Source organism: Lathyrus oleraceus, chromosome 4, assembly GCF_024323335.1.
Source record: "Lathyrus oleraceus cultivar Zhongwan6 chromosome 4, CAAS_Psat_ZW6_1.0, whole genome shotgun sequence".
NCBI lineage: Eukaryota > Viridiplantae > Streptophyta > Magnoliopsida > Fabales > Fabaceae > Lathyrus > Lathyrus oleraceus.
The window spans coordinates 357,589,030-357,661,118 of record NC_066582.1 but is presented as its reverse complement, the minus strand read 5'-3'; positions in this window follow the sequence as shown (position 1 = coordinate 357,661,118).

The following is a 72,089-nucleotide window of genomic DNA, read 5'->3' as shown; positions in this document are numbered from 1 at the left end:
TCCCTAGACCCTATATCCTACAATGTTTGTCATATTAAAATGATTACAAGAGAAAAGTTACTCTTTATGACATTCCAAACAACTTTCATGTTGACATCAAAATCTATTTTGGGCCATCATCATTGAACAAGCAATTTTCCTTAAATTCTAGAATGCATAACTCCCTCATGCAAAATCCAAATGATGTAAAATTTGTGACCAAATTGAATAGGGATTAAATAAATACAACTTTGGTGAAGAAACCATTTTAATTTGGAGCTCATAGCAAAGGTTATTCAAGGTAGAAGAAGTGGTCATTTGACTTGGTACTTAGAAAATTTTCAATTATGTTTAATTTCTCAAACTTCCACCTAAAAATTCATCATAATCCTAGCTCCAAGTGGAAAAGTGTTCAACATAAAAGTTGTTCCCCTTGATGTCACCTTTCCAAAAATTCTAAGATTACTTCATTTGGACAAAAATTGAGGGACTTGCGTATGCTTCCTTTATTGGGTTTGTTTTAGCAAGTTTTGAATTCAAGTGACCATTTATCTTTGCATGCTTACATGTGATTGTTTCAGGATCTATTATGCATGAATTAAAGTGGAATTACATCATTTGATGGGAATATCACACGCCCGTGCTAGCATGCACCAATATTGCTAAATTTTGCAAAATACTCAAGTGTGTGAAGTGATGCCTAACCCTATAAATACATGTCCTCCTACTCAGAATCAAGGATCCTTATGCCCAAGCTTTGAAGCATTGCCTCCCTAACCTCCATTAAAGGATAAACTTGAGGATTTCACTTGAAATCGAGTTTCAATTCTCCTTCTGTTTTGAGATTGAAACTCCAAGAATCCAAGCCTTTCATTGATCCGTTTCACTTCCTGCAAGATTCTAAAGTCGAGCCAAGGCAAATTGGAAGCAGGACCAAGCTGAATTAAAGCTACCCGATGGCGATTTTTCTCAAACTTCTCTTCTTCGATTCTCCCTCATTTCTCAACTATTTTGATTGATTATTGGTTGGATGAAGTCCTACCAAGGTAGGCAACAAGATTGAGTTTCTTTGAGTTCAAATCGAAGCAACTCAGATCATGCACCTCAAATTTCAAATCCATGTATCTTTCAATATACTTGGAATTGGATGAAATGAAGGTCAGATTCGAGCTCCTGGGCATTTTTCCTTTAAAATGATGTCCTTACTTTTTATTCTGGTGATGGTTTGTGGCGGACCAGTCCGGTGAGGTCCACCGGAGAAGATGACCGAAGCCCTAGCTCCGGTGGTGCGTTGGCACCCTCCAAACCATTTTATATGATCTTATGTTCTAATCCTGGCCCTCGCTTTTGAATACCACGCGTGTACACGCATTGGCTGAGGTGTTTGACGGAAGCGCGCACTTCGCCATCAAATTTACCACCTCAATTAATGAGGGAGATCTGATGGCCCTTGTTTTTTTGAATTATATTTTAATTTCTGAATTTTCATTTAATCCCTTTATTTTATTTTATTCATAATAACTCCATTCTTAATCCAAAAAATATGGGACTTTCACCAAAAATCTTTAAATATTTTCCTCTTTCATATTTTGAATTTAAATTATTTTTGGATTAATTTTGGTATTTTTCATGAATTAAATGTTTTTATTCATATTTTTAATTATTTTAAAGTACTTATGACTTTTCAAAAATTGTGAAATTTTTTGTCTAAGGTCATTTGACCTTTTTTGACCTACGATAAATCCCTTGGCCATTTATTTGGTGTTTTGAAGGGATTTGAGGTTTTGTCCAAATTAAAATGCTTTTTAATTCATTTTTAATGTGAATTTTAATTGATTAAATGTTTAAAAAATATGTTGAGCCATTTTTATGGTCTTGTGATGTTTGACTTTCTGTTTGGGCCTTGGTCATGGTTAATTTGATTTTTGTTTTAATCAAAACCATTGGATTTAGGGGTTTGATGAAATGTACATTTCATCTCCCAAAATGAATGGATGGTATTGATCAAAAATGAAATTCCTCTCATGATCAATTTGTGTTTCCATTTCCCCTTCCATGTTTATCTTCAGCCCTATTCTTCCCAAATCCCTCATTGACCAATGAAATCTCTTCATGTCTAATTTTAATTGATTCATCAATGACCTTGTGTAAAATGAATCAATATAAGTTAGACTGAGATAGGTCCTTCCCTTTTTTTTAGTGTGTGGTATGTTTTAGGAGTTTGGTTCTTTGTAACAAATCTCTAACATGCATTAGCACCTATATTTTTATTCCCCGACCTCAGATAGTTGTGACTTCTACATAAGTCCAATTATGATTGTTTAACATAGAGCTAAATTTGACTCTCAAGGCATGACATTCTAGTAAGTGAGATTGTAAGTCTCCTATTCTTCATGGCATTGTGTGGGAACTTGACCTTTTTTCCTTTCATGGGAGCTAGTGGCATACTTGTTGAATTATCTAAGTTGAAGCCCTTCTCATGGAAGATGTCTTGGTTCAAGGATTCATACTTGTGAATGAATGGTAGTATTCTCCAAAGAATGACTTAATCAATTAAAACTCACCACTAACATTTGACTAACCATTGACTAACTCTTATTAAAATTGCTTTACTTTCAAGTCTTTTACTTTATTCACTTTAAATTTCAAGTACCTTTATCATTGATTGCCATTTATGTTCTGTGCAACTTGTTTATGTTTCAAGTCCTTTTCACTTTGCTCATTTGAGCCATTTCTTGTAATTTTATATATTAGTTGTTTGTCTTTTGTTTTGTTTGTGGTCTTAGGACCTTAAAACATCGAATAACAACAAAACCCATAAAAAACATTTGGTGGACTATTGGGACTTGATCTGAACTTTTGGACTTAGGATTATGCAACATTCCATATGCTAAAGGACTTGGCCAATGCCAACATCTAAGATTGAGCTATATTTGATTGTGACATTCATCTGATGCAAGACCTGAATGTCCTTGATTCATCTGCTACTTTGTCTTCATGGTTAATTGTTATTTTGTTATTATTGTCTATGTCTGATGTTTCATTCTGAGTTGATCAAGGAATATTTCATCTGATACATTGGAAGACACTGAAGACTGCTAGCTATTGGAGTGCTTGCTTGGATATGGCTAGCTTTATTTGATGCCTTGGTCTTCACTTGATGCTTGGGTATTGCTCATTGCTTATTGCTTATTTCTTATCAAAGTCCAAAGGAAAATGGGTTTCTATTTGGCATTCTTGTCTATTGGATTGCATCCCATTGGTCAGATCTTTTTAACTCTTAACTTTTTTATTTTTACTTAGGATAGTATGTTCATCTCCTTCCACTTGTTTAATTTCAAAATCTCTCCCTCTTTTCAAAAAAACCCTCTTTGTCTTGTGATTTCAAACTTAGACATGTTTTCATGATTATAAACTTTGGCCTTATGCCATTGAATTTTTAAAACCTTTTCTTAAATCAAACAAGTAAATAAACTTAACCATATTGACTTAATATTTCAAAAGACAAAAATAACTAACAACTCCATTCAATTTTTTGGCCTTTTGTGCCTTTTCTTATTAAACTTATGTTAAAATCAATTCACCAACTCCTTTGAAATTTTTACCACGAACTACGGGGTTTTAATCCCTCATTTTTATGTTGGTACGTAGGCATAAGACTGAAGGTCTTGTAAAATATAAACATATATTTAATGAATTCTTTTATCATCCCCACACTCTATGTTTTATCAAACATCATTTATACCCAAAAACATATGCACAGAAAAAGGGCTCCCTAGGAGTACCTAGGACATTTTGGGTGTTAACACCTTCCCTCTGTGTAACCAACCCCCTTACCTGTAATCTCTGGCATTTTATTAGTTTTGATTTAAAAACTTCTTATCTTTGGGTTTTGTTCATACTTTTCCCTTTTCCTTTGGAAATAATAAAAGCACGGTGGTGACTTTGGTTTTATTGACGTCAAGTTTATCCATAGCTTGATGGTCATGAATTTATCGCTACATGAATTAAGTGGCGACTATGCTGGGGAGTAGTTCTTAGTGGATTTAGCCTACTTTTTTATGTGTATATATTTGTATATTTGATGTTTGTATATATTGTTTGTGTGACATAATTTGTCTATTGTGCTTGGTGATCTTTGTGTGGTGAGATAAGTTCTAACCCGAACTTGAGTGCAATTAAGATAGGAGGATGGTATAGTCATGTTCAACTTGTGTGGAGTAATCCTTAACAAGTTGACTTGAGACCCATCTACTCACTGGAGACCCCTTTGGAATTATTGATGTCACATGAGTTAATCGTGGATAGGTGTTGTTTCGTCAACAATGTATAGCCTTCATATAAGAGGGTTACTTGCAGGACCGACTACAAAGTCTTGGACTTATTGTTTGAGCATATTTCTTTTGGGTAAATGATATTTTGAAAGGTTTAAAATGGTGTAAACGTAACTCTTGGTGAGTTAGGAACATGATAAAAGTAAGGCAAAAAGGGAACGTATAAACGATAAAGCAAGAAAGACAAAAGGTGAATTTTGTAAGATTAAATGACTTATAAATATAAAATGGAGACAAAGAATTTTTTTTTGAGGAGATTGACTCTTTTCTCATAAACGCTTTGATACTTCAAGCTCTACCCCTACTGCAAATGTTCAAAATGCCACCTCTAGAATCTCACCTAACATTGGCTTAAATACTAGTTGAAAAATAACCGTCTGGAGGTTACAAAACTATCTTATGATGCCAAGTGTCGATCTGTAGCGGTAAATTCATGACTATTAAGATATTGATGAACTTAACGTCAATAAAAACAGAGTCGCCACCACGCTTTTATTGTTTCCAAGGGAAAACGGAAAAGTACGAACAAAACCCAAAGATAAGAAGTTTTCAAATCAAAACTAATAAAATTCCAGAGATTACAGGTAAGGGGGTTGGTTACACAGAGGGAAGTTGTTAGCACCCAAAGTGTCCTAGGTACTCCTAGGGAGCCCTTTTTTGTATACATATGTGTTTTTGTACAAAATGATATTTGCAATAAATAGGGTGGAGGGATGAGAAAAGAATTCATTAATTATATTATTGTGTTTGACAAGACCTTCGGACTTGTGCCTACGTACCAACATAAAAATGAGGGATCAAAACCTCGTAGTTCGTGGTAACAATTTCAAAGTGAGTGAGTTGCTTTTAACAAAAAAATTAAGTTTAAGAGAGGCACAAAATGCCTAAAAAGGTTTGAATAAGTGTTAGTTCCTTTTGTCTTTTGAAATTTTAAGTAAAGTATAGTTAAGTTCATTTACAAATTTGATTAAGAAAAGAGTTTAAAAATGCAATGGCATAAGGCCAAAGTTTCTAATTTGCAATAAAGTCAAAGTTTTGAAATCACAAGCAAAGAATATTTTTAAAAGGAGGGAGAGATTTGAAATTCAATATGTGGGACGAGATGAAGAGACTAATCCTAAGCAAAAATTTAAAATTTAAGAGTTGAAAAGATCTGACCAATGGGATGTAATCCAATAGACAAGAATTCATATAGAAATCCAAATTTCCCTTGGACTTTAGAATCAAGAAATATCAATACACAAGTAGAAAGATAAAGAGAAAGGCATCAAATAATGATAGCCACATCCAAGCTTAGCAACTCTATGATCTTCTTCATAATCTTCCATGTATTATATGACATAATCCTTGAATGGCTCAGAGATAGGCATTACACACAGGTTCAAAGTAACAGCTTTAATAAGACCATGTAGTAGATGAACTCAAATGGGATCCCAAAACTTGCATCAGATGAAAATTCACTTCATAAGCACTTGGTTTTATAAACAAATTGGCATTGGTCAAGTCCTTTTGCATAGGGAGTGTTGCCTAATTCTAAGTCCAATGTCTCAGATCAAATCCAATAGTTCACACAAGTGTCTTTTATGGTTTTTATTATTATTATGTACATTAAGGTCAAAAGACCACAAACAAGTATATACAATCACAATGTATTCACAAGATATGGCTCAAGTGAGCAAAGTGAAAATGGCATTAAAATAAACAAATTAAATGGTATGAATAATGATAAATGGATAAAGACTTAAATTTAAAGTGCATAAAAGTAAATGGCTTGAAATTAAATGTTAGTTGATTAGAAGTTAGTATTTCTTTTGCTTTTCAATTGTTTAAGTCATTCTTTGGAGAACACTCAACCCACTATTCACAAGCATGAATCCTTGAACCAAGACATCTTCCAAAGGAAGGAAAAAAGGCCAAGTTTCCATACAATACCATGAAAGGGGGAGACTTACAATCTCACTTACTAGAATGGTATGCCTTTTATGTCAAAATTTAGCGTTATGTTAAGCAATCGTAATTGAACTTATGTAGAAGTCACAATTATTTCAGATCGGGCAATAGAAAGTTTAGTATTAATGCATGTTAGAGATATGGTATTATGAACCATACTCCTAAAACATACCACACTCAAAAGGAAATGGCAAAGGGGTGCACCTAATCTCATCCATACTTATGTTGATTTTGCAATCAACTAGCCTTAGGATATAGAGATATTCATAAGTCCATGAAATGAATGAGAATAGAATGGGAATGAGATAAAGAGGGAGGGGGAATGGAATCAACACAAATTGGTCAAAGGAGGGCTTTTATCAAATTAAAATCATTCATTCATTTTGGGAGATGAAATGTACATTTCATCAATCGCCTAAGTCCAATGATTTTAAATCAACAAAGTCAAATCAACCTTAATCAAGGCCCAACAACAATATTCAAACTCAACAAGTCAACACAAATAGCTCAACACAATTTATTTTCAATTAAACAATTAAAAATCAATTAGAAAACACATTAAATTAAATTATGGTTGGTCAAAATCCTAAAACCTCATCAAAACACCAAATAAATGGCCATGAGATTTATCATTGGTCAAACAAGGTCAAAGGACCTTGGAGAAAAAATTTCATTATTTTTGGAAACTTAAAAGTATTTTTAAACAATTAAAAATATGCACAAAACAATTAAATCATGAAAAATATTAATAATGATCCAAAAAATAATTTTAATTCATAAAATGAAAAAGGAATTCATATAATGATCCAAGAAATTTTTTGGATCTCAGCGCACGTTCCATGATGGACCTAAGTCAATGCGCTGCAGGGATGTTAATCAAAACCAACACGTGAGATTAAAACAAAATAGATGGATCCTATGGTCTGAGACATGCCAACGCACCACCGGAGCTACAGCTCCGGTCTTCTTCTCTAGTGGACCTCACCAGACTGTTCCACCCTCAACCATCACCAAAATGAAAAAGGAGGACATGAATTTAAAGTAAAAATGCTCAAGAGCTCGAATCTGGCCTCAATTTCATCTAACTCCGAGTATATTGAAAGATATGGGGAGTTGAATTTTGAGGATCATGATCTGAGTTGCTTCGATTTGACCTCAAAGCAACTCAATCTTCTTGCCTATATTGGTAGGACTTCAGACAACCAAAAATCAAGAAGAATTATGGAGAATTGAGTGAGAATCGAAGAGATGAAAAATTGAGAAAATCACTTTCACTGCAGGTTCAGAAGGCCACGATCTTGCTCTCAATTGTGCTTGGTCTTGCTCTGGATGCTTGATGGAGTGGAAATGAATCAAGAAAGAAGCGGGACTCTTGGACTTTTGAATCTCAAAATAGTGGAGATTCAAACTCGATTTCAAAGAGAAATCCTCAAGGTTATCCTCTGAATGAAGGTGTTTAGGGCTAGGGATTCAAAGTTGGCACGTAAGGGTCCTCAATTCTGAGTGAAAGATCTTTTATTTATAGCCAAGGCATTGTTATTTTCACACTTGTTTTAAACTTTCAAAAATAGCAATTTCACTTTGCATGGATGCATGGGCGTGTGATAGGCCTATGTAATGATTCATTCAGGTCTAAAATCATGTGTAAACATTGTTGAAGTCATGTTAACAAGCCATGAATTTGTGTATGGAAGACGGAAGTTCAATTATGCCAAATGGTGATCCAACTTTAATCCATGCGCAAGTCACACATAATTTGTCCAAATGGGATTTAATTGGACTTTTTGGAAACGTTAGATCAAGAGGAACAACTTTCATGTTGAACACTTTTTCATTTGAGGCTTGGATCATGATTAATTTTGAGATGGAAGTTTGGAAAACAAACATATCAAAAACATTTCTAAGTGTCAAGCCATATGTTCACTTCTTCTACCTTGAGTAACTTTTTCTATGGACTTCAAATGAGAAATGTTCCTTCATCAAAGTTATAGATCTCTCAAAGTACTTCAAATTAGTCACAAATTTGACCTCATTTGATTTATCACGAAGGAGTTATGCATTTTAGAAATTGAGGAAAATCACTTGTTCAATGGTATTGGCCTAAAATGACCTATAATGTATCCTTATATCACATGCATTTAAAAGTTGAATTTGCTCTTTCTCCAAACATAAAAGTTGAAGTAGACATCTTGAATTTGATCATGCAACTTTAATTGATTTCATCTCATAAGAATTGAGCATGTTATGGTTTTGGGAAGTTGACCTTCAAATTAGGGTTTAGACAAAATGACCTATAATCTTTCACCATAAAAAATGACTTTCCAAGAAACATTAGCTCTAGACTTAAACATGAAAGTTGTTTGGAATGTCATTTAGAGTAGCTTTTCTCTTGGAACCATTTTCATGTGATAAAAATTGTAGGAGATAGGGTCTAGGGAACCCCAGTTTTGATTAGTTGAATTCCTCTGGTCAACCACTATGAACCAACTTGTTATCTTGATATTCTATTGACTTTTGGGACTCATTGAGGATCATATATGCATAAGATGATGAAATGTGAAATATCCCTTGAAATATTTGATCAATTGTTGAAGAAACATGTTGAAGAAGTTACACAAGATACCCAGATGAATTAGGGTTTCCAAGGCACACCAACTCCAAACTCTTGATGCTTTCTTGATCAATATAACATGTGAAGATCTTGGGGATCCATATATGATGTTTAGATCCATAGTAGACAAAATCTTGATTGAGATCCTTGCAATGAGGGTCTTAAACCCTAGATATGAGCTTGATAAATCAAAGGTGAGCATGTGCACTACCTACAAAATAATTAGACTATACAATGGCATATTTTTTGGTGTTTTGGTTAGTAAATGATAAAAAACAAAGTATGATACAATCAAATTATGCTTGGTGATCTCTCCCAATGCAAACCCAATGAAAGAGGGGCAAGAAGGATGCCAATATGTGATCCCAATGCTAATGAATATGATGAGATAACATGAGGGATCTTAGGGTCAAAATTGGGGTCTTACAGCTGCCTTTATTTAAGGACGTTCTAGTTGAGGAGATGAAGGTTAAAATCTTCGTATCAACTAAGTAGAATGGACTTAAATAACAACAATAGAAACAAATTTTGGTCCCTAAGAGACCTAATGATGCATATGATATGAATGCTAACATAATATCTGTGAGGAAACTATTGCCACAAAGGAAAAGAATCCGGAGAGACTAAAAGTCCGCAGGAGTATAATGCATTCCATAAGGAAAACTCACTTGAGAGACAGAGACTCTAAGTGGATAAAAATGGTTGTGCGTAGGCCAGGCTAAGACTTTGAAAACTGTTGGGGGACACGAGGTATTCCATGAAAATAAATCAATGGAAGGACTCATCCGGGGAATAAAAGGACATCTGCGGGGGAAACGAGTAGATCAGAACAAAGCTTAAATATTTGATCCAAGCAAGAAACAACGATTTCACTGAGGAAATACACACTCAAACTCAACTGGGGAAGAAAATATCTTCATCACAGGAGGAGCAGAAATATATTATCCATTATCAATTACTGGGTAAAGAGATAACAAAATCTGAAAGGGAGTGTTGGTGTAAGCCCTAGAGGCCAATACTTTTGGTACTTGTATCGAATTATTTATTAAGAATAAAAGGATTTTTCTTTATTATGCTTGTTTAATAAAGTCCCTAGAATAGCTAGTCCATTTAATGTATCAAGTGTGACTTAATCATGAGATCACATTAAACATAAGGACATTATTCTTAAAGTATACGTAGTCGAGCTTTATTGTGAAGTGGGATAAGTTTAAAGCATTAAGACTATTATGTATATAGACTGATGATCACATCTCCGGGATCATGGATAAGGAGTTATCAAGTCTTAAACATAGGTATGAATATTAAGAGTAATATTTATACTGGATTTACCCGCTATGAGAATACTATATAGAATGTTATGCAAAGTGTCATAAGTTATTCTCATGGTGATAATGGTGTATACCACCCTTCGACCTGAAACCACTATGGACCCTAGATGTAGAGTCGAGTGCCTTATTGCTGATCAAACATTGTCCGTAACTGGATGACCATAAAGACAGTTGATGGGTACTCCACGAAGCATGCTAAGGGCATGAGTGACCTAGATGGAATATGCCCATCCTGCGTAACAGGATAAATGTCTATGGACCCAATATTGAACTGGACAAGCATGACACGGTATATGCCTTGTGTTTAATATAAACATAACGGTAAAAGGGTAATTATACACATAAGTATTATCACAAAAGGATTTGTTAGATCACATGACATTTTTCGTGTCTTGGGTAGCATTGATGTGTTGCTAGATACGGCTCACTGTTTATTATGTTAAATACGTGATTTAATATAATTACCAATGTCGCGAAAACCTACAGAGTCACACACAAAAGGACGGATTGATGAGAGATAGAGTAACTAAGGAATACCGTAATGTACGGTGTCCTTAAGTGAATTGTAGAACATCGTAAGGTACGGTGTACTTAAGTAGAATACGAAATATGGTAAGGTACCACGCTGTAAGACCCCAATTTTGACCCTAAGATCCCTCATGGCATCATAACATTGCATTTGCATTTTTGCCTCAAGGATCATAAGCATCTTGGCTCTTACCCTTTGGGTGGGATCTCTTGTGAGTTGGTTTGAGATCACTGAGCATGCTTGAATTATATATTATTGCTTTTCTCATTTTTATTTACTAACCAAAAGCACAAAAATATGTCACTAACTTTGTTTGTTTTGTAGCTTGGGCAATCACAGGATCAAAAGCTTCTAGGAGCCCCATGCTCATTGATGTGGCCATGTGTGGTCGAAGATCCTCAACTTCAAGTTAAGTCGAAACCTTGGAGATTTTCCTTCGACGATGCTACTCCTAAGGATGGAAGTGGGGTTGGGATCATGTTATTTCTCCTGACAGAATTTCTCCAAGACTCAAATAGAATCGAAGGTCCCCTTTGTTCTAACAACGAAGTAGAATACGAAGCCCTTATTGCAGGACTTAAGGCTTTGTTGGAATTGGGGGCAACTAAGGTCGAAATCTGGTGACCACAAAAGATGACCATTTCTATAGTAATTTGATACAGACATTTCCTGGAGGCAATTTGTTAAAACTGGAGATTTCAACAAATGGTTGAAGTTCTTTGGAAGTGTTGCGTTTTGGAGAATAAATGAAAAGATGGTTGTGTCGAAGTTGTTTTGTTGAAATCTCCCCTTTGAGTAAACAAATCTTTCTTGTCGAAGCCTGGGACTTAGCAGATTTTTGTATCTCCACAAAGCCCTCTTCGACGTAGGCATTTTGACAGAGTCGAAGCTTCAGGCGAAGAGATCTGAGATAACAATGAAACAGCTTCTTTGAGCTAACACATCAATTTTCATCAAGTTCCCATTTCCAAATAAAGTTTTGGTCAACATAACATTTGATCCTCATGCCAAAAGCTTTCCAACCATTACTCATATGGCTATGTTTCGTTGTTGGAAATGTCATTGTCGAAGAGGAGAAAGATTCAGCGCATTTTTTGGAAACTTATTGAAAACACATTGCATGAGCTCAGTACACATTGTCTGCACGTACAAAACACTTTTGCTGATGATAAGCATTCATTTTCCAATTGGAATTGGGCCCTCCATGCGCCTGTACAGGCCCATGCATGGAGGCCCTTTCCATCCATGCACACGAAATACTCATGCATTTAGCTACATTTCATTATAAATACATGTGCTATGCTTCATAATTAACCAACCTAAGGGCGCCTGAAATGCTGCAAGAGTGAACTCCCAACCATACCAAAGGAACTAAATCCATTTTCTTCAAAAAATTCAGGTCTGAAATTCAATTGAATTTGGTTGAATCTTCAGATCTAAAGTTTCTAAACCTTCATCTTTTGGTCCATAGAAGTTCTGTTTTGCAAAAGGAACCAAGGAAAGGGACCCAAATCTTCATAATCCAAAGGTGTGGATCAACTGGTTTTTGCTTCGAATCTCCTTATTCTTTGATCCATTGGCCTTGATATTGTGTTGTCTGAAGTCCTCTCTATAGAGGCATCATTGCTGTATGCTTAATTTTTGAAATTGAGCAAGTTCATGATGAACACCATCAAGCTTCCATCTCTGATTTCTCTCTTAATAGGAATCTAGAGTGGAAGTGAGTGGTATAGGAGTGATGTACATCACTTCACCTTTCGAACGGTGCCTATATCGTCCATTTTAATGAATATTTGCATTTCTGCATTTTTTGAGCTTCGCCGGAGCTCACCGGAGAAGACGGTGGCACTGGCCACCGTCTCATGGCCAGATTCAATGTGGATCATTGGATGCAATTCTCAGATCTCTGAAATTTTTACTAGTTTTTGATTCGATAAAACTTTTAGGTTTTTGTTCGTTTTCTAACCATTCCTTTGGATAAATAGAAGTGAGGTGGCGACTCGACTTGTATGGTTTACCTTGGATTTAGTCAATATCTCTAATGGTAACGAATACCCCGCTACAGAAAAGTGGCGACTCTGCTGGGGAATACATTTGCCTAGTGGATTTGGCCTACTCTTCATATTTGTTGTATTGTATTATTTTCTGACATATTTTTGTGCAATTTGGGATTATTGTATTGTATGTAATGATTGAATTGCTTAAATATTAATTCCTTGTATGCTTGGTGATCTTTGTGAGATGAGTTCTATACCCGAACTCGAGTGCACTTAGGATAGGAGAATGGCATAGATTTGTTGACTTGTGTGGAGTTATTCCTTAGCAAGTTGACTTGCAAGCCCATTCACTTGGTGGAGGTCATGTTGGGATCAATAATGTCACACAAGTAGTTATGGTTAGACATTACTCCTTCCAATATAGACCTTAGAAGCCAAGGACCTTAGTTTACCAAGCCCATCTTGGCCTATTCTTAGGATGTAGTGCGAAAGTCGTTCAAGTGTAAGATTTGATACGATTGTTACGCGATACTACACTCATAAGAGTCTCTCTTGAGAATAGTTTTGGAATACGAGTAGTCGTTTCTCCGATAATATCCGAAAGATGGGATGATGACTATGGAAACCTCTTATAGAACATGTTTGGCAGGTTTAAACCCTAGTACACTCCCTTTGGGTGGTTTTTAACCGAGACTCCATGCTCGTGACTTGCAACAAACCCTTGATTCATGGTTGATCCGTTCATGTATCCTTAATATCAATGGAACTTGTGTGTTGATAAGGTGTAAACCATAATCCACCAAAATGGATGATTGATATTAAGGATGACATGATCCATCCCATGACCTTTGTTTGGTGTGCTTTGCTTGATCCTTGAGTGTGATTGTTGCATCCATGCATTCATGCACCCATTTGCATCCATATCATCAATAATAAGAAAATCTTCAAGGAACTTAAGAGGTCTATTTGCAAATTTTCAGACATGGAAAGACAAAGAAGGAATACAAAGAAGTACAGTTTCAAACAACCCGACTTGAAAGAGTTAAGGAATTTGACATCTTATGTACTAGATCCCTTGGGTTTCAAGGCTCGTTTTGGGAAGCTTCTTCCTCTTCTGACTACTCAGGTGGACGAAGGATTGATGAGTGTATTGGTGCAGTTTTATGATCCCTTGTACCGTTGCTTCACGTTTCCGGATTTCCAACTTTTGCCTACGCTTGAGGAGTATGCCTACCTCGTGGGCATACCTATTCTAGACCAGTTACCGTTCAGTGGCTTGGAGAATATTCCTACTTCTCAAGAGATAGCAGGCATGTTGCATATAGATGAATCCCTGGTTGGTGCTCATATGACTATCAAAGGTGGAATTCAAGGTCTCCCTTATGAGTTTCTCATTGCTCAAGCTACCATGTATGGGAAGGCCATGAGTGAGGACGCCTTTGAGGCCATATTTGTACTTCTCATCTATGGGCTGGTATTGTTCCCCAACATCGACAAGTTTGTGGACGTGAACGCTATTAGGATTTTCTCTACTCTTAATCCCGTTCCGACTCTGTTGGGTGACACTTATTTCTCTTTGCATATGAGGAATGCAACGGGTAGTGGTGACGTTGTGTGCTGTTTGCCTCTGTTGTATAAGTGGTTTATTTCTCACTTACCGCAGACGGTCGCCTTCAAGGAGAACAAAGGATGTCTACGGTGGTCCACGAGGCTTATGTATCTCACTAATGATGATATCTTTTGGTACAACCGTGTGTATGATGGTGGGCAGATTATAGACTCTTGTGGTGAATTCTCCAATGTGCCCCTTCTTGGTACATGTGATGGGATTAACTACAACCCTATTTTGGCACGTCGTCAGCCTTGGTTTCCCATAAAGGATAAACCCAATAACATTTTGTTAGAAGGTGTGTTCTTTCAGGAGGGTAAAGATCCCCAGGGCTTGAAGAGCAGGATGGTCCGCGCTTGGCGCAAGATTCATAGGAAAGGAAGGAAGGAGTTGGGTCCGAAGAATTGTATTGCTTTGGAACCTTATACTTCTTGGGTTAGGAGGAGAGCTGCTGAGTACCTTATGCCTTACGAGTATCCGAGACCTACGCCTTTGGTTATGGTTGGGCCTTCCATCCTCCCTGACCAAGGAGTAGAGGAGTTGAGAGACGAAGACCGTTCACGTGCTTGTATCTGTGAACGAGAAGAGTTGCTTCAGCAGATTAAGGAGAAAGACGCTTTGATATAGTTCCTCGAGCATCAGGTTATTGATGATCCTAATGATGCGTGGAATTCTCTACTTCCTCAATCTTCGAGGTTTTGGAAGAGGAAGTACGATCGACTCGCCAAAGAGAAGGCAGATATGGAGGCAGCCTATGAGGAGGAAGTGAAGAGGCTTCGTGCATCTTATCTTCCTATGTCCAGAGCTTTAGATGATTGCTTCTAGGGATCCATAGGATGATCGTTTTCCTTCTCTCTTGTATTTTTATTTGGCTACCAATGTTGGACTTCTTTGATGTACAAACATTTCCCATATATTATTGATATTGTATTTCCATATGCGATAAATGTTTAATATTTCCAAAAAAAATTTTGCAAATAGAACTCTAAAGTTCCTATGAAACAAATAAAAACAAATCATATGCACAAGCATTGCATGCATCATGTGCATAAGCAGGTTTTGCTCCGGGCTTCTTGTCCTATGGTCTAACTCTGTGTTCTTCATTTATTTTGAAGACAAGTTGACTCACCGGTATTACACCAGAGCAAACTCTTCGAAACTGATGGATCATTTGGAATAAGAAAACCGCGAGCTGAAGGAAGAAGTAGCCAGATTGACTGCCCTGATGGAGTCATTCTTGGCCGCTCAGAGCCAGTCTTCTCCGACACCTGCAACTCCTCCCCAGAGGACGGTCATTTCTGAGATCGTAATCTCTACTATGCCTGCTGCAACGGCCCACTTTGTGCCATCTATGTCGGCCGGGTTCCGGTGGGGAATGCCTGCCAATTTCATGCCAGAGGGTTTTGCTCCCACTCTTGCTTCTTTGCCGGCATCTAGCCATGTCCTTTCAGTGCACACATTACCAAGGGTTGAAGATTCTATCTATCATTCTGAGCCATCTGAGGGACCAGACGTTTATGAGAAGATGGATGACATGAAAGACCAATTCCTTGAGCTTCGCAAGGAACTGAAGACTCTAAGGGGGAAAAACCTCTTTGGTAAAAGTGTTGTTGAGTTGTGCCTTGTGCCCAACGTGAATATCCCTATTAAATTCAAAGTACCTGACTTTGAGAAGTATAAGGGGAACACATGCCCTCTCAGCCATCTTGTGATTTATGCTCGCAAGATGTCGACGTAGACTGATAATGACCAATTGCTCATCCACTATTTCCAGGACAGTCTGTCCGGTGCTGCTCTCAAGTGGTACATGGGTCTGGAAAATTCGAACATCCGCTCTTTCAATGATCTTGGCGAGGCCTTCGTCAAGCAATATAAATATAATGTGGATATGGCTCCTGATAGGGACCAGCTGAGGGCAATGTCCCAGAAAGAGAAAGAGACCTTCAAAGAGTACGCCCAGAGGTGGCGCGAATTGGCAACTCAGATAGTGCCACCCCTTGAGGAGAAAGAAATGACCAAGATCTTTTTGAAGACCTTGAGTTCATTTTACTATGAGAAAGTGATAGCCAGTGCTCCCTCAGACTTCACCGAGATGGTGAATATGGGAATGAGATTGGAAGAGAGGGTCCGTGAAGGACGTTTAACTCGAGATGAAGGCTCTTCGGCAAAGAGATATGGAAGCTTTGCGAAGAAGAAAGAGGGAGAGGCACACGCTGTGTCTTTCCATATTAAGAGAAGACCCTCTGTGAAGAGGAAGATTGCCCGTCCAAATAACAACCAACATCACGTGGCTCATATAGCACCTATTTTCAGAGAAGCCCAGCATTATCAACAACAACAATCCTAGCAATATCAGCAACAACCACATCGTCCATAACAACAGGCCTACCAGCCTCGAAACAATAACAACAATGCCAACACCAACTATGAGATGAAGAGGGTCACCTTTGATCCAATTCTGATGACTTATGCTGAACTCTATCCACCGTTGATTGATAGAAAGTTAATCACTCCACATGACCCTCCCGCTGTACCTGATAACCCCCAGTGGTGGTACAAGCCTGAGCTTCACTGCGTATATCATTTCGGTGCTCCCGGACATGACATGGAGAATTGTTATCCCTTGAAGACCAAGTTGCAAGACCTTGTGAGAAGTGGGATTTTGTTTTTCGAGGATGTAGGTCCGAATGTGAAGAAGAACCCATTGCCCGAGCATGGGAAATCTGTCAACATGGTCTAGGGCTGTCCTAGCAAGTACAAGGTCAAATATGTCAGTCATATTCGACAATCGCTGGTTGAGATGCGTCGTTTGCTGTGTGACTATAGCCATTATGAGCATTACCACGATAGATGTCGAGTTTGTTCTGTCAATCAGAGAGGATGTCGCCAGGTGCGCAAGGATGTCCAGGAAATGCTTGATGAAGAAGACATTGAGATCCTTCAAAATAGAAATGTTGACGAAGATGTTGTTGAGGTGAACGTAATTTCTCCGGTATTCCGGATACCCGAGCCTGTTGTCATCAAGTATGATAGTAGTAAGTAGAAGGTTTCTCCTGCTCTGACTATCAAGCCGGCCGATCCTATACCATACTCTTCTGAGAAGGCTGTCCCATATCACTACAATGCTGTAGCAGTGGAGAATGGGAAAGAGGTGTGCCTGCCCTCTTCATCCGTTTTTAATATTGCTGACGTTAGTAGCTTGACCCGCAGCGGTCGTGTTTTTCGGCCCCACCAAAGCCGCAAGTTGACACTCGAAGGAATGACAATGCTGATTATGCTGAAAGCCCGATTGGGAATGCTGTGAACGCTCCGACTCCGGCACTTGCTGTTAAACCCACCTCTACGTTGAGAACTCCTGCTTCTGCTGGCCCGAGTGGCAATACGAGAGAAGATTGTGATGATATGCTGAGGCTCATCAAAAGAAGCGAGTACAACGTTGTAGATCAGCTTCTACAGACGCCATCCAAAATCTTTGTACTATCCTTGCTGATGAATTCAGAACCACATCGAGAAGCTCTGCAGCAAGTGTTGGATGTGGTGTATGTGGATCACGACGTCACGATTGAACAATTCGATAGTATTGTTGCAAACATCACCTCTTGTAACAATTTGAGTTTTTGTGATGCTGATCTCCCTGAGGAGGGAAGAGACCACAATTTGGCAGTACACATATCTATGAGCTGCAAGGATGATGCAATGTCCAATGTGCTGGTGGACACTGGGTCATCATTGAATATATTGCCGAAGTCCACTCTTATGAAATTATCGTACTAGGGGCCTCCCATGAGGCAGAGTGCAGTAGTTGTGAAGGCTTTCGATGGGTCTCGCAAAACTGTGATTGGTGAAGTTGATCTCCCAGTCAAAATCGGACCAAGTGATTTCCAAATTACCTTCCAGGTTATGGACATTCACCCATCGTATAGTTGTCTCCTAGGCAGACCATGGATTCACGAGGCTGGCGCCGTGACATCCACCCTACACCAGAAATTGAAATTTGTGAAAAACAAGAATCTGGTGGTGGTAGGTGAAGAAAATGCTCTCCTGGTAAGCCATTTGTCTTCCTTCTCATATATAGATGCCGAGGATGAAGTTGGAACTCTGTTCCAAGCTTTATCCATTGCTGAACCTATTGAGAAGAGAACTCCTTCATTTTCTTCCTACAAAGATGCAAAGTTGGCCATTAAGCATGGTGCAACTGCCGTTTTAGGGCAAATGATCAAGTTGGAAGACAACAAATCCCGGGCTGGCATAGGCTATTCTTCTGGGGTCTTCAACAAGCAAGGTTTGTTCAAAAGTGGAGGTTCCATCCACACTAGTCAGGACGAAGAGACTGCTGCCATTCTGGAAGAAGAGGAAGAGGATTCTGGCAATCTCATCATCCCTGGTGGGATCTGCAATAATTGGGTCGCTGTTGATATTCTGACAGTTATCCATAAGTCAAAGTAATGTTCATTGTGTTTAAAAACCCTTCTCCCATGCCAAAAGGAGAAATGATGACATTGTTGGCACATAAATACAATGATATTTTCATTCAATAAATTCATGTTAAATGTTTGTTTTCCAAATTATTTTCCCTTTTTGCTTTTTGCATGAAATTGGTGATCACATTAAACCCTAAAAATAAGAATAAAATCAACCTTTTCATCTGCATAATGATTTGCCTTATTTGAATTCTAAAGTTTCTTTTATATCCAAAATCATTATGTAGGTTGATCAAACCCATTGAACATAATGATCCAACACCATCTCCCAACTTTGAATTCCCTGTATTTGAGGCGGAAGAAGATGATGTTGAAGAGATTCTCGACGAGATTACCCGTCTACTTGAGCATGAAGAGAAGATCATTCAGCCACATCTTAAGAATCTAGAAACAATCAACTTGAGGTCTGAAGATTGTGTGCGAGAGGTAAAGATTGGGGCACTCCTTGAAGAATCTGTTAAGAGGGAGTTGATTGGGTTGCTACGAGAATATGTCGACGTCTTCGCCTGGTCATATGAAGACATGCCTGGTCTAGATACAGATATTGTGCAACATTACCTGCCTTTGAAACCTGAGTGCGTGCCTGTGAAGCAGAAGCTCAGAAGAACTCATCCCGATATGGCAGTGAAGATCAAGGAAGAAATTCAGAAGCAAATTGATGTGGGGTTTCTAGTGACTTCTACATATCCTCAATGGGTGGCCAATATTGTGCCCGTGCCTAAGAAGGATGGAAATGTCTGAATGTGTGTGGACTATAGAGACCTGAATAAAGCTAGTTTGAAAAATGATTTCCCTCTACCACACATTGATATGTTGGTAGACAATACAGCTAAATTTAATGTCTTCTCATTTATGGACGAATTTTCCGGATATAATCAAATCAAAATGGCACCCGAGGATATGGAGAAGACAACATTCATCACACCTTGGGGAACATTCTGTTATCGAGTGATGCCCTTCGGTTTGAAGAACGTCGGAGCCACGTATCAACGACCTATGACTACCTTGTTCCATGATATGATGCACAAGGAAATCGAGGTATATGTTGATGATATGATTATGAAGTCAAGAACGGAAGTTGAACATGTAGAACACTTGTTAAAGCTTTTTCAGCGTTTGAGAAAGTATAAGCTTCGTCTGAATCCTAACAAGTGTACATTTGGAGTCCGTTCCGGCAAGTTACTGGGCTTTATTGTCAGCGAAAGAGGTATTGAGGTTGATCTTGTGAAAGTCAAAGCAATACAAGAGATGCATGCGCCCAAAACGGAGAAGCAAGTCCGAGGTTTTCTTGGCCGCTTGAATTATATTTCCAGATTTATATCCCACATGACTGCCACATGTGCGCCGATATTCAAGCTCCTCTAGAAAGATCAGTCTCATGATTGGACCGAGGATTGCCAAAAAGCCTTTGACAGTATCAAAGAGTATATGTCCGAGCCTCCGATTCTGTCTCCGCCTGTGGAAGGGAGACCATTGATTATGTATCTGACAGTCCTTGAAGACTCAATGGGTTGCGTCCTTGGTCAGCAAGATGAATCTGGAAAGAAAGAATATGCTATCTACTACTTGAGTAAGAAGTTCACTGATTGTGAGTCTCGATACTCAGTGCTTGAGAAGACATGTTGTGCTTTGGCTTGGGCCGCTAAGCGCTTACGCCAATATATGTTGAATCATGCGACTTGGTTGATATCCAAAATGGATCCAATCAAGTATATCTTTGAGAAGCTTGCTTTAACTGGGAGGATTGCCCGTTGACAGATGTTGTTATCTGAGTACGATATTGAGTATCAAGCTCAGAAGGCGATAAAAGGTAGTATCTTGGCTGACCACTTGGCACATCAACCAATTGAAGATTATCAGTCTGTTCAGTATGACTTCCCAGATGAGGAGATTCTGTATTTGAAAATGAAAGACTGCGATGAGCCTACACTCGATGAAGGGCCAGAACCTGGTTCCAGATGGAGTATGGTGTTTGATGGCACTGTGAATCAGTATGGAAATGGTATTGGGGCGGTGATTATTACTCCTCAGGGCCCACATTTTCCTTTTACAGCAAGGCTAACTTTCAAATGCACGAATAATATGGCTGAGTATGAGGCCTGTATTATGGGATTGGAAGAATGTATTGATCTTAGGATCAAACATCTTGATGTTTATGGTGATTCGGCCCTCGTTGTTAATCAGATTAAGGGTGAATGGGAGACGACTCAGCCTGGCCTCATTCCAGATAGGGATTATGCGAGGAGGATTTCATCGTTCTTTACTGAGGTTGACTTTCATCATATTCCTCGAGATGAGAATCGGATGGCAGACGCTCTCGCTACACTTGCTTTGATGATTGTGGTAAGACTTTGGGATGAAGTTCCCAATATCACTATGATGCGCTTGGACAGACCAACTCATGTATTTGCAGTAGAAGAGGTGGAAGATGATAAGTCGTGGTATTATGATATCAAGTGCTTTCTTCAGAGCCAGATTTACCCACCTGGGGCATCTGTGAAAGATAGGAAGACTTTGAGGAGATTGCGTGGATAGACACGAAGCAGACCTGTTAATGACTAAGGTCCATGAGGGTTCATTTGGTACTCATTCCAATGGACATGCCATGGCTAGAAAGATGTTGAGAGCAGGCTACTATTGGCTGACAATGGAGTCAGACTGCTGCAAATATGTGAAGAAATGCCATAAGTGTCAGATTTATGCGGATAAGATTCATATTCCCCGATGCTTCTGAATGTGATTTCATCACCATGGCATTTCTCTATATGAGGAATCGACATTATTGGTATGATAGAGCCAAAAGCGTCCAACGGTCACAGATTTATTCTCGTAGCAATTGACTACTTCACCAAGTGGGTTGAAGCGGCATCATGTGCGAACGTGACCAGGCAGGTGGTTGTAAAGTTTATCAAAAATCAACTCATATGCCGGTATGGTGTGCCAGATAAGATCATTACTGATAATGGATCTAACTTGAACAACAAGATGATGAAAGAGTTGTGTAATGAGTTCAAGATTACGCATCATAATTCTTCTCCTTATAGACCCAAGATGAATGGGGTTGTTGAAGCTGGTAATAAGAATATCAAGAAGATTATCCAGAAGATGGTTGTTACGTACAAGGATTGGCATGAGATGCTGCCATTTGCTTTACATGGATATCGTACATCTGTCCGTACTTCAACAGGGGCAACCCCTTTCTCCCTTGTTTACGGCATGGAGGCTGTACTCCTAGTAGAGGTGGAGATCCCATCAATGAGAGTCTTGATGGAAGCCAAGTTGACTGATGCTGAATGGGTTCAGAGTCGTTATGACCAACTGAATTTGATAGAAGAAAAGAGATTGACTGCCATATGCCATGGTCAGTTATATCAGCAAAGGATGAAGAAAGCCTTTGATAAGAAGGTCAAGCCTCGGGTGTTCCGGGAGGGTAACCTTGTGCTCAAGAAAGTCTTGTCTTTCGCGCCCGATTCCAGGGGCAAGTGGACTCCAAACTATCAAGGTCCATATGTTGTCAAGAGAGCCTTTTCAGGCGGTGCGTTGATACTTACAACTATGGATGGGGAGGATTTCACTCGTCTTGTGAATTCAGATGCAGTCAAGAAACACTTCGCCTAAGAATAAAAACAAAATAGCTCGCTAAGTTGAAAACCCAAAAGGGCGACTTAGGAAAAAATGAGCGTCTCGGTGGATTGAAAACCCGAAAGGGCGATCCAGGCAAAAGTTAGAGACATGAAAAATGAATATGTATCCCGCTAGATTGATTACCTCACCCTGGGGAAATCTAGGCAAAAATTAGGGATTTGGCAAGTAACTGCATCCTGACAAGACTGCGTTCTACAAACTGTCATCCGTTAGAGATTCTCGCTCAGTCATCGTCAACTGAAGTTTCAAATACATCGGGTTCAGAGTTGGTGGAGAAATGGTCATTATGTTCAATGTAGCCCTTTTCCAATATATATCACCAATTTCAAATTTGTAAAGATCCATGGAGTTTTGCCATTTGCAGACTACCATTCCCTCAAATAAATTTGAGCCTTTATCCAATTATTTGCACTCTTATTTGTTTCTACTCAACAAATGTTTTGCATGTTTTAATTGAGAAATATCATTGTTTTTTAATTAAACTTTTCATAACTTGTTTTTAAACAAAGTGAACGTTCACAATGATGAAAGGACACTGAGGATGTCTTCAATTCTCTCCCAAAGATGGTATGATTCTCAACAGGGTAAGACATTTCTTCATATTCCTGGTGCGTTTACATCCTCTTCCTCTGGAGCCTTTTGTGTTTCTTCTCCCGAGTAGAGTGTATGGTAAAGGTATTTCAGCCTCCTTCCTCCTCAGCAGGTGTGAGCTTTTGGTTTAGTTGACCCTTGGAAGCTTCTGATTGGTGGTTGTATCCCCACGGATCCATCACCCCTCTAATAATTTCCCCGGCGGAGTGGCTTCCCCAGCTGAACTTATTTGTGCCGTAATCTTGTTCCCAGTTGGATTGGTTGTTGTTCATTCCCCTGGAGAGATCTTTGTTCCTGATCCCCGGCAGATAGGATGTTCTCCTTTGAGCCTGGCTTTCTTTCTTGAGATGTAGTACCGGATGTTTACTCAATCAATTAGTGGACCTGTTTGTGTTAGAAATGTCTGTTTGTCAGCATTCATCATACATAAACCATACATATATGCATAGTCTTAACATTCAGATATTCATCTTGCATTCTTTGCCATATATATTTGATTTGTTGTCTCCTGCTATTGGGTGGTATATATTTCCCAAGCAGATGTTTACGGTTGATCTCCCCACGTAGAGTCAGCCCCATAGGCAGAAAGTGTCTATCCTTTCTTCCATATTCCCCACAAAGTTATGTCCTCGTGGATGATTGTTGTTTCTGTTTCCTTCCAACACATATATTGGGACGGAGTTCTCCCCTGAGTTATATCCTCAATGGGTTGAGTCTTGTTTCTTGGTGTATCTCTAGCTTATTTCTAGATTGACTACTTTTGATATTTCCCCTGTACCTCTCCGTGGTTTAGATGAATGATTGCTCAGTAACCAGTAATCGTCCATCTTCACCCCCGGCGGAATCTGTGGCCTTCTACCCAGTAACCGGTAGTTGTAAGTCCTTTTTCTGTGGCCTTCTACCCAGTAGCCGGTAGTTGTAAGTCCTTTTTCTGTGGCCTTTTACCCAGTAGCCGGTAGTTGTAAGTCCTTTTTCTATGGCCTTCTACCCAGTAACCAGTAGTTATAAGTCCTATTTTTTGTGGCCTTCTACCCAGTAACCCGTAGTTGTAAGTCCTTTTTCTATGGTTTTCTACCCTCATACCGGTAGTTATAAACCCCTTTTTCATCCCCTTGCAGAGTTAACCTTATTTTGTTCATCCTAACCGATGGTGGTTACTCTTCTGTGGTTTTCTACCTAGTATCTGATAGATGTAATCCCCTCTTTGTTGGTTATCTTTATCCAATATTTGGTATTGATATTCCTTCACCTTTTGAGTATATCTCCCAGTAACCGGTGGTATATCTCCCGGATCATTGCCTTTGTCAATGTATCCCCATCGAGTCATCTTTCATTTACCCGTGGTTGGTAATGATTGTTTCTCCTTTTGATCGGTCATCATTTTATACCTAGTATTCGGTATCCCGATGCCCTTTCTTTTCGGTCGATTTATCCGTTATTAAACTAGTAACCGGTTATGGATAATCTTCCATGCGAGTATATTATCTACGTTCTGACGGTAATAGATAATATATCTCATGCGCTCTTTGGTCGAAGTCTTTTGTTCTTCCCCAGTCGAGTAAGATTCGTAACCCCTTTGCGGAGTCGAATGCCCATCCTGTAATCGAGTTTGCTTTTCAGCCCTCCTTTTGGATGATGAGTGTTATGGGAAATATTCCCCGAATTCACGCCTTGGTTGGTCACCTATTATATGCCCGGTAATCGGTATCCCTGGTGTTCCTTCCCTTCTACTCCCTATTATGACTTTTGTCCCTTGTGGAGTCATATTTCCTGAGTCGAAATACACCTTTTTAGGTCTTCCTCAGATGATTTTAGATGTTTGATATCTCTCACCCTCATACCGGTCTTAGATATTCATTCTCCCCGAGCGTGTTATTCTCTCACCCTCATACCGGTGTTTTGATAGCATGTCTCCTTGAGCTTATTACCCAATAACCGGTAATACCTCATCCCGCTGTTTCCTCAGATGAGTCCTGTTTGGACATTTCCCGATAAACTCCCTTAGTGGATTTTCCCCATCTAAGTCCGAATTTTAATCCAAAGTGTCCTTTATGGATAGTTTTTGCTGTATTGGCATATTCCCCAATACATGCATCCCTGAGTCAGCTCGAGTCTTTCCATTGATTTATTTTCATGGAATTCCTCTCCTGTCTCTCAGCAAGTTCTAGGTCGTGACCTGCTCATGCATTTTATCCCCTCTTTTATCCCCATTAGAGTCCCCAGAGTCTCTGTCCCATTGAGTGTATTACTCATATGTGTCGCAACCTGAAAAATACAGTGTGCGAAAAAACAACCGGCGAAAGAAAATGACAGAAGAGTCGCCACCGTGCGTTATTCATCCCAATGGAGGGAAAGGAAACGCTCGAAGTAAACCTGAAAAAGGAAAGGACAAGACGGGGTCTCGCAACCAAATCTTGGGTTCGGGAGTCGGTTATGCGAAGGGAAGGTATTAGCACCCCTACGCATCCGTAGTACTCTACGGGATCCACTTTTGTAGTTCTTGTCTAAAGGGTGTGAGTTTATCTTGTGCTGTTTACCAAAAAAAAAGGGTTAAATGAAACGAAAAAAAAATAATAATAATAATTTTTTACAAAAAAAAATAAATAAATAAAAATAATAATAATAAAATAAATAAAATATAATAGAAAAACTTGGACTTGGACCTCTCTCATTTGAGCCCACAAAGCCATGAAAATCAGGTTATAAAAGAGGGAGATCAGACAGAAAAAGGAGAAGCAAAATACTCAGAGGTTTCCTTGGAACAAAACCCTGGACAAAACCTGAAGAGAAACCTGACAGAGAACTCAGAGCAACCCCCAGGCAACTCTGAAAAATTCAATCTGACTCACACACTTTCATCTCACGTAAACCCTAACATTGCCTTGCAAACCCAGCCGTGCCATTTGATTTCAACCGGTCTCTCCCATCAGGTTTGCCTCATTCCCATGATTTTATGCTCTTAATTTGGATCATCTGAATGTATGAGGTATGATGGATGAATTTCATTATGTTTTTGCCCACGGGTTTAATTATGCATGAATGGGTGAAACCTATGCCTTGAATGTTTAATCACATGATTTCTGAAATGTATGCCACAGGGTTTGAGGTTTCTGAAACCATACTGTTATCCATGAAAAAAATGCTTATCGTGTTTCACTAACCCTTTTGTTGAGTTTTTGTGAGGGCTCACAGACTCTTGCAGAGATGGTTTGTGTGGTTTTCCCACTTTATTTGTGGTATACCCCCTGGAGGTTCATTCCGATTACCTGTACTAACTCACCTTTCTCTGATGGCATTAGCTTGGGAGATCCATGGGTTTCTTACTCCTTTAATTACTGTTACTTCGGATCTTTATCCGTGTGGTACTTTTACCTCTTTTCCGCATTTTATCGCTTTCTTAGCTGGAAGACCTCGATAGGAGGCATTTGTTTTCTTTTGTTTATTTACTTATGAGCCCCTTGTTGGCACATTTACTTTATACATGTTTGTTTTGTATGTGTTCGTATCCCTGCAGGTAGCGCGGTTCCTTCGTCAAGGACTGCCTTTTTGCCCTTGAGCATCCCAAACCCTAAAACCCAAAGCAACACGTTAACTCCTTCTACTACAGGCGAGTAAGTCTCCAAAGGTCGAGCATCCGGTAGATTGCATAGTGACGTCGTTCGTCCAAAACCCAATCCATAACCCCATAGTTAGCCGAACTACGTTTTGCTCTAATTCTCAGGCCAGATGAGATACGTAGGCATAAGACGCGATGTCTTGGCGAGCACACATCCCCCCAACCTATAGGTCAGCCGAACTACGAAGACTCTGATTCTCATATTCAGATGAGATACGTATGCAGTGGATGCGACATCCGCGTGAGTCATTTTCATTTAACCCCCTTTTTTTAGTAAATAACACATTAGATAAACCCACACCCTTTAGACAAGAACTACAAAAGTGGATCCCATAGAGTACTACGGATGCGTAGGGGTGCTAATACCTTCCCTTCGCATAACCGACTCCCGAACCCAAGATTTGGTTGCAAGACCCCGTCTTGTCCTTTCCTTTTTCAGGTTTACTTCGAGCGTTTCCTTTCCCTCCTTTGGGATGAATAACGCACGGTGGCGACTCTTCTTTCATTTTCTTTTGCCGGTTGTTTTTTCGCGCACTGTATTTTTCAGGTTGCGACAGCTGGCGACTCTGCTGGGGATTGAAAGAAGTTGACCTCTTGCTGGTCCATCTTCCCTAAGCGAGTCCCTCCTGGCTTGTGTGATTTCTTGTTTATTGGGTGTTCATGCTTTTGTACATTTATTTGCTTACCTGCTTGCATGCATCTGTTGTATCTGTTGGATCTGTTTGTTTGATTGTTGGGATGGGGTGTTCTATGAGAGATAAGCCCATTACCCAGGCTTGAGTGTACACACATGTTTTAGATTGGATAATCATGAGCCTTGCGTGGCGTGTTGCTACGTTAAGTCATTCGTGAAGAACCACACCCAGACGAGGTTTCTTCTGGATATATTATGTCTTACGGGTGTTCCGTAACGGCAGGATGTTCCTCTAGAAATCGTCGACTCTGGTGACCATTTCCCGAGAACTCAGTCGAGGCCTCTCCTCCGAGACGTGATTATGTTAGCTCTGGTGGGCGCATTCTCGCTGCTCAATCCGAGGATCCCGAGACTGGGAACTTGCTATTAGGATGTCCTGTTGAGGGGAGTCAATGGAGGTCTTTTGTCCCGTAACAATACCAAACCTTCAGTGGTAAACGTATTATTCGCGACTGAAGGGCTGAAGCTGACGAACTTCTGTTCTTAGAACCTACCAGTGAGGGGCGGGCTAAATTCAGGAAACCTTACCCTCCAACCAACCCGGTTTTCTGGAGCAGAGTTTTGGTCTTGTATTATATTCCTCAGTGAATTTCTCTCCAGGCAGTGCAACCTGACAAATGTTCAAGCGGATCCATCAATTCTGATTGACATGCCTTTGCATTGCATAACATCATCTGCATATTTGCATCCAACATCTCATGCTTATTCATTTGCAGGGTATTGTCTTTCAAAACGAGGATGCCTTAAAACTGAACAAGCAGTGCATCGCATACCATGCATATTAACCCTTGTCTGTTTTGCAGGTGTCACCGCAGTGTCTAATGTTTGTTCCCTGTATCAGGCAGTTATTGGCCCCAAGCGAGTCCCCAGGTACCCGACAAAGGAAAATCGTCCACAGCTAGTGATGGACCAAGTACAGAAAGAGCTGGTTGATATGCGTGAAAGGATGGATCAGTTCATGACATTGATGACTGGTATGGCAGAAGGCCAGGAAAAGCTGAGGGAATTGGTTGAGCAACCGAGACCCGATCCGGAGGTGGAGATACCAAATGCTAAGGGAAACCCTGGTAACCCTGGGAACGCTGATAACCCTGTGAACACTGGTAACGCGGGTAACGCAAATGCTAATGGAAACCCGGGTAATGTTGGAAACACAGGGAATGTTGGAAATGGTATTGGTGGAAGGTACAATGTGAATCAAGGAATTCGGAATAACGGGCGCCCCGTTACTGAAGATTATCAGTATGATCAATTTTCTTTGCACGACGAGGCCCTCGAGACCACTCGCCGTATGGATGAGCTTGCTGAGAAGCTCAAATATTTGGAGTCTCAAAATTCCTAAGGCTTTGATGTCACAAATCTTGGTCTGGTTCAGGGAGTAAGGATTCCTCACAAGTTCAAACTCCCTACTTCTGAGAAATACAACGGGGCTTCTTGCCCACGCACTCATCTCCAATCTTATCTGGGAAGGTTGGGAGCTCACACGGAAGATGAGAAGCTGTGGATGTACTATTTTGAAGACAGCCTAACTGGAGCTTCTCGTGAATGGTATTCTCATTTGTCTCGTACTACCATCAAGAGCTGGAAAGACTTGGCAGAGGCTTTTGTCAAGTAATATCAATACAACTTGGACATGGCTCCAAATCGGACCTTGTTGCAAGGTATGTCTCAGACTGCCAAGGAAACCTTTAGAGAGTATGCTCAGCGTTGGAGACAGATTGTTGCGTCCGTCCAACCCCCTATGTCTGAAAGGGAGATGGCGGACATGTTCATGAACACTCTTCAAGGCAATTATATTGAGAGATTGGCTGCTTGCCCGTCAATTAGCTTTGTAGAGATAGTAATTGCTGGAGAAAGAATCGAGAGTCTGTTGAAGATGGGCTGAATTCAAGACAATAGTGCTTCCAACTCATCAGGTCCCAAGAGACCGTTTGCTGGTAACGGTCAGCGAAGAAAAGAAGGCGAGGCAAGCGTTGTGTATGCCGGCAGAGGCAGGGGTAGAGGACGCCCTAATTATTATCAAGATCAAGTGGCCGCAGTCACTATTCCAACACCTGTTCCTCAACCGCAATATCATCCGCAACAACAACCCAGGTACAACAATCAACAACAAGGAGGTAATCCGGGTCAGCAGAGACACTATCAACAACGTCAAAGGCAGACGGACCGGGTCATCGAGCCAATCCCAATGCCTTATTCAGTATTAAATCCCAAGCTGATTGACATGAATTTGGTTACGTTGAGAACTCTGGCCCCACCAATCGTTCCCAATAATTTTCCTAAAGGTTATGATGTCAACGCCAAATGTGCTTTTCATTCCAACGCACCTGGCCATACTACAGATAATTGCAAGGCTCTCCAGTTAAAGGTACAAGATTTTAGAGATGCCCAGGCTATCAATTTTGCTCCGGTGCCTAATGTTACCCAGAACCCGATGCCGGCTCACGGCGGGCAGAGGATTAACGCTGTTGATAGTGGGGAAACTTTGAATTTGGTTTCTGATGTGACTAAGGTGAAGACTTCGTTATCGGTGGTTAAAGACCGACTTCTGAAAGGACAAATTTTCCCGGGCTGTGGGGAAGAATGCAGAAATTGTCAAGCTGCCGAAAACGGATGTGACAGTTTGAGAAGGGGTATTCAGCAACTGATAGATGAAGGTTGTCTTCAGTTCGATCAGGCCCGTCCAGTGAAGAATGATGTATCGACGGTGACGTTTTATTTCACTCCTGAAGAAATATATGTTCCCGAGAGACTCGCTCCGACAACAATATATTTCCCAGAAAGTACAAAACCAGCAGCGGTGAACATCGAAAGTTTAGCACCAGTTGCAATTTACTCTGACTGCACTCAACCGATTTTGGTTGGTCCGATCACCATCACAATACCAGGACCCGTTCCGTATGAGAAAGACAGTGCTATCCCGTGGCACTATGGGGCTGATATCTACTGCCAGGGGCAGAAAGTTAACGAAGAAGACATTGACATTGGTAGCTCCACTGTAGACAATGTTGGTGGGGTTGGTGGCTTCACTCGCAGTGGACGCCTATTTGCACCATCAACATTACGCGCGAATACTGAAGCCGAGGCAGCTGACAAGGCTAAAGGGAAACAGATGGCCGCCGAAGAGGTTACTACTGAGGAAGATCCTCCTAAGACCGTATTCGAGAAGGAAGTGGATGAGTTTATGAGGATTATCAAGAAAAGTGACTACAAGGTAGTCAACCAGCTAAATCAGACACCCTCAAAGATCTCCATTCTCTCACTATTATTGTGCTCTGAGGCGCACATAGCAGCCTTGTTGAAAGTAATGAATATGGCCTATGTTCCACCGGAGATAACTCTTAACCGGCTGGAGTCGGTAGTTTCCAATGTAAACCCTAGCGGGGGGCTAGGTTTCACCGATAATGACCTGACATCTGAGGGCAGGAATCACAACAAAGCCTTGCATATCACAATGGAGTGCAAAGGGGTGATGCTTTCTCATGTTTTGGTTGATACAGGCTCTTCACTGAATGTTCTTCCAAAGAAAGCCTTAACGAAGTTGGATTGCGATGACACCATCCTGAGGCCAAGTAACTTAGTTGTGAGGGCTTTTGATGGCTCTAAGAGAGCTGTCTTTGGCGAAGTTGAGTTGCCATTTAAGATTGGACCGCAGGTATTCAAGAGTACCTTTTATGTGATGGATATCCAGCCTGCCTATAGCTGTCTGCTAGGTCGGCCTTGGATTCATGTTGCCGGTGCTGTTACTTCTACCCTCCACCAAAAGCTCAAATATGAACTAGAAGGTCAGGTCGTCACTGTCTGTGGTGAAGAGGATATTTTTGTTAGTCACCTGTCTACATTTAAGTATCTAGAGATGGACGGCGAGATGCACGAGATGCTATGTCAGGGCTTCGAAGCCATAAACATCAATGAGGTCGCGCCCGAAGCTGTCTTTTCACCTGAGTTTGAGAAGGTCGGGACTTCTATCTCTTCATGCAAGCAAGTTATCGAAGTGGTTAAAGCTGGTAATGCCCAAGGCTGAGGCAAATTTGTGGAGCCAGTCATCAAAGAAGACAAGTTTGGATTGGGGTATGCTCTGGGATCTCAGAAGAATGAAATCGGTACTCTCTCCAGCAGGGGTTTGGTTCTCCCCACATCGTCAATGCTGCAGATGAAGACAAGGCTGACAGCGACTGTAACTTAGATAGCTGGATTCGCCCGTGTGTCCCGGGAGAAAAGCTCGACAATTGGTCGTTTGAAAAAACCATCCGGGTTACTCTACTGAAAGAGTGATTTTTATTGTTTTCCTTTATTACATGCATAATAAAGTCTTACACTTTTCCCAAGGTGTAACGGCTCATTTGTAGGGCCATCCATTTAGTTACATTTCGCAATTATTTTTATCATCAATAAAGGACGGCTTTTGCAAACAATTTTGTGTTCTCTTTCTTTCAGTTTTTTTTCTACTTTTACAAAAAAAATGGCAATGTTTCTTTTTTCGTTTTTTCTTTCTTTCATAAAAAAAAATCTCTCATTCTAAGGTAAAGCATGATCCTCCATCATGCAGAGCAGACCACCCGGATCTCACTACTAATGACACTGCTATGGCCAAGTATGACTTCGACAATCCTATCTATTAAGCCGAAGAAGGGGTTGAGGAAGATTGTGAATTGCCTGAAGGGTTAGCCAGATTGTTGAAACAGGAGGACCGAGCTATTACACCTTATCAGGAGGTGATTGAGACCGTCAACATCGGTACCGCAGACGACAAGAAAGAGATCAAGATCAGGGCAAGTCTACAGGCCGAGAGGAAAGACCGTGGATCATGTACTTGACTGTGTTAGAAAGGTCAATGGGTTGTGTGCTCGGTCAGCATGACGAGTCAGGTCGAAAAGAGCATGCAATATACTACCTTAGCAAAAGTTTACCGATTGTGAACAAAGATACTCATTGTTCGAGAAAACTTATCGCGCTTTGGCATGGGTTGCTCGCCGACTAAGACAGTATATGTTGACTCACACGACTCTATTGATATCAAAAATGGATCCAGTCAAGTATATTTTTGAAAAGCCAGCACTTACCGGAAAGGTTACTAGGTGACAAATGATACTGACAGAGTATGACATCCAATACACTTCACAAAAAGCCATCAAGGGAAGTGTCTTGTATGACTATCTTGCAGAGCAACCGATTGATGATTATCAACCTATGAGGTTTGACTTTCCTGATAAGGACATCATGTTTCTCAAATCGAAAGATTGAGAGGAACCACTCCTTGAGGAGGGGCCTGACCCTGAATCCAAATGGGTTATGATGTTTGATGGGGCGGTCCACGTCAATGGTCGCGGAGTTGGTGTAGTGTTGATTACACCGGAAGGGGGTTCATATGCCATTTGGTGCCAGAATAACTTTTCCCTGCACCAACAATGAAGCCGAATACGAAGCTTGTATCCTAAGACTTGAGGAAGCCGTCAATATACAGATTAAAACCCTGGATGTATACGGGGATTCAGCTTTGGTCATCAATCAAACCAACGGGAAATGGTATACACCTCAGCCTCATCTGGCTCCTTACAGAGACTACACGAGAAGATTGTTGACTTTCTTTTGAAGAAAACCAATTTGTTGATGCTTTGCTTACCTTGTCTTCGATGATTAAGGTGCTATGCTGGAACTACGTACCCAGAATTGACGTATCTCGGTCAGAGACGAATGAAGAAAGCATTTGGTCAGAAAGTGCGCCCTCGGTGGTATCAAGTCGGTGAATTGGTACTCAAAATATTTCTTCCTCCCAACACAGATCACAGGGGCAAATGGACACCGAACTATGAGGGTCCGTACGTGGTTAAAAGGATTTTCTATGGCGGTGCTTTGATGCTAACAACCATGGATGGCGAAGGATTCCCGTCCCCTATTAACTCAGACGCAGTTAAAATAAAATACTTCGCATAAAATAGACCCGCTGGACGATAAAAAGAATAGTCCAGGCAAAAAAAAGGGGCATCCCGACGAACCAAAAAAAAAGAATAAAGAGGTTCGGGCAAAAATTAGGGATATAAAAAAGAGTACACCCGGTGAGTCGAAAACCCAAAAGGGCGGCTCAGACAAAAATGGGTATCCCGGTGGATTGAAAACCCGAAAAGGGGGCGATCCAGGCAAAAGTTAGAGAATAAGCGAATGACTGTGATCTGAGTTCATCAGTGTTATATCACCGTTTCATTCAATCCGGCAATCTTCGAAGGTTAAAGATCGACTAATCATCCACTTCAGAAAGCAAGATGAGCAGAGCGTCTTGAGGACATACGAGCCATAGCAGAGTCGAAACTCGGTGGGACCCCGTATCCCCATTGCCATTAGGATAGTTCTCTTTTTATAGCGATCACCTCTTTTCAGGGATCAGCTTCCTGATACCCTCGCCTATTCCTGGCACAAATTTTCTCCCCAGTAAGAGTCGAATAATTCAGTTAAAGAGCCTCTTTATTTTTCATTTATCAGTTTGTTTGCAAAAATGTCCGAATTTTTGATAAAACATATTGCATATGAACATAATGGTGGCTTTTGCAGATGATTTGCACATGAAAACATTTAAAATTGCTTTGAATGTGCTTAATCCCGGACGGTGAATTCAAACCGAGGAATTCCCCCGAGGCATACGTGTATTTTTGGTTGCAGGTCACAAGAACCGGATGCCAAGTCATAAATCCTCATCCCCAAGCGATTGACAAAGAGTCTCCTGAGCAGAGCATGTTCCTCAGCAGAGTTGACAGTATCCATACTATATATCTCTAGCGGAGTTGACAGTGTCAGACTGTATCTTCCTAGCAACGGCGGAGTGGTTGCATAACCAACAGATGAGAGGGTGGTGTTCCCAGTGTTCATCTCATTCCCCAGCAGATTATTTTTAACAGATTTGTTAATCCCCAGCTTGAGGGAGATTAGCAAGTTCATATCCCCAGCAAAGGTCGTTTCCTACGACATTTCCCCAGGAAGTGTTTTCCCCACAGACTCTCCTCACAGAGCCTCGCCGAACAAAGTTTCCATAGTTGATGCTCCCCCCGCAAGGTCAACTTTTCAAGCAGCCAATTTATTTTTGGTGGCTCATTGGTCCCGGCAGACGGATCATTCCCCACAGAGCATTCAAGGATTGATACAGCGATCTGTTCCCTACCGGAGTTTGCTTCCCCAAGCAGATTTCTTTTTACACTATGCATAACATTTGCATTTGCATGCATATCATATCAAGCATACACATAAGCTGATAAACAGGTTCTTCCAAGCAGACTGAAGAATTACTTTACAACCTAGGTCATGAGATCCAGCCAGAGGATCAAGCGTGAGTGATCCAGCCTGAGGGTCGTTTTGAAGATTCAGCCTGAGAATCGTTTTCCAGTGATCCAGCCTGAGGGTCATTTCGAAGATTCAGCCTGAGAATCGTTTTCCAGTGATCCGGCCTGAGGTTCATTTTGAAGATTCAGCAAGAGAATCGTGTTCCAGTGATCCAACCTGAAGGTCATTTCGAAGATTCAGCCTGAGAATCATGTTCTAGTGATCCAGCCTGAGGGTCATTTCGAAGATTCAACCTGAGAATCGTTTTCCAGTGATCCAGCCTAAGGTTCATTTTGAAGATTCAGCCTGAGAATCGTGTTCCAGTGATCCAGCCTGAGGGTCATTTCGAAGATTCAGCCTGAGAATCGTGTTCCAGTGATCCAGCCTGGGGGTCATTTCGAAGATTCAGCCTGAGAATCGTGTTCCAGTAAGCCAGCCTAAGGCTCAATTTGAAGATTCCCCAGTGAAGTCGCCTACAAGTTTTATTTCCCCAGCAAGCCCAAGTCTAATTGAGGAGTCATTACAACATGTTCTAGCCCGAAGAATATGTACGAAACCCAAAAGTGGAATATTCTCGAAGTTGCATATCTAATATGAAGGTTGGGTGTAGATTTCAAAAGAGGGTCAACCAGCGCATGCCTCAGATGCGGGATCCTAATGATGGGAATTTATCATCAAAATAATCCAGATCTAGCCAGAAGATCGAAGTAGATTCATCCCGAGAATCGAAACAAAGAAGATCTAGCCAGAAGATCGAAAATCGCAAGAATTCAAATCTAGCCAGAAGATCGAAGTAGATTCAGCCAGAGAATCAAAGGAAATAGATTCAGCCAGAGAATCGAAACGAAAGAGATCTAGCCAGAAGATCGAAGAAGATCTAGCCAGAAGATCAAAATCGTATCCAGCCCGAGGATCAAAATTAATATCCAACCAGAGGACTAAATTGAGTATAGGTTCAGCCAGAGGATCGAAACTCCAGATTAAGATCCAGCCAGAGGATCGAAAGAAAAATAAACAGCGTGGTGTATTTCCACGTTTTTGTGGTGTTCTCGGAGCGCAAATTTTCGGTCTGTCTTTGGTATTCAATCACAACTCACCCCGTTTGTCTGATAAGCTGTTCGCTTTCATCCTACTCGGGTTAGCTGATGATTGAATAGGGGCAGCTGTAACAACCCAAAATTTGCCCTCCTCATTCATGCATTCATTTAGCATTTCATATTGCATTTCATCATGTCAATCAGAATTAGATCCAAGAATTTTTTTTTTAAAATTAAAAAAAAAAAAAAAACGAAAAAAAAAACCAAAAATAATAATAATAATAATAATTTTTTACAAAAATAAATAAATAAATAAAAATAATAATAAAAAATATAAATAAAATATAATAGAAAAACTTGGACTTGGACCTCTCTCATTTGAGCCCACAAAGCCATGAAAATCAGGTTATAAAAGAGGGAGATCAGACAGAAAAAGGAGAAGCAAAATACTCAGAGGTTTCCTTGGAACAAAACCCTGGACAAAACCTGAAGAGAAACCTGACAGAGAACTCAGAGCAACCCCCAGGCAGCTCTGAAAAATTCAATCTGACTCACACACTTTCATCTCACGCAAACCCTAACATTGCCTTGCAAACCCAGCCGTGCCATTTGATTTCAACCGGTCTCTCCCATCAGGTTTGCCTCATTCCCATGATTTTATGCTCTTAATTTGGATCATTTGAATGTATGAGGTATGATGGATGAATTTCATTATGTTTTTGCCCACGGGTTTAATTATGCATGAATGGGTGAAACCTATGCCTTGAATGTTTAATCACATGATTTCTGAAATGTATGCCACAGGGTTTGAGGTTTCTGAAACCATACTGTTATCCATGAAAAAAATGCTTATCGTGTTTCACTAACCCTTTTGTTGAGTTTTTGTGAGGGCTCACAGACTCTTGCAGAGATGGTTTGTGTGGTTTTCCCACTTTATTTGTGGTATACCCCCTGGAGGTTCATTCCGATTACCTGTACTGACTCACCTTTCTTTGATGGCATTAGCTTGGGAGATCCCTGGGTTTCTTACTCCTTTAATTGTTGTTACTTCGGATCTTTATCTGTGTGGTACTTTTACCTCTTTTCCGCATTTTATCGCTTTCTTAGTTGGAAGACCTCGATAGGAGGCATTTGTTTTCTTTTGTTTATTTACTTCTGAGCCCCTTGTTGGCACATTTACTTTATACATGTTTGTTTTGTATGTGTTCGTATTCCTGCAGGTAGCGCGGTTCCTTCGTCAAGGACTGCCTTTTTCCCTCATTTGGGATGAATAACGCACGGTGGCGACTCTTCTGTCATTTTCTTTCGCCGGTTGTTTTTTCGCGCACTGTATTTTTCAGGTTGCGACAATATGGATGGTCTGTTTCTCCTGACTTCTTTTCTCTTTGTGGACACATATCTCCACAGAGTATTACCTTTTGCATACATACATTTGCATCATGAGGTCTCTTAGGGACCAAAATTCGTATCTTTGTTGTTATTTAAGCCCATTCTATCTCGTCGAGACGAAGATTTTAACCTTCACTTCTCCGGCTAGAATTACCTTAAATAGGGGCATCTGTAAGACCCCAATTTTGACCCTAAGATCCCTCATGGAATCATAACATTGCATTTGCATTTTTGCCTCGAGGATCATAAGCATATTGGCTCTTACCCTTTGGGTGGGATCTCTTGTGAGTTCGTTTGAGATCACTGAGCATGCTTGAATTATATATTATTGCTTTTCTCATTTTTATTTACTAACCAAAAACACAAAAATATGTCACTAACTTTGTTTGTTTTGTAGCTTGGGCAATCACAGGATCAAAAGCTTCTAGGAGCCCCATGCTCATTGATGTGGCCATGTGTGGTCGAAGATCCTCAACTTCAAGTTAAGTCGAAACCTTGGAGATTTTCCTTCGATGGTGCTACTCCTAAGGATGGAAGTGGGGTTGCGATCATGTTATTTCTCCTGATAGAATTTTTCCAAGACTCAAATAGAATCGAAGGTCCCCTTTGTTCTAAGAACGAAGTAGAATACGAAGCCCTTATTGCAGGACTTAAGGCTTTGTTGGAATTCCGGGCAACTAAGGTCGAAATCTGGTGACCATAAAAGATGACCATTTCTACAGTAATTCGATACAGACATTTCCTGGAGGCAATTTGTTAAAACTGGAGATTTCGACAAATGGTTGAAGTTCTTTGGAAGTGTTGCGTTTTAGAGAATAAATGAAAAGATGGTTGTGTCGAAGTTGTTTTGTTGGAATCTCCCCTTTGAGTAAACAAATCTTTCTTGTCGAAGCCTGGGACTTAGCAGATTTTTGTATCTCCACAAAGCCCTCTTCGACGTAGGCATTTTGACAGAGTCGAAGCTTCAGACGAAGAGATCTGAGATAACAATGAAACAGCTTCGTCGAGCTAACACATCAATTTTCATCAAGTTCCCATTTCCAAATAAAGTTTTGGTCAACATAACATTTGATCCTCATGCCAAAAGCTTTCCAACCATTACTCATATGGCTATGTTTCGTTGTTGGAAATGTCATTGTCGAAGAGGAGAAAGATTCAGCGCATTTTTTGGAAACTTATTGAAAACACATTGCATGAGCTCAATACACATTGTCTGCACGTACAAAACACTTTTGCCGATGATAAGCATTCATTTTCCAATTGGAATTGGGCCCTCCAGGCGCCTGTACAGGCCCATGCATGGAGGCCCTTTCCATCCATGCACACGAAATACTCATGCATTCAGCTACATTTCGTTATAAATACATGTGTTATGCTTCATAATTAACCAACCTAAGGGCTCCTGAAATGCTGCAAGAGTGAATTCCCAACCATACCAAAGGAACTAAATCCATTTTTCTTCAAAAAATTCAGATCTGAAATTCAATTGAATTTGGTTGAATCTTCAGATCTAAAGTTCCTAAACCTTCATCATTTGGTCCATAGAAGTTCTGTTTTGCAAAAGCAACCAAGGAAAGGGACTCAAATCTTCATAATCCAAATGTGTGGATTAACTGGTTTTTGCTACGAATCTCCTTATTCTTTGATCCATTGGCCTTGATATTGTGTTGTCTGAAGTCCTCTCTATAGAGGCATCATTGTTGTATGCTTAATTTTTGAAATCGAGCAAGTTCATGATGAACACCATCAAGCTTCCATCTCTGATTTCTCTCTTAATAGGAATCTAGAGTGGAAGTGAGTGGTATAGGAGTGATGTACATCACTTCACCTTTCGAACGGTGCCTAGATCGTCCATTTTAATGAACATTTGCATTTCTGCATTTTTTGAGCTTCGCTGGAGCTCACCGGAGAAGACGTGGCGCTGGCCACCGTCTCATTGCCAGATTCAATGTGGATCGTTGTATGCAATTCCCAGATCTCTGACATTTTTACTAGTTTTTGATTCGATAAAACTTTTAGGTTTTTGTTCGCTTTCTAACCATTCCTTTGGATAAATAGAAGTGCGGTGGCGACTCGACTTGTATGGTTTACCTTGGATTTAGTCAATATCTCTAATGGTAACGAATACCCCGCTACATACGCACTTAAGTGATTTTGGAATATTATAAGATATGGGCCACATACACTTGAGTGGGCTTTTTAGGTTACAGCCCACACAAGTGGTTCTATTTGTGTAGAAGCATTTGTGTAGTTGCAATTTTGTTTCTCTCTCTCTCTCACACTCAAAGCCTTCATTCGTAGCAGCTAGCACTGAGATTGAAGGAATCTGTTCGTGTGGACTGAGTAGAGGCGTTGTCATCGTTCAACATTCGTGATCGCTCCGTAGATCTGCAGCAAGAGGTAACGATTCTATCACTGATCATGCCAATTCGTAAGGATCACTAAAGGAGAAATTTTAAATTCCGTTGCGTTTTGGATCGCTCTTCTCCTTCAGGGAGGACATCCATTACCGGTTAGGGTAAACATATCAAGGATGACTCACAAAGGGAAACCCGGAGGTGGATTCATTTACTAGTCACTAGGTAAGAATAACATGCTAGGGAAAATCCAAAAGGATTTACAACTACCGGTTACTAGGCAGAAGACCAAAGGGAGAGAATATCCATCACTAGTTAAAGTGAACATATCAAGGATAGACTCAGAGGAAAGAGAATCTGTCATCGGTTAAGATGAACATATCAAGGATAGACTTTCCTGAGGAAATTAGGAAGGGTATCCGTCATTGGTTAGGATGAACATATCAATGATAAACTTTGCAAAAGGGGTAAAAGCAGGATTTACAACTACTGGTTACTGGGTAGAAGATCGCAAAGAGAAGGAAACCCGTCATCGGTTAGGATGAACATATCAATGATTAACTCTCTAGGGAAACAAAATAGGGATTACAACTACCTTTTTACCAGGCAGAATAACAAAGGGGGAGAATATTTGTCACTGGTTAAAGTGAACATATCAAGGATTGACTTCCTGGGACAACGTGGAAACGAAACCACTGGGGAAACAAGGTTACTCTTGCCAGGTATTGGACAAAAGTGAAATACTTGCAAAATGAGAAGAATATTACCAGTTACTAGGTAATAGACTCTCAGGGGACCGAAGGCATCTATCTAGGTAAGATCTAGCAAGAAACGTTCAATCAAAGACTCAATCCACTTAGGATATAACTCAAGGGGAGTGGTTCCATCCAGATAAACAACTAGGGAGGAAACTGAAATAAAGATCATCCACGAGGACATAAATCAGTGGGGAAAGGAGAAAGGTTAAAGTCTTTCTGCTTAATGGGGCTGACACTCTATAATTGAAAGAGGACAGACACACCAAATTTGCATGGGGAAAAGGACACCACCATAGCAGAGGATCAGATAAATAATTAATCACAAAGTGTAAAAAATGCAATAATGAAGTTATATGAGTGTATATGTATATGTATATGTATATATGATGATTATGCTGACAAAATGATCACAAAGGATACAAATGTTGCTGGTTTGAATCATCGATACAACTCCTAGCCAAGCTTCCCAGGAGGGAAACCACTACTGGAGAGAGATCAAACATCTCGAAAGCCCAACCTTGGCTGGGGAAGAAAGGAGAGAATCCACTAAGGAAACTTCTATCAACTCTACGGGGAATTTTAGGTCAACATCATATCAAATGGGAGACAACCCTGTAGGGGAAAACCACAATAGCTGCTCAGAAACAGGGGTAACAAAGATTAGGGACAACTTTGATGGCGACTTGCGGGGAAACAAAATCTGCCGAACTACGCAAACTGCTGCAAATAACACGCCTACAACTCAAGGGAGGCAAAAACAAACCCAGTTGGGGAAACCAACCAAAATCGGATGTTGACATGCTACTGGGGATGAAAAAGGGATCATGCAAACTGCTTGGGGAGAACAAATAATGCTCCGCATTTAGGGCTTACCGCTTTTCAAACTGCTGTTGATATTCCTTTAAATGATATTGATTTCTTTTTAAAGTAACTGCTTTTATATATTTAAGAAAACATGATTTTGATTTTTAAAATTTTATTTCAAAAATGATCATAATAACATTCCATCCTATTTAGCTGAAATAAACAAGAGTAGAAACAATTGGATAAAAGCTCAACTTTATTTAATGGAATGGTAGTCTGTAAATGACAAGACTCCATTAGATCTTTACAAAAGTTGAAAATGGTAATTTACATGGAAAAGGGCTACATCGATACAATGATCACTAATCCTTCTACCAACTTTGATGTTCACTGTGCTCTTGGCGTTGGCTGGGAATGATGAATTAAAACCAAACGTTGTGCTCAAGAAAGTCTTTAAAACTGAAGATCGACAGCTTGCAGTTACTTTCCATAATCCCTATTTTTGCATAAATTTCCCCAAGGTGGGGTAGTCAATTTATCGGGATAATTCTTTCTGTTTTATGTCTATAATTTTTTCCTGGATTTCCCTTTTAGGTTTCAATCCACCGAGACGCTCATTCTTGCCTAAGCTACCCTTTCAGGTTTTCAACCTAGCGAGTTGTTCTTTTTGTTTAGGCGAAGTATTTCTTGACTCCATTTGCGTTCATAGGACGAGTGAACTCTTCACCATCCATAGTTGTAAGAATCAAAGCACCGCTTGAAAAGGCTCTCTTCACAACATATGGGCCTTCATAATTAGGAGTCCATTTGCCCCTAGAATCTGGTTTGAAAGATAAAATCTTCTTGAGCACAAGACCACATTCTTTGAATACACGAGGTCTAACCTTCTTATCAAAATCTTTCTTCATTCTCTACTGATATAACTAACCATGACACATGGCAGTTAACCTCTTCTCTTCAATCAAATTCAACTGGTCATACCTGGTTTGACACCATTTAGCCTCAATAAACTTGGCTTCCATCAGCACACGCAATGATGGGATCTCAACCTCTACTGGGAGCACAACTTCCATGCCATAAACAAGTGAGAAAGAGGTTTCCCCTGTTGAAGTGCGGATGGATGTACGATACCCATGCAAAGCAAACGGGAGCATCTCATGCCAATCCTTGTACGTCACAACCAATTTCTGAATGATTTTCTTGATGTTCTTGTTTGCAGCTTCAACAGCCTCATTCGTCTTAGGTGTGTAAGGAGAAGAATTATGATGTGTGATCTTGAAGTCTTTGCAAAGAGCTTCCACCATAATATTATTCAAGTTCGATCCATTATCAGTAATGATCTTACTTGGCACACCATGCCGGCATATAATCTGATTCTTGATAAACCTCACAACAACTTGCATGGTCACATTTGCATATGATGCCGCTTCAACCCACTTTGCGAAGTAGTCAATTGCCACCAAAATGAAACAATGTCCATTCGACGCTTTAGGCTCAATCATGCCTATCATATCAATTCCCCACATGGAGAAAGGCCATAGGGAGGAAATGACGTTTAATAGTGTCAGAGGAACATGAATTTTATCTGCATAAATTTGACACTTGTGGCATTTCTTCACAAACTTGCAACAATCAGATTCCATTGTCAGCCAATAGTAACCTTCTCTCGACATCTTCTTTACCATAGCATGTCCATTGGAATAAGTACCAAAAGAACCTTCATGGACTTCAGTCATCAACAAGTCTGCTTCGTGTCTATCCACTCATCTGAGCAGAACCATATCGAAGTTTCTCTTGTACAATACATCACCATTCAGGTAGAAGTTTCCAGCTAACCTCCTCAAAGTCTTCTTATCTTTCAAAGATGCCCCAGACGGGTACATCTGACTTTGGAGGAAACATTTGATATCAAGATACCACAGTTTCTTATCTTTGACTTCTACAACAGCAAACACATGAGTTGGCCTATCAAGACGCATCACGGTCAAATTGGGAACTTCATTCCAATATTTCACCATAATCATTGAAGCCAATGTTGCAAGAGCATCTGCCATCTAGTTTTCATCTCGAGGAATATGATGAAACTCAACCTTTGTAAAGAAAGTTGAAATCCTCCTCGTAATCTCAATATGGTATCAAACCGGGTTGGTTCGTCTCCCATTCACCTTTGATCTGATTCACAACCAAAGTTGAATCTCCATAGACGTCTAAATACTTGATTCTGAGATCAATGGCCTCTTCGAGCCCCATAATGCGAGCTTCATACTCAGCCATATTTTTTGTACACTTGAAAGTCAATCTAGCTGTAAATGGAAAATGAGTGCCTTGGGGAGTAATGATTACTACCCCAATGCCATTGCCATACTGATTAACAGCTCCATCAAAGACCATGCCCCAACGGGAACCAGGTTCTAGCCCTTCTTCAAGCAATGGTTCATCACACCATTCCATCTTCAAGTACAAGATCTCTTCGTCAAGAAAATCATATTGCACTAACTGATAGTCTTCAATCGGTTGGTGAGCCAAATGGTCAGACAAGACACTACCTTTGATCTCTTTCTGTGATCGATATTTGATAGCATACTCTAATAACAACATCTGCCAATGGGCAATCCTCCCATTTAAAGAAGGCTTCTTAAAAATATACTTGATTGGATCCATTTTGGATATCAACCAAATGGTATGATTCAACAAATACTAACGCAGACGCTTAGCAGCCCAAGCCAATGCGCAACACGTCTTTTCTAACATAGAATACAGAGTCTCACAGTCGGTGAACTTCTTACTCAGGTAGTAAATAGCATATTATTTCTTTCCATATTCATCTTGCTGACCAAGAACACAACCCAGACTCTCTTCAAGCACAGTCAAATACATGATCAAAGGTATCCCTTCAATAGGTGGAGACAGAATCGGAGGTTCAAGCAGGTAGTTTTTGATAATGTCAAAAGCTTTCTGCAAATCTTCGGTCCAATCACAAGATTGATCTTTCCGAAGAAGCTTGAATATAGGCACACATGTGGAGGTCATATGCGAAATGACTCTTGAGATATAATTCAAGTGACCGAGAAAACCTCTGACTTGCTTCTCAGTTTTGGGCGCACGCATCTCTTGTATTGCTTTGACCTTGGCAGAATCAACTTCAATACCCTTCTCGCTGATAATAAAGCCCAACAACTTATCAGAACGAATACCAAATGTGTATTTATTGGGATTCAAGCGGAGTTTGTACTTTCTCAAACGCTGGAATAGCTTCAACAAATGCTCAACATATTCTGCTTCATCAATGGATTTAGCATTCATATCATCAACATAGACTTCGATCTCCTTATGCATCATATCATCAAAAAGAGTAGTCATTGCTCTCTGGTATGTTGCACCAGTATTCTTTAAACCAAAAGGCATCATTCTATAATAGAATGTTCCCCAAGGTGTAATGAATGTGGTATTCTCCATATCCTTGGGTGCCATCTTAATCTGATTATAACCGGAAAATCCGTCCATAAATGAAAAGACTTTGAACTTAGTTGTATTGTGTACCAAAATATCAATGTGTGGCAGAGGGAAATCATCTTCCGGACTGGATTTATTCAAATCTTTATAATCAACACACATACGAACTTTTCCATCCTTCTTCGGAATAGGCACAATGTCGGCCACCCACTGCGGATACTCAGTGGTAATAAGGAAGCCATCAATCTGCTTTCGCACTTCTTCTTTAATCTTTACTGCCATGTCAGGATGAGTTCTTCTTAACTTCTACTTGACTGGCGGGCTTTCTGGGTTCAAAGGCAATTTATGCTCCATAATCTCAGAATCCAAACCAGACATGTCTTGATAGGACCAAGCAAACACATATGAATATTCTCGAATAAGATCAATCAACCCCTTCTTAACCTCAGGACACAGTCGAGATCCAATCTTGACTTCCTTCACATCATCCTCGGAACCCAAGTTGACCAACTTAATTTGCTCTACGAATGGCTGAATGGCTTTTTCCTCTTGCTCAAGCAGACGAGACAATTCATCAGATACTTCTTCATCACTTTCTTCCTCGGCCTCAAACACAGGGAATTCAAAGTTCGGAGAAGGAGTAGGATTGTTGTATTCAATGGGTTTAGAAACCAACCTGCATAATGATTTGATATTTTGATTATAGAGAAGTGTATTGCGACCAAATATTATGCAGATGGATAATTATTATTTATTTATTTATGTTTTTTTTTATTACTGTAGCGGTAAATTCATGATCATCAAGCTATGGATAAGCAAGACATCAAATAATAAGAGTCACCATCGCGCTTTAATTGTTTCCAAGGGAAAAGGGGAAAGTACGAACAAAACCCAAAAATAAGAAGTTTTCAAATCAAAACTAATAAAATGCCAGAGATTACAGGTAAGGGGGTTAGTTACACAAAGCGAAGGTGTTAGCTCCCAAAGTGTCATAGGTACTTTTAGGGAGCCCTTTCTTGTGTGCATATGTATTTTTGTACAAAGTGATGTTTACGAACAAATAGAATGGGGGGGGGGGTGAGAAAAGAATTCATTAATTATATTTTTGTTTTTGACAAGACCTTCGGACTTGTGCCTACGTACCAACATAAAAATGAGGGATCAAAGCCTCGTAGTTCGTGATACAAATTTCAAAAAGGATGCATTGCTTTTAATCAAAAATTAAGTTTGAAAGGCACAAGGGCCTAGAAATTGGTTTAAATGAGTTAGTTCTTTTTGGCTTTTGAAAATTTTAAGTCAAGTATAGTTAAGTTTATTTACAAGTTTGATTTAAGAAAAGAAGTTTGAAAATGCAATGGCATAAGGCCAAAGTTTCTAATTTGCAAAGGGTCTAATAGACAAGAATGTCATATAGAAACCCCAAATTCCCTTGGACATTAGAATCAAGCAAAAAATAATGCACACAATATTAACTTGAAGAGCAAGGCATCAAATAAAGATAGCCACATCCATGCTTTGGCCACTCCATGATCTCCTTCACAATTGCCCATGTAACAGATGAATTCAACAAGTCACAGGTTCAAAATAACATCTTCACAATGATCATGTTGCAGATGAACTCAAAGGGATCTTCAATGATGTATCAGATGAAGTTTCAAATTGCAAGCACTTGGTTACATGAAAGTTGGCATTGGCCAAGTCCTTTGCATAGGGAGTGTTGCCTAAATTCTAAGTCCAATTGTCTCATATCCAACCAAAAGTTCACACAAGAAGTTTTTTAGGGTTTTTGTTCTTATTATGTATATTAATGGTCAAAGACGACACAAGCAAACAAAATATACATCAGCAAAATATATCACAAAATATGGTCCAAATGGACAAAGTGAAAATGACATTAACATAAACAGTTAAAATGGAATGTATAAAGGCAAATGAATAAAGCTTAAAAATAAAGTGCATTAAAAGTAAAAGACTTGAAATTAAATGTTAGTTGTTAATGATTTAGAAGTAGTATTGTTTTTGTTTTTTATTGTTTAAGTCATTCTTTGGAGAGCACTCAACCCACTTATCACAAGCATGGATCCTTGAACCAAGACATCTTCCAAATGAAGGAAAAAAGGTCAAGTTTCCATACAATACCATGAAAGAGGGGAGACTTACAATCTCACTAACTAGAATGATATGCCTTTTGTGTAAAAAATTTAGCGTTATGTTAAGCAATCGTAATTGGACTTATGTAGAAGTCACAACTATTTGAGGTCGGGCAATAGAATTTTGGTGTTAATGCATGTTAGAGACATAGTATAATGAACTATGCTCATGAAACATACCACGCACAAAAAGAATATGCAAAAGAGGTGGCTTAATCTCATCCATACTTATGTTGATTTTGCAATAAACTAGCCTTAGGGTATTGAGATATCATAGGTCAAATGAAATGGATGCATAAAGAAGGGGAATTAGATGAAGATGGAGGGGAATGGATCAAAACTCAAATTAGACGAATGAGGCCTTTTCCCAAATTAAGATCATTCATTCATTTTGGGAGATGGAATGTACATTCCACCAATCCCCTAAATCCAATGATCTTAACCTAACAAAGTCAAATTAACCTTGACCAAGGCCCAACAACACAAGTCAAACTTATACAAACAATCAAAATGGCTCAACACAATTATTTGACATTTATTCAATTTAAAAATACTAAAATAATGCATTAAATTAAATATGGTTTGTCAAATTCCTAAAATCTCATCAAAACACCAAAGAAATGATCATGAGATTTATCATAGGTCAAACAAGGTCAAAGGACCTTGGAGAAAAAAATTCAAAATTTTTGGAGACTTAAAAGTAATTTTAAACAATTAAAAATATTCACAAAATCAATAAAATCATGAAAAATATTAATAATGATCCTAAAAATAATTTTAATTCAAAATATGAAAGAGGATTTTATTTATAAAAAATTTGTGAAACTCTCATATTTTTTGGATCAATATTAAAATTAATATGAATTAATGAAAATAAAACAAGTTAAATGAAATTCAAATAATCACAAAAAACGTGGACCACTTGATCTCCCTCATTAATTGAGGTGGTAGATCAAGTGGTCATCAGCGCGCTTTCCACCATGGACTTAAGTCAATGCGCCACAGGAATGGTAATCAAAACCAACACGTGAGATTATAACATTTTAAACAAGATCAATGGCTCAGAACCTGTCCAGCACACCACCGGCGCTGGAACTCCGGTCACCTTCTCTGGCGAGGCTCACCGGACTGCTTCAGTCATCACCATCACATAAATGAAAAAGGGGGACATGATCTGAAAGAAAAAATGGCATAGAGCACGAATCTGACCTCAATTTTAACTAACTCCAAATATATAAAAAGATATGAGGAGTTGAATTTTGAGGTGTGTCAACTTAGTTGCTTCGATTCGACCTCAAAGCAACTCAATCTTCTTGCCTACATTGGTAGGACTTCATACAACCAAAGATTCAAGAGAATTGATGAGAATTGAGTGAGAATCGAAGAGAAGAATATTTTTGAAAAATACCTTCAATGTTGTGCAGGACTGGATCTTGCTTGCTTCAAACTTGACTTGATCATATATGTATAAAATGATGAAATTTGAAGTTTCGTTTGAGAAATTTGATTATTGGTGAGGAAGTTTGTTCAAGAAGTTACTCAAGATACCCAGACAAACTAGGGTTTCCAAGGAAAACTACCTCCAAACTCTTGAAGAATACTTTATAAAAGTAACATATGAAGATCATGGGGACTCATATATGATGCTTAGAGCCATTGTGGATCATTCCTTGATTGTCCTCTTGTAGCCCTGAGGGTCTTAAACCCTATATATGAGCTTGCTAGATCAATGGGGATCATACCCTACCTACAAAAGACTTAGGCAAATGCAAAGACATATTTTTGGTATTTTGGTTAGTAAAAATGATAATATACAAGTATGATACAATCACATGGTGCTTGGTGATCTCTCCTAAAACAAACCCAATGAAAGAGGGGTAAGGAGGATACCAATGTATGATCCCAATGCTAATGCATATGATGAAGTTGCATGAGGGATCTTAGGGTCAAAATTGGGGTCTTACAATTACCATTTTCAGAAAAGCAGAAAGTAAAAATAAAACATCATAGATGTGGATGAATAGAATTGTATTTTATTAATGATCAAATTGAAAGATGCCTGACAATGTTCACTTCTCCCTTAGGCATAGGAGAAGGATTTTCAAAAACAATAAAAGCAATTGCTTAGAATGATGTACAATAATAGGAACATCGACAACGGCCAATTGTTGCAAGCTTTTCCATGCGTCACAAATTTGGTGTGGTCTTCATCTTCATCACCCTCGATCACAACAGTTAAGTGTTGTTCATTACCATGAATGAACCCTCCTCTACGGAAACTGGGTTCCACATCTTCAGCTCTAATCACAGACGAACCTTGTTGGAATCCCATACCAGCTCTGCTCTTGTTCTCGGCGACCTCTACCATCCGGCCCCACTGATCATAATTACCGTCTTTAACAATCTTCTACGCGTCTTCGAAAGAGGACATAGGTGCCCCAGCTCTCTTTTCTTCTGCAATAGATAGAGCTTGGAACAGAGTTCCATTCTCATCCTCATCTTCTACATAAGAGAAAGATGACAAATGGCTCACCAAAAGAGCCTTCTCTCCACCGACGATAGCAAGCTTACCATTTTTCACAAACTTCATCTTCTGATACATAGTTGACGTAACAGCTCCCGCCTCATGTATCCGTGGCCTTCCTAACAAGAAGATATAGGTCGGGTGGATATCCATTACTTGGAAAGTAATTTGGAAATCACTCAGACCTATCTTCACAGGAAGGTTCACCTCACCAATTACAGTCTTGCGAGAACCATCAAATGCCTTGACGATCACGCCACTGTACCTTATTGGAACTCCTTAATATGATAATCTGGAAAGAGTTTATTTGGGAAGTACATTCAATGAAGATCCGATGTCGACCAAAACATTTGACAGAGCATCCTCCTTGCAGTTCATCGATATGTGCAGTGCTAAATTGTGATTTATGCCTTCCTCGGAAGTTCTTCATCACAAAAGCTTAGATTATTGCATGAAGTGATGTTAGCCACAATATGATCGAACTGATCAACTGTTACATCATGCTCTATGTAAGCTTGCTTCAATACCTTTTACAATGCTTCTCTGTGCGCTTCAGAATTCATGAGCAGAGACAACACTGAAATCTTGGAAGGAGTTTGGAGCAACTCCTCCACCATATTAAACTCGCTTTTCTTGATTAGACGAAGTGCCTCATCATCATCATTAGGCTTCAAACTGCTGGATTCCCCATACTGACATCCTGGAGCACTAACCGGATCTATTACAGGCACTTCAACCTTCTTACTGACAGGTACATCTTCTACATTCTTCGGGAACACCTCTGTGGGTCACCTTCGTTACATCAGCAATACTCACAACAGAACTGGTCGTAGGCAATGGGACCTCTTGACCATTCTCCAACATAGTGGCATTGTACTAATACGGAACAGCTCTATCAGATGCATACGGGACTGGTCCCGCTAACCGTATCACTAACGGTGATACCGATCTGTTGCTGATGCTATTATTGTTGCTGCTATCAAATTGGATTACCACTCTCTCTGGAGTCTTGAACACTGGAACTATTACATTCACATTGTCACCCAAGTGACGGGACTGAAAGATCTGGATCATACCTTCATCCATCAACCTCTGGATGTCTCTCTTGACAACCGAACACCCTCGGGGGTTCACAATATAGATTGCACAACCATCATGGTCATGCTCACAATCACTCACCATACAGGTATCCTTATGCATTGTCACCAAAGACCTTCTAATGAAACGGATATCATATACCTTGAACTCTCCAGGACAGCCGTCCACCATATTGATAGAAGGATTACCATGAGCGAGTAATGGGTTAGCTTTGACATTGGGCACACGGTCCTCAAAGGACACCATCCCGCTTTTGACCAACTTCTAGACTTCATATTTCAAGGGATAACATTTCTCGATATCATGACTAGGATCTCCTTGGTGAATTACACAGTGAAGCTCTGGTTTATACCACCATGGAAGTGGTTCTGGAATCTGTGGAGGATTTCTTGGTTGAAGAAGGTTCTTGAGAACCAATGATGGATAGAATTCAGCATAAGTCATAGGAATAGGGTCGAAAGAGACCTTCTTCCTCTCAAAGTTCTCTTGTTGTTGACTATGGTTGGTGTTGTTGTTGTTGTAGTTGTTTGTTCTTTGTTGTGGCTATTATTGACGTTGTTGTTGAATTGGTGTTGATTGATTACTAGAAAATACTAGGATGAGGGATGATACTTGATGATGGTGTTGACGGAGTTGTGAACTCCTTATGACATGAGGCCTCCTCTACCTCCCAACCGATACTGCATTAGTCTCGCCTTCTTTCTTTCTGGAAAACCCACTGTCGTACTTCTTGCTTGACGAAACCTCCTCTTTAGAAAATTGTCCCTCTCGGACACCTTCTTCTAATCTTATCCCCATATTTACCATCTCGGTAAAATCACTGGGGGCACTAGAAATCATCCGCTCATAGTGAAATGAGCTCAGGGTCTTGAGAAAAATCTTGGTCATCTCCTTTTCTCCTAAAGGAGGGTTGATCTGAGCAGCAAACTCTCTCCATCGTTGGGCGTACTCTTTGAATGTCTCTTTGTCCTTCTGAGACATTGACCGATGCTGGTCTCTATCAGGTGCCATATCTACATTGTACTTGTACTGTTTCACAAAGGCCTCGCCAAGTCATTAAATGTGCGGACACTCGCACTAGGAAAACCCATGTACCACCTCAAAGCGGCACAAATCAAACTGTCTTGGAAATAATGAATCATTAACTGATCATTATTAGTTTCCGTTGACATCTTTCCGCAGCACTTTTACCAAACAAATCCTTTCCCCTCAAGGTTTTCAACTCCTTTCGCAGCTCAAGGAATTGGTCTTTCATTTCATCCATCTTCTCATAAACATCCGAACCCTCAGACGGCTCAGAATGGTAGATGGTGTCTTCAACATGAGGCAGCGTGTGAACAATCGGTGGCAGTACAGACATGACTGGATTAGATGCCGGCATGGAAGCAAAGGTAGGCGCAAAACCCTCTAGCACAAAGTATGGCGGCATTCCCCACGGGAATCCGGTAGGCATAGCGAAAGAGAACTGAGTGGCAGGCACGGTTGAAGTAACAACCTCTGAAATGATAGTCCTCTGAGGAGGAGGAGTTGCAGGCGTTGGAGAAGATTGACTCTGAGCAGCTAGAACTGACTCCATCATGGCAGTCAGGCGGGTGATCTCGTCCTTCAATTCTTTGTTCTCTTGCTCTAAGTGTTCCATGATTCTCATATGATTGGCACGGGTATTGTATCGATGAGTCAGCTTGGCTGAAGCATAGAAGAATAACCAATAAGACATCAGGAGGAAGAAAAACTTGTTATGCAAATGATGCGTGAGATGCAATGCTTTGATTTTTTTTATTTTCAAGGAACATACTATTTTATTTGCAAATATATAATAATAACAATTGCACAATCTTGATTGACCATAAAAATCTCTTTAATTTATATAATTGGAAGGATTACACTAAGTACAATTTCAGAAACGAAATTACAAATACAAGAGGAAAGGAAACTAGTAATCCTAAGGATGCCCTAACAACAGTGTCAGATGATCTAGCTGTAGGCGTGTACTTCTTCGGATGCGTCGAATCTCAGACTCAAAAGAAGTCTTCATCTGAGTCTTCTCAAGGACAAGCTGATCAACAATCTTCTTCCAAGCAACAGAAGGTTGTGGCATACTAGAAGAAGATGAAACCTCTAGCTCTCTCTATCTCTTCACTACTCGGTCTTCAAGAAGATCTATAAGTGCATCTTTTTCCTTAGACTCAAGTTGCAACCCCTCGCGCTTTCTGCTCAAAGCATGGAACCGCTCTTCCCACATATCCTTCTCTTGCTTCATCTTGGCGAGTGCGTCATCCAACTCCGCTACGTCTTGGTTAGGGAGACTTAATGGCTCAACCACAACCATAGACACAGGTCTCTCACATGCATAAGGCATCTTCAATTCCAAAGCTCTCTTCTTCACCCAAGAAGTGTAGGCTTCCAAAGCTACACAATTGCACGGACCAAGCTCGGATCTTCCATTCCTATGCACATTACACCAAGCATGTACCATCTTCTGCTCAAATGTTGGGGATCTGTACCCTCTTGATAGAAAAGACCTTCTAACTGAGTGTTATTAGGTTTGTCTCTCAAGGGGAACCCAAGTTCACGACGAGCCAAAGCATGGTTGTAGTTGATTCCTCCTTGTGTACCAATGAGAGGCACATTAGAGAATTCACCACAATTGTCAATAATATCCAAGCTACTCAATGAAGAACCAAAGCAAACTATATCATCATTACTGAGAGATATAAGTCTCTGAGACCACCGTAGACATTGCTTGTTCTCCATAAAAGCAGGCGTCTGAGGCAAGCACGAAATAAACCACTTGTACATAAGAGGAACACACCGCAAAATAGTTCCACCACCTTTAGAATTCCTCAAATGTAAAGAGAAATACATATCATCCAACAAAGTAGGCACAGGATTCCCAATCAAGAAGATTCTAATGGCGTTAACATCAACAAAACCGTCAATGTTAGGGAACAAAGCTAAACCATAGATGAGCAACACAAAGATAGCTTCAAAAGAATCCACACTACCGGCTTGAGCAAAGGCAGTAGCTTCCTTGATGAGGATCTCAGAAGTCAACCTAAACATTCCTCCTTTCTTCACCCAATGAGCCTTAATTTCAGACTTCTTCAGATGAAGAGCTTCAGCTATGATATGAGATCTAGGAATCTCTTCCAACTAACTAAATGACACTTTGTTAGAAACGGGTATTCCCAAGAGATGGGCATACTCCTCCAACGTAGGCACGAGCTGATAATCGGGAAAAGTGAAACAACGATAGAGAGGATCATATAACTGAACCAACACACTAAAAATTACTTCGACCATATCAGCAGATAACACAGATAGAAGCTTCCCATGGTGTTGCTTGAAGTCCAAGGGATCTAATAGAAAAGATGATAGCTTTCTTAAATCTTTCAAATCCGGACATCTGAAACTGTACTTCTTAGTGTTCCTTCGTCCACAATCCATGGTCTGAAAATTTTGCAAATAAAACCTTAGTTCCTTCAAATCAGTTTTCGTGCGACGAATATTATGATGCGCATGAATGCATGAATGAAACAATCACAAGTAAGGGATCACACACAAGGAAAACAAACAAAGGTCAAGGGATGAATCAAGTCATTATCAAGATCAATCATCCATTTTGGTGGATTATGGTTTTCACCTTATCAACACCCAAGTTCCATTTATATTGACAAGACTTGATTGGATCAACCAAGAATCAAGGGTTTATTGTGAGTCACGAGTATGGAGTCGGGTTAAGAACCATCCCAAAGGAGTGTACTAAGGATAAAAACATGTAGATCATGTTCTAAAAAGTTCCTAGAGTCTTAATTCCGTCTATCGGATATTATAGGTTAGGATGACTGACTCACCAACCCCTAATATTCTCAAGAGAAACTCGTCTGAGTGCAGTATCGCATAACAACTGTTATCAAGTCTACACTTGAACAGTCTCCACACTACGTCCTAAATAGGCCAAGATGGGTTAAATGTTCTACGGTTCTCAACTTCTCAGACTCCAAATCATAGAGTGTAATGCCTAACCACAAATAACTTGTGTGACATTAATATCTCCAAAAGGGTCCACTAAGTAGATGGGTCTCAAGCCAACTTGTTACGGACTACTCCACACAAGTCGAACATGACTATACCATCCTTCTATCTTAAGTGCACTCAAGTTCGGATTAGAACTTATCTCACCACTCAAAGATCACCAAGCACAACAAGGCAGATTATATCATACATACAAATATACAAACACCAAATATACAATTATATACACACAAAAAAGTAGGCTAAACCCACTAGAGACTACTCACCAACAGAGTCGCCACTTAATTTTTATAGCGGTAAATTCATGGCTATTAAGCTATTGATGAAGTTAACGTCAATAAAACCAGAGTTGCCACCATGCTTTTATTGTTTCCAAGGGAAAAGGTAAAGGTACGAACAAAACCCAAAGATAAGAAGTTTTCAAATCAAAATAATAAAATGCCAGAGATTACAGGTAAGGGGGTTGGTTACACAGAGGGAAGGTGTTAGCACCCAAAGTGTCCTAGATACTCCTAGGGAGCCCTTTTTTTGTGCATATGTGTTTTTGTACAAAATGATATTTGCAATAAATAGAGTGGAGGGATCAGAAAAGAATTCATTAATTATTTTTTTGTGTTTTACAAGACCTTCAGACTTGTGCCTACGTATCAACATAAAAATGAGGGATCAAAACCTCGTAGTTCATGGTAACAATTTCAAGGTGAATGAGTTTCTTTTAACAAAAATTATAAGTTTAAGAGAGGCACAAAATGCCTAAAAAGGTTTGAATGAGTGTTAGTTCTTTTTGTCTTTTGAAATTTTTAGTCAAGTATAGTTAAACTCATTTACAAATTTGATTAAGAAAAGAGTTTAAAAATGCAATGGCATAAGGCCAAAGTTTCTAATTTGCAATAAAGTCAAAGTTTTGAAATCAGAAGCAAAGAAGATTTTTAAAATGAGGGAGAGATTTGAAATTAAAGAAGTGGGAGGAGATAAAGATACTAATCCTAAGAAAAAATTTAAAAGTTAAGAGTTGAAAATATCTGAACAATGGGATGCAATACTATAGACAAGAATGTCATATAGAAACCCAAATTTCCCTTGGACTTTAGAATCAAGCAATATCAATACACAAATAACAAGATGAAGAGTAAGGCATCAAATAAAGATAGCCACATCAAAGCTTAGCAACTCCAAGATCTTCTTCATAATCTTCCATGTATCAGATGACATAATCCTTGAATGGCTCAGAGATAGGCATTAGACACAGGTTCAAAGTAACAACTTCAATAATACCATCTAGTAGATGAACTCAAATGGGATCCCAAAACTTGCATCAGATGAAAATCACTTCATAAGCACTTGGTTTTAGAAACAAATTGGTATTGTCCAAGTCCTTTTGCATAGGGAGTGTTGCCTAATTCTAAGTCCAATGTCTCAGATCAAAACCAACAGTTCACACAAGTGTCTTTTAAGGTTTTTGTTGTTATTATGTACATTAAGGTCAAAAGACCACAAACAAAATACACAAACAAGTATATACAATCACAATGTACTCACAAGATATGGCTCAAGTGAGCAAAGTGAAAATGACATTAGAATAAACAAATTAAATGGTATGAATAATGGCAAATGGATAAAGACTTGAAGGTAAAGTGCATAAAAGTAAATGGCTTGAAATTAAATGTTAATTGATGTTAGTTGATTAGAAGTTAGTATTACTTTTACTTTTCAATTGTTTAAGTCATTCTTTGGAGAACGCTCAACCCACTATACACAAGTATGAATCCTTGAACCAAGACATCTTCCAAAGGAAGGAAAAAAGGCCAAGTTTCCATACAATACCATGAAAGGGGGGAGACTTACAATCTCACTTACTAGAATGCTATGCCTTTTGTGTCAAAATTTAGCGTTATGTTAAGCAATCGTAATTGGACTTATGTAGAAGTCACAACTATTTGAGGTCGGGCAATAGAAATTTTAGTGTTAATGCATGTTAGAGATATGGTATTATGAACCATACTCCTAAAACATACCACACTCAAAAGGAAATGGCAAAGGGGTGGACCTAATCTCATCCATACTTATGTTGATTTTGCAATCAACTAGCCTTAGGATATAGAGATATTCATAAGTCCATGAAATGAATGAGAATAGAATTGGAATGAGATGAAGAGGGAGGGGGAATGGAATCAACACAAATTGGTCAAAGGAGGGCTTTTATCAAATTAAAATCATTCATTCATTTTGGGAGATGAAATTTACATTTCATCAATCCCCTAAGTCCAATGATTTTAAATCAACAAAGTCAAATCAACCTTGATCAAGGCCCAACAACAATATTCAAACTCAACAAGTCAACACAAATAGCTCAACACAATTTATTTTCAATTAAACAATTAAAAATCAATTAAAAAACACATTAAATTAATTGAAAAATCAATTGAAAAATATATTAAATTAAATTATGGTTGGTCAAAATCCTAAAACCACATCAAAACACCAAATAAATGTCCATGAGATTTATCATAGGTCAAACAAGGTCAAAGGACGTTGGAGAAAAAATTTCAATACTTTTGGAAACTTAAAAGTATTTTTAAACAATTAAAAATATGCACAAAAACAATTAAATCATTAAAAATATTAATAATGATCAAAAAAATAATTTTAATTCAGAAAATGAAAGAGGAATTTATTTCAAATTTTTTCGTGAAAGTCTCATAATTTTTGGATCAATATTAAAATTAATATGAATTAATGAAAATGAAGCAATTAAACTAAAAATCAGAAAATGATAAAATACGTGGACCACTTGAGCGTTCCAGGATGGACCTAAGTCAATGCGCCGCAGGGATAAAATAGGTGGCAGATCAAGTGGATCTCAATGCGCGTTCCAGGATGGACCTAAGTCAATGCGCCGCAGGGATGGTAATCAAAACCAACGCCTGAGATTAAAATAAAATAGATGGATCATATGGTCTGAGACATGCCAAAGCACCGCCGGAGCTACAGCTCGGTCTTCTTCTCCGGTGGACCTCACCGGACTGGTCCACCCTCAACCATCACCAAAATGAAAAAGGAGGACATGAATTTAAAGTAAAAATTCCCAAGAGCTCGAATCGGGCCTCAATCTCATCTAACTCCAAGTATATTGAAAGATGCAGGGAGTTGAATTTTGAGGATCATGATCTGAGTTGCTTCGATTTGACCTCAAAGAAACTCAATCTTCTTACCTACATTGTTAGTACTTCAGACAACCAAAAATCAAGAATAATTATGGAGAATTGAGTGAGAATCGAAGAGATGAAAAATTGAGAAAATCACCTTCACTGCAGGTTCAGATGGCCACGATCTCACTCTCAATTGTGCTTGGTCTTGCTCTGAATGCTTGGTGGAATGGAAATGAATCAAGAAAGAAGCAGGACTCTTGGAGTTTTGAATCTCAAAATAGTGGATATTCAAACTCGATTTCCAATGGAAATCCTCAAGGTTATCCTCTAAATGAAAGTGTTTAGGGCTAAGGATTCAAAGCTGGCATGCAAGGGTCCTCAATTCTGAGTGAAAGAGCTTCTATTTATAGCCAAGGCATTGTTATTTGCACAATTGTTTCAAACTTTCAAAAATAGCAAGTTCACTTTACATGTATGCATGGGCGTGTGTGATAGGGCCATGCAATGATTCATTCAGGTCCAAAATCATGTGTAAGCATTGTTGAAGTCATGTTAACAAGCCACGCATTTGTGTATGGAAGATGGAAGTTTAATTATGCCAAATGGTGATCCAACTTTAAGCCATGTGCAAGTCACTCATACTTTGTCCAAATGGGACTAAATTGTACTTTTTGGAAAGGTTAGATCAAGAGGAACAACTTTCATGTTGAACCCTCTTTAATTTGAAGCTTGGATCATGATGAATTTTGAGGTGGAAGTTTGGAAAATCAAACATATAAAAAAAATTCTACGTGTCAAGCCATATGCTCACTTCTTCCACCTTGAGTAACTTTTTCTATGGACTTCAAATGAGAAACGTTCCTTCATCAAAGTTGTATCTCTCTCAAAGTACTTCAAATTGGTCAAAAATTTGACCTTGTTTGGATTTAGTATAAAGGAGTTATGCATTTTAGAAGTTAAGGAAAATCACTTGTTCAATGGTATTGGCCCAAAATGACCTATAATGTATCATCATATCACATGCATTTAAAAGTTGAATTTTCTCTTCCTACAAACATCAAAGCTGAAGTAGACATATTGAATTTGATCATGCAACTTGAATGGATTTCATCGCATAAAAATTGAGCCAGTTATGGTTTTGGGAAGTTGACCTTCAAATTAGGGTTTAGACAAAAAGACCTATAATCGTTCACCATAAAAAATAACTTTCCAAGCAAAATCAGCTCTAGATGTAAACATGAAAGTTGTTAGGAATATCATATAGAGTAACGTTTCTCTTGGAATCATTTTCATGTGATAAAAATTGTAGGAGATAGGGTCTAGGGAACCCCAATTTTGATTAGTTGAATTCCTCTGGTCAACCACTATGAACCAACTTGCTATCTTGACATTCTCTTGACTTTTGGGACTCATGGAGGATCATATATGCATAACATGATGAAATGTGAAGTATCCCTTGAAATATTTGATCAATTTTTGAAGAAACTTGTTGAAGAAGTTACACAAGATACCTAGATAAATTAGGGTTTCCAAGGCACACCAACTCCAAACTCTTGATGCTTTCTTGATCAAAATAACATGTGAATATCTTGGGGATCCATATATGATGCTTAGAGCCATAGTAGACCAAATCTTGATTGAGCTCCTTGCAATGAGGGTCTTAAACCCTATATATGAGCTTGATAGATCAAAGGTGAGCATGTGCACTACCTACAAAATAATTAGACTATACAATGACATATATTTTGGTACTTTGGTTAGTAAATGATAAAAAAACAAAGTATGATACAATAAAATTGTGCTTGGTGATCTCTCTCAATGCAAACCCAATGAAAAAGGGGTAAGGAGGATGCCAAGGCGTGATCCCAATGCTAATGCATATGATGAGATAACATGAGGGATCTTAGGGTCAAAATTGGGGTCTTACATGGCCCACTTACCCCATTTTAGCGAATAACTACCCACGACTTCTTTGAGTGCCCACGTTTTCCTTCACCGCTCAAACCCATCGACTTAGACCGGGGCTTACAAGTGTCAACCTACGAACTCGTCCATCATCCTGTCGAGGGTGCTCCGATAGGTCCCCTAGTCAAAATTGGCTTTCTCTCCTACCCGAAATTGGTCAGCTAACAAATTGCCCCCTAAAAAGGCTGCCTTCGACATAAGCACGTCGATCGAGGAGCTGGCCTTTTGTCATTCCATATTTCGGCTAGCTGTCTTATCATTACTCATGACTTCATATGTGATGATGACTTTTTTCGGTCGTGCGATTTCCAAGACACTCTATCATCATTGGCAATTATCCCTAAGTCGTGGGATCTCAACCGAAACCCACTAACTCTTCTTGTTCCTTTCTAGCCAGCCACTTTTCAATCACCTAGTGCTCGACTATTCACCTCACTGGCCTATAAATAGTCTCTTCTCCTTCTTCATACACTCTTTTGCTTCCATACTCACATATTCTCTTGCTCAAAATTCCAGACACATTTCTATATTGCAATTTCTCACACAACATCTCAAGAACTTCAAACCTTTGCTTTATTTCACAATGGCCTCCTCTTCTCACGCCAAAGAAGTTGTTTCCTATGGTACTAGCCATAATCCCATCACCTTCAAACTTACTGCTAAAGAGGGTATGAATCGCATTCCTCAACCCACATCATCTGACAAAGCTATTATCAAGAACTGGCAAAACCAGATGGTGATACCTTTCATGGTTGACAAAAAGTTGATGGCTTTCCACGGACCTCTTGCTGACAAAAAGTCTTCTCCAAAGACCGTTGCACCCATTTTTCCTGGGTATAAACCTGATATGTCTCCTGCTTTTGACATGTTTGTCGTGCTCGACGTTAGATTCATGGAGGCAAAATCCGTTTTTCGATCCATGCCCACTCCTGGCAACAAGGAATACTTGGCATGGCTTAACAAGGTCCAACGAAAGCGTCAAGACCAATGGCAGAGTGCATGGATATTCGACCTCATTCAAGTATCAAGGTACATCCACCGTGTCTATCCTTGCATGTCGTTGGCATCCTGATCGGAAAAATAGCAAGTGTATTATTTTCGCCGATGTAGTAATAAGAGGAATGTTTCCCAAAGATCGATCTCGAGGATTGCGCAACAATATAAACGTAAACAATCACTCAATCAAACAAAAGTTATAGTTATGGTTTTGAAGAATTCACTGTAAGGAAAAATATAACAAATAAATATTTTCACAAGTTAATATGATATGCCAAGGAAGGTGTGTAAACATCTCTTGTAATGACTCCTTGAGTGTATATCTCCTTAATACTAAATATTTTTTCAATTACCGAATCTTAAGATTATTTCTCCCTAAGACCTCGGAGGGAAACCTTAGGTCTTCAATCTAACCTCTAAGTTCTTAGGTGATTATGATGAAACCAAGCATTTTAAATTAACAAGAATAATCTGGTAACCATAGGGTATCCCTAGTCCTAGGTGATCTCTACTATGGTTTCACTGTATGAGAACCTTAACCATTGCAGTCCTGCTAATCGTTAACCATGCATCAATCTTAATTTTTGCCAAAAAGAAAGTATTATGCAAATCATACAGTGAAATTGAAATAAAATATCATATATTTATGGAAATCAAACATCAGATTCATTACATGATCAATTCAGGGACACCCCCTTGGCATTGGGGGGTTTAGCCTATCATATTATTCAAATCAGATACAAAGTAAAATTGAGACATTACAAAAAGGTCGGAATTCCGTTGATCTTCAATCGCGTCCGCTCTTAAAGGATCCCCGTTCTTCGCTTCTTATCACTTCTTCAATCTTGATCGTTTCCAATTCTCTTTCGTGTAAAAAGTCCCTCTCTCCATATTCAAATCCACTGTAAATAGTTCCTGATGACAATTTTCCTTGCGTAAAAGTCCAAAATTCCCTCCGGGATAAGCCGTGCCAAAAATAGCAAAAATTTGGAAATTCAAGTGTCCAAGCCAACACTGGCCGTGTCAGGTGTAGCACCTCAAATTTTCACCCCCCATTCATGCATTCATTCCATTTTTTTTAGGTCATTAACATTACCTTAACATTGTATAGTACATTGCATCTTATCAGTCAAGACTAGCATTAGGAGAATTCCTCAGTGCAGAGAGAGCAAGTTTTCCTTGAAATGAAGGCCACATGATTATTCCAAAGAGATTACATGAACCAAGGTTCATTTTGAAGCAACTTGACCAAGTGGTAGAGGCTCAAAAGTCCACAGTGCATTGCCAGGTCATCTAAGGCCCATGAAAGTCAACTGCAAGTCAACTGAGGGCTAGGAGTTGGAGAAATGGTATGAGACACTTCATTCATGTCCAAAAGAGGTTTATTCATCATGTCAAACATCTACTTTGAAGAATTTGAAGCCAGATCAAAAGTTTCCAAAATTGGAAAGTGACCTGTAATTTCAAGTTTCCAAAAATGGCAAGTTTTTGGTCCACTTTCAACTTGACTTTCCAACATCAAAGAAGCTTCAAATGAAATTATTTCCAACATGAAAGTTGAAGGTCTTTCTCTCCCATTTCCAAAAAGTCCAAGATTATGAGCATATGATGAATGGTTGAGGAGTTATGAGCAAATGATCACCAAGTGTGCATGAAACTTCAAAGTGCCATAACTTTTGAACCAAAACTCCAATTTAGGCCACTCTTTTTGAAAATTCCATGTCATGACCTATATTTTTCAAATCATTCATGGCATTGTATGAAATTTGTTTACATTATCATTTTGCCATGTATGTGTTTTTTGGAGGGAAAATCATCAATTTGAATTTGGTGCATGCTACAAGTTTTTTAACCATTCCATCATGTTCATAAGCTCATTTTAAAGGAAAATACACCATGCATGCTACTGTTCACGTTCATATTTCCATGCATGGGGTGAATTTTCCAATTTTGCCTTACACCTCATTTTGCATTAAAATTTCATTAGCCAAGCCTAATCAACATTAACATGGTAATTAACACAGCATATAAAAGGATAATCATAACAGAATTTTTGATTCTAACTCATTCTAGATCTAGATCACATTTTTCCCTCCAAAATTTCTCTCATTCCAAATTCAAAAATTCTCCACATAGCATATGATTTTTATTGCATAATTGTGTTCAGCAAGTGTTATTGATGAAGGATCAAGCTCTGAATTGAAGATTTTCATCAAGATTCAAGCACATCAAGCTCAAGAACATGAAGATGGAAGTTGCAATTTGATCAGGATCCAAGCCATTTCAAGCTTCTATTCGTGTTTAAAGCTTCAATATACAACTGATAGAGGAGATTTGGACATTGTTAGGCCTTTGAACCCACTGCTGCCATTGATTGTTCTTCAAGAGGTACTTTAGTAGCTTTAACTCATTGCTTGAGTTGCTTTACTTGTGGTTGGCATACCACCTAGGTAATCATCCTCTAACTTCATGTAGTCTGGAAGCCCTGTTGTTTCTTTTGGCAGGCATTTGGCTGAAGTCCTCCTTAAGAGGCAATGACTGTGTTTGTTTATATTTGTGCCATGTAATTCAAGTCCTCCTAAGTGAAGAGGAAATTGGCAGATAGAAGGGATTTGCAATCAATCCCCTGCTATTCAGTTGAGTCTTTCATCTTGCTCGCACTACGTGCTGATGCATTTTGAATAAACACCCAAGATCCTTTGTATATAGAGTCAGTCAAGTGGAGTAGAGTCTCACATTCTGGACTCCCACGTTTTCATTCGTTGAAGCTCACCCAGGCCTGGGTTAAGAGCTATGAGGTCCAATCCTCATTAGCTTTCATCTGCTCACCCTGACGGTCAATGTCACGGGTTAAGAGCATCAGATACCCTTCCAGCCGGCTTGTTTGTCGAGGTTGATATGACCCCTTGACTAAAGCCTCACCCTTGATGTTTGAGCCCCCTTGTTGGTGTGTTTACTTCATGTTGTATGTGTTTGTGTGGTGTGATTGTATCCTCTAGCTTTGCTAGACTTCGCATAGTCTCGTTTGCATGTCAATTAAGGTAGCACGGTTCCTTCGTCTATGACTTCCTTTCTTGCGTGAGCTTTCCTAAAACACAAACCAACTTTATCCCTCTTAAGGACACGTTAACTCCTTCTACTTCAGGTGAGTAAGTCTCCAAAGGTCGAGCATCCGGTAGATTGCGTAGTAACGTTGTTCAGCTAAAAAACACAAAACAAATAAAGACCCTTTTCTCTCGCCCTCGTTGCGATTGAGACCTTCCCTTTCTCTTGCCCTAGTTGCAATCGAGACCCTTCTGCTTTGTGCGTTTGTTCGGAGTCTGATGTAAGCCCAATGATTGGCATTCAGTTTCCCGTTTATTTGTTGTTCCCCGTATCCCCGAACTATGTCGACTCTGATGTTTGTGTTTGACAAACTACGTAGGCCCAGAATGCGACGTCCTGCCGAGTCCGCTTTCTCCGTCTTCGTTCATCTGTGTTCTATTCCAGTTTCGTGCAGTTTTTGGAGCAGTTATTCAGCAACCTTATTTTATTCTTTCTGAGCGTGGATCCCGTCGAGTACGACGGACGTGAGGGGGTGCTAATACCTTCCCCTTACGTAACCGACTCCCGATCCTTGGAATCTCGGAAGTGCCACAAATGTCAGATCTATGCGGATAAGGTGCATGTACCACCAAACTCGCTGAATTTTATGAATTCTCCTTGGCCATTCACGATGTGGGGCATCGATATGATTGGGAAGATTGAACCTACTGCTTCTAATGGACATCGCTTCATCCTGGTCGCGATTGATTACTTCACCAAGTGGGTGGAAGCAGCTTCCTATGCCAGTGTTACCAAGCAAGTGGTTGCCCGGTTCCTTAAGAAGGAAATTATCTGTCGTTTTGGGGTTCCTGAGAGAATCATTACTGATAATGGTTCGAACCTCAATAACAAGATGATGAAAGAGCTTTGCAAAGACTTTAAGATCGAACACTACAATTCTTCTCCTTACAGACCAAAGATGAATGGTGCTGTAGAGGCGGCAAACAAGAACATCAAGAAGATTGTGCAGAAGATGGTCGTGACGTACAAGGATTGGCATGAGATGTTGCCTTTCGCTTTGCATGGGTATCGTACATCAGTACGTACATCGACCGGGGCAACCCCTTACTCCCTTTTGTATGGTATGGAGGTAGTTCTACCTGTTGAAGTGGAGATTCCTTCTCTGAGAGTCTTACTGGACGTTAAGCTAGACGAAGCTGAGTGGATTCGAACAAGGTTCAACGAGTTGAGCCTTATTGAGGAAAAGCGATTAGCAGCTGTGTGCCACGGGCAACTGTATCAGAGAAGGATGAAGAAGGCCTTTGATCAAAAAGTGCGTCCTCGAAGCTATCACACAGGTGATTTGGTTTTGAAGAGGATCCTTCCTCCCGGTACAGATAACAGGGGCAAGTGGACTCCGAATTATGAAGGTCCGTATGTTGTTAAAAAGGTCTTCTCCGGTGGAGCCTTGATGCTTACAACTATGGATGGTGAGGATTTTTCGTCCCCTGTGAACTCGGATGTAGTCAAAAAATACTTCGCATAAATTGACCCGCTGGACTAAAAGAATAAAAGAGTCCAGGCAAAAAAGGGCATCCTGGCGAACCAAGAAAAAAGAAAAGGTTCGGGCAAAAGTTAGGGATAAAGAATAAAAAAGAATATGTACACCCGGTAAGTCGAAAACCCACAAGGGCGGCTTAGGCAAAAATGGGTATCCCGGTGGATTGAAAACCTGAAAAGGCGATCCAGGCAAAAGAGGGATTAAAGCGAAGACTGCAGTCTGAGTCATTTGTACTTCATCGCGCTTCAACGTCTACCATCTCGAAGGATATGACCGGTCCAATCATTCTTCTCAGAAAGCAGGGAATTTGGGGGAAATTGAGGATCTGTGAGTCATAACAGAATTGGAAAATAGTGGATGTCGTGTTCACATTGCCAATAGGATAGTCTATTTCCTTGTTTTGGCGCAATTACCTCTTCCTAGGAATTGCTTCCTGATGTATTTGCCTTTATAGGCCCATTTTCAATCAATAAAAGTCGTTATTCAGTTAAATTGCTCTCTTGTTTTTATTTTACTGTCTTGTTTGCAAAAACGTCTAAATTTTTGATAAACATTGCATATAAAAAACATGAAAGCTAGAATATAACGTGCAGAAAGATAAAACATGTGAAAATCATTTTGAATGTTGAGTACACTTGGGTGTACTTTGTCCATACGATCCCCTGGGGCATGTATGTCTTGCTGTTTTGCAGGTTACTATCTTTGATTACTGGCTAAAGCAGATAAGCCACAGGTTGTTCAAAGGTGTTTTAACACTGCCCAGTATTGTGAGAGGTGGGGATTGTCCGAAGCAAGTTCAGAACTTGTCTCCCCAACAATTTCGAGATCAGTGTTTCCTCAGCAGGTCTGGAGTTCGCTGTAATCCCCAGCAGGGTTGAGAAGGTCTTTCCCCAGCAAGTCTGAGGACTGTTAGTTCCCCAGCGAGCCGGAAGATCGTTATTTCCCCAGCGGATGGGTCTGTGGGTAGTTTGTTCCTCAATAGCCAGTTCTGAAGTGTTGTAATCCTGAGCAGGGTTGAGTTTGCAGTTCCCCCAGCCGAGTCTGGAGTTCGCTGTAATCTCGAGCAGGGTGGAGAATGTTATGTCCCTAGCACGCCTGTACGTTGCTGTTTCCCCAGCGGAGGTGTGCATTGATGTTATTTCCTCAGCGAAGTCCCCTAGCGGATCGGGTTCAGTGGATGTTGTCCCCAGTGAGGATTGTCATTTCGCCAGCAAGTGCTATTCTCCAACATGATCGAAAGTGGGTTTCTCTGTCGTTTCGAGAAGGTCAGATCAGCAAGTATCCGCAGCAGGTTTGTTTTGTCTCCCCACAAAGTTGGAAGATCGAACCAGAATCGTGTGCTCCGCAGAATGGTCATGTGTTCTCCCAGCAGGAGTTTTCATCCTTGGCATCTTGCATATAGTAATCATCATTTGCATTTGCATCCTAAAAACGTGTAGCATTTCCATTCAATATGGAGCATTACGCCATAGAAAAACTCAAACATATGCAGACATGTGTTAAGCCAGATTGGATCGTATCCCCAGCAGAGGTGGACCGTTTTGCAACATCTGTATGGCGCATTTGCAGCAGTTGCTCTTCGTAGCATTCAAAATTGACAATCCCCCAGAGAGATTTTTTTCCTCACCAGTCCGTGAAAAGAAAGCCTGATTATCCCCAGCTTAGTCCCTGGCAAGTGTCTGGCCTTGTCTTGACATTTGTAGATGTCATCCTTACGATACCAGTAGGTGTCGTGTTGATCCCCGTGTGGGTCTTCCTTCTTTTGGTGTCGGTAGACATCATCTTTCGATGTTCGTAACATCAGTTTCTCTTCCCATTCGTCCGTTGATGTCTGGTCGTGGTTCCTTTCCCATTCGTCCGTTGACGTCTGGTCGTGGTTTCTTTCCCATTCATCCGTTGATGTCTGGTCGTGGTTGTAAGACCCCAATTTTGTCCCTAAGATCCCTCATGGCATCATATCATATCATCTCATTGCCTCAAGGATCATTGTGCACCTTGCCTCCTTCCCTGTGGGTGGATTATCTTTTGAGAGTGATTCTTGATCACCAAGCATGTTTTACATTTGTATATCATTGCTTTTCCTTTTATCACTAACCAAAAGTACAAAAATATGTCATCTAACCTTTGTCTTGCAGATGAAGCAATCAACAGTCAAGACAGTTAAAGGCATTCATTGAGCAATAGATGGTGGCCATTCTTGAGAATTTGGACCCCACAATCATTCACAAGAGTTCATATGAGCTATGATATCATTTTGAATCAAAATTCCAAGTGGTAGAGGCTTGAATTTCATCAGAACATTGCCAAGTCAATTGAAGGCCTAGAAAGTCAACTACCAAGTCAACTGTGGATTTGGAGGTGGGAAGTGATTAGAAATACCTCATTCATGTTCAAACCAGTCTCATTTGACATTTCAAACATTCACAATGAAGAAAATAAAGTCAGGTCAAAACTTTCCAAAAATAGAAAGTGACATATAATTCAAATTTGCCAAAAATGGAATGGTTTTAACCTAACTTCAACTTCAAATTACATCATCAAGAAAGCTTCAAACGAAATTTTGTTGAACATGAAAGTTTTAGATCTTTCTCTCCCATTTCCAAAAAGTCCAAGATCATCAATTTCTAATGTGTGGTTAAGAAGATATGATCAAAACATGGCAAAGTGTACTTGAAGATTCAAATGGTCATAACTTCACAACCAAGGCTCCAATTCAAGTGGCTCTTTTTTGTACATTCTTCTCTTGACCTCTACATTCCAAATCATGCATTGCATTTCATCAATTACCATCATATGAACATTTTCAAATTCACTTGATTTTTGGAGGGAAATTATGGAATTTAAAATTGGTACATTATTTGATCTTTTTTCCACTTCCATTGGCTCCAAGACAAAATTTGAAGTGAATTTGAAGCATTTTCGTGTACTGTTCACCATGCACACCATGCATAAGGGTGAAATCCCAATTTTGCATATGCACCTCATTTTTGCTAATCCAATTACCAATTGCTTAAACATGATTAGAGGCGTGATTAGGGAGAGGTATATAACACAAACCCTAACTGTTTTCAGCTAATAACACTCACAATTTTCAGATCTAGATCCAAACACCAATTTTTTCTCTCACTTTTTTCTTGCAATTTCTTCAAACACAAACCATTTCCATTGCTTGATCCTGGTTCCTGAAGCATCATTGAGTAGAATTGCACGTGGAATCAATAGATTTGGTACAATTTTGAAGCATGCTCGAAGCATGATGCATTAATGGTGAACTCAAAGTCTGGTGAAATCAAGAGCAGATGAACTTCAATTCTTCCTCCAATCATCCATACAAGTGTTCTAGAAGAGCTTTTGAGCATTGCAAGGCCTGGATAACACGATTCACCAATTCTGCTCTTCAAGAGGTTCCAAATCGATCCTCTTATTTCTCAAATTCATTATGCTATTGTTGTTGATCTTTTGATGCTGAGTATTCTGAGCTTTAGATCATTAAATTCCATGCAGATTTGAGTTAGTTATGTTGATTTAAAGATCCATGTGTGAAACTTGATTGCTTCGATTTGATCTTGTTGCTTCGATTCATGCTTAGTTATTAGTGGATTTGTGCTCTATGTTGCAAGATCTACATGATGATATGTTTGATTTTAATTTCTGAGAATTTTGTTCTTGAGCCTGGCAGTGTTCATGATGAACACGATGAAGATGATGAAATTTCATTTCCAGGCCTTGTTTTGATCTTTCGAAATTCTTTTCCTGAGTTTTGCATGTGTTTGTGAAAAGCTCGCTTCCGATTGGCTCATGCAATTGCCATGCGTGCACTCTCATTGGCTCTCGCGTGTGTTGACCGTGTTGACTGGCCAGCGTTTAAATGGAACGCTGCGTTTTGCAGCTTGGCGCCAATCACAATTCAAAATGCGCTTCAATTCGATTCCAGCTCAAAACATTATTTCAAATGCTTCACATCATTTTCCTTTCCCACCATGTTTCCATGTACATACTTCACATGCTTTTTTTTGTTTTTTCTCCATCTTTAAAAATTCATATATAATTGAAAATTGCTCCAAAAAATATGTGATTTTTTGCATTATGTCACATTTTCTGTCTAGTATTTTATGATCATTTTTCCATAAATTGTGCTTGGCTGGATTTTAATTTGTGCTAGGGTTTGTGAACATGTATGCTACTTGTACCTTGCCTTGCCATATCATTTGTGAAATGCTGAGCTTTTATCCAAGGAATCTGAAAATTTACATGATGAAACTAGACACTTTGCTTGAAATTATGGTGTTGATTTGGTATTTTTATCATGTGCCATTTCTGCTTTATGATCATGTTAAATTGGTGTCAAAATTTGTGTCACACCTTTGCTTGTTCATCTTATGTGATGTGTTTGCCTTTCCAAATGATTTCCAATTGTCCTGATTTTGTGTATGATGCTTGATATAAATGTTGTGAATGAGCATGAATTTTTTGGGAATTATTTGAATGATTTCTGATTTAATTGAGATTTTTCATTCTGGTTGAGCACATTTGAGCTTTAAAATTTCCTTGAACTTCAAATGATCATGAAATGGATTTGGTATATGATATTGATGTGAGACCTTTTGGAATGTTTCAGGATGTGTTTGAAGTTGATTCATGTTAATTTTCAGCTTCTGTTTTAAATTTTTTCTCCATCTTTGACCCTAGGCTTTGACCTAGTGGTTTGCCTCTCACATTTGAGCTTTGATTTCAGGTTGAACATCCAAGTTCCATAGTTGTTGATGCTCCATCATTTGAGCATTGATGTTTGCCTTTGATTACTAATCTTTGTGTGTTTTGTAGGTTGATGTTGACTCATTTGAGTTTGACCTTTGGCTTGCACATTGTGAACCTTGTCTGTTTGTCTGATATTAACTGTTGGTTGTTTGTCTGTATAGTTGTACTGATTTGTTTGATGTTTCCACAGGTACATTAGTTGCTTAAGTTCACTTTGAACTTGCTTTTGCTTGGTTGCTTAACCACTTAGGTATAACTTCTCTTCTTCATGTAGTCTGGAAGACCTGTCCTGTTATGTGGGCAGACACCTGTCTGAAGTCCTCCTTAAGAGGCAATGCTTGTGATTGTTTATCTTTTGTGCCAAGCAGGAAAAGTCCTCTTATGAGGCAATTGGTAGACAAAAGAGATGTGTAATCCATCTCCTACTATTCAGTGTGTCATCCTTTTGCTCACATAACATGTTGATGCATTGTGGGTACTAACCCAAGATCTTATAGAGTCTACTTGTGGAGAAGAGTTCCTACTTTCTGAACTCCCACACCTTCTATTATTCAAAGCTCTCCCAGGCCAGGGATAAGAGCTATGAGGCACACCCCTCATCTCCATTTCATCTGCTTCACCTTAACTTTCAATGTTAAGGTTTAGAGTACAACATACCCGATTCCAGTTGACTGTAAAGTCTAACCTTGTTTGAGCCTTATTGCTTATATATAGTGTGTGCTAATTGACTTGTTTGTCTGATTATTTGATTCATCTGTGCATATTTGCTTGAGTGTGCTTTTGTGCATTTATCATCATCATTTGTATATCATTCCATAAACTTTGCTTGATAGCATTTTACTTTGTCCATGGAGGAGACAAGCATAAGTCCATTACTTGGCAGTTGTTCCTATGATATGGTGGGAGACTAGTATAAGTCCATTGATTGGCATCTGGTATCATTGTTTTGTTTTAGGAGATTGGTATAAGTCCATTTATTGGCATTTGATATCCATGTTTGTTTTAGGAGATTGGTGTAAATCCACTGATTGGTATCCGGTATCCATGTTTGTTTGTGAGACCAGTATAAGTCCATTGATTGGCATCTGGTATCATTGTTTGTTTTAGGAGATTGGTGTAAATCCATTGATTGGTATCCGATATCCATGCTTGTTTTAGGAGATTGGTGTAAGTCCATTAGTTGGCATCCGGTATCCATTTGCTTCGCTCATTTGCTTATTTGCTTTGTTGCCTATTCCAAAGGAATCACTTGAATCATCTACATATGATTTCAAGAGGTGAACCTCTAAGAAGTTTTACTTCCTCACCCTCCATCCTTTTGTTTCTTTAAACCTCCATTTGCATGTTAACCCAAAACCAAAAATATTGTGCAAACATTCTCATCTCTTTTCAAATTAGAAACCTAGGCTTTAGGCCTTTAATTTTTCAAAACTCCATTTCACAATACTTCTTTGAATTGAATTCTAATCATACCTTGACCATCTTTTGTGAATAAATCTTAATTGGTTAATCCAACTCATTCAATTGTTTTTGTGGCTTTGTCCATCCTTGATAAGTTTTCATACATTAGCCATAGGTTTGATTTATCCTAGTTGGTTGAAGTTAATCTCACCTTCTGTCCTTAGTGATTGAATTATAAGACTTCCTTGCTTATTATAGGGTTAACCCCTCACTAGCGAGTTGAAGCTTTTCTCACATGGTGGACTTGTTGTTTGTATAAGGTTGAGTTTTCTCCCGTGGATAACGAAAGACCTTAGGGCTTTTGTTTTAAAATGAACCCACTCATATTTTGGAAATCTTTTAGCCGAACTACGGCGTTTTGATCCTTACCTTTAATGGAAGGTACGTAGGTAACGGGTTCATCCGTTCAAACACAAAAACAATAAAAATTGTATATTCTTTTCTCATCCCTTCAATCCATGTTTGCACAATAATTATTTCATAAACAAATAACATTTCATACAACAAGTGTGAAAAGGGCTCCCTAGGAGTACCTAGGACGTTTTGGGTGCCTAACACCTTCCCATTGCGTAATTAACCCCTTACCCAGATTCTCTGATCTTTTCATTAGTTTTCTATGTGTAAAACTTCTTAGGCTTTTGTTCGCTTTTTAGCCATTCCTTTGGATAAATAAAAGTGCGGTGGCGACTCGATTCTTTGTATGCTTTGCTTTTGATTTAATCAATAAATCATAAAGTGACGAATACACCGCTACAGAAAAGTGGCGACTCCACTGGGGAAATCTCCTTGGTGGTACTGCCTACTTTTCACCCTTGTTGTATGATATTGTTTATTTGTTATATGACATATTTTTGTACAATTTGGGATAACTGTATTGATTGTAATGTTTGAATTG